Below are 72089 nucleotides of genomic sequence, written 5' to 3'. Positions count from 1 at the left end.
TACAGATGAGGAAACTAAAGCACAGAAATGTAAAATAACTTGTTCATTGTCACACAATTAGTTAGTGAAGGAAACAGATTTCAAATTTAGGCAGTCTGACTTCAGAGACTGAGTTCTCAACTACTGACTCTCAACGTGCCCGGTGCGGACACCAACAAGCCAAGTGCCCCGACTACCTGTGTAAGATTTTCAGTACCGTGCGGTGGTTAAAAGCCCATGCACTGGAGACAGGTAAAGCCACATTTTAATTTCAGGTCCACTAGTACTGACATAGAGAAGTTATTTAAACTTGATTCAGTGAATCCTTTAAACCCTCTGAGCCACCTCTCATCTGCAAAGTATCCATCCTTGTACCTCTTTTGCAGGATTGCTGTGTGGATTAAGTGTAAATTGCTTAATGTAACACCTGGCACAAAGCATATACTCAGTACACACACACACACACACACACACACACTCTAGACAGACACAGTAATGAAAATGGAAGAGGTGAAACGCCATCTAGATTATCTGACTCCTCTCCAATCACATTTTGCTATTAAAGAAAATATGGCTAGAGATATAGTTTGCTGAATCAGACCTAACTAGGGCTGGGTGTAGTGACACGTGCCCATAATCCCTACTCTGGAGGCTGAGGCAGGAGAATTTCTTGAGCCTAGGAGTTTGAGACCAGCCTGGACAACATACTGAAATTCTATCTCATCAAATATTTTTTTGAAAAAGAAAAAGAAAGAAAAAAGCTAACTAGTGATAGAAGAAAGACAGGGAGCAGGAAAAAGTTGGATTCTAGATGAAACTTTGACACAGGGGACTTTCTTATAATACCCTCACGTGGTGCATGAGAATGAGCTGAGCTATAAATTGTGTTTTAAATACAGCCATTGGAATGTGCAGGTCTAATTTTGAAATGACTCAAAATGTTTCATGAAGGAGCCTGAGAGCAGGGGGATGAAAATGACCCACAAAGGTGACTTCCTGCTTCACACAAAGGACAGGAAGAGGGAGAGCTTAAACTATGTAGCCTAACAAACTGGAAAGGAGAGGAGATCTGTCAGCAATAATGACTGTTGTCTAGTTCATTAGGAAGACAAAGCTCAACCCCAGACCAAGAATGTTTAGGAACCGAAAATTAAATAAAGCTTTGCACATTAGATCTCATTAATGACTCTTAAGACAAAGTCAAGAAGACTCAAGCATCACAAATTGCCTAGTAATAAACATATTGATTATCAAATGCATGGTAATTGAAGGAAAAGAAGAGTATCCCTGATAAGACCCTGGGGTTTCAAATACATTTTTGAAAGAAGGTGTTAAAATTTGCAAGAAGTAACAGAGTACAATAAATACAAGATCATTTCAGAGGTCTTTGTTCATCATTTCAGGAAAAGAAAACAAGCCTGGTAGTGGAACATTATGTTGGGTGCTTTTAAATTGCCATTCTCAATCCTTTCTTAGAGCCTAGAAAGGTTCATGCACTCATTCACTAGGTTTGAATTGTTAAAGAATCACTGCAAAACAGTGTGGAGTAATTAACATGGCAGAAACTCATCAAGTTGTCTCCAGAAGGTCAAATGCATGATGCACAGAATACAATTAGGAGGTCAAACTGTCCTGTCAACTTTTCCATCATTAGCTGTTCATAGGGGTCAATACCTTTCAAGGATATGAGCCTAAGAGTAAAATTTCTAAGCAGCTGGCAGAATTGTTGAACCCTTTTGCATTTTCTTTAATCTTCTAAGGCAACCACATTTTAAGAGTCCTTAAAAATATTAAGAATAAATAATAACATGTTTAAACCAATAGTCATGAATAGACTAAGGTTCATTTTTCAGTCAGTAATAAGTAGAACAAACAATATAATAGCTCAATTGAAATCTTTAGTTCCATTCTGGCCAAATTAAAGCACAACAAACAAAATTAAGCACAAATTTCTGACCTCTGTCATCCCAAATCATGTCAGACCTTTGGAAAAAATTGTCCCTTTCACAACAAAGCAATTTGTGAGATGATATGAGAGGATGGAAGAGAAATGAACCATCTGAGACTTTGTTATGATAATCTAAGTTCAGAATATTTTAAAATTAAATTAAGCATATATTAATTGTTCAAGCAGAATTTTTTAAAGTAAAAAAAGACTCTAATTATATGGTCAATTTCTTTAAGAATGTTGAACATTGGCTGCCACTCTCTTCTGGCTTGTACGGTTTCTGCCGAGAGATGTGCTGTTAGTTTGATAGGCTTCCCTTTGTGGGTAACTCAACTTTTCTCTCTGGCTGCCCTTAACATTTTTTCCTGCCTTTCAACTTTGATGAATCTGAATTTGAATGTTGGCCTGTCTTGCTAGGTTGGTGAAGTTCTTCTGGATAATACCCTGAAGAGAGTTTTCCGACTTGGTTCCATTCTTCCCATCACTTTCAGGTACACCAATCAAATGTAAGTTGTCTTTTCACTTAGCCCCATATTTCTTGGAGGCTTTGTTCGTTCTTTTTAGTTGTTTTTCTCTAATCTTGTTTTCATGCCTTATTTTGTTAGGTTGATCTTCAATCTCTGATATCCTTTCTTCCGCCTGATTGATTTGGCTACTGATACTTGTGTATGCTTCACGAAGTTCTCGTGCTGTGTTTTTCAGTTCCTTCAGGTGATTTATGTTTTTCTCTAAACTGGTTATTCTAGTTAGCAATTCCTTTTTTCAAGGTTCTTAGCTTCCTTGCATCGGGTTAGAACACGCTCCTTTAGCTCAGAGGACTTTGTTATTACCCACCTTCTGAAGCCTGCTTCTGTCAATTCATCAAACTCATTCTCTGTCCAGTTTTGTTCCCTTGCTGGCAAGGAGTTGTGTCCCTTTGGAGGAGAAGAGGTGCTTTGGTTTTTGGAATTTTCAGGCTTTTTGTGCTGGTTGTTCCTCATCTTTGTGGATTTATTTACCTTTGGTCTTTGATGTTGGTGACCTTCAAATGGGGTTTTTATGTGGACTTCCTTTTTTGTTGATGTTGATGCTATTCCTTTCTGTTTGTTAGTTTTCCTTCTAACCATCAGGCCCCTCAGCTGCAGGTCTATTGGAGTTTGCTGGAGGTCCACTCCAGATCCTGTTTGCCTGCGTATCACCAGTGGAGGCTGCAGAACTGCAAAGATTGCTGCCTGTTCCTTTCTCTGGAAGCTTCATCCTAGAGGGGCACCTGCCAGATGCCAGTCACAGTTCTACTGTATGAGGTGTCTGTTGACCTCTGCTGGGAGGTGTCTCCCAGTCAGGAGGCATGGGGGTCAAGGACCCACTTGAGGAGGTAGTCTGTTCCTTAGCAGAACTCCACCACTGTGCTGGGTGATCCACTGTTCTCTTCAGATCCATCAGGCAGGGATGTTTAAGTCTGCTGAAGCTGCACCCACAGCTGCCCCTTCCCCCAAGTGCTCTGTCCCAGGGAGATGGGAGTTTTATCTATAAGCCCCTAACTGGGGCTTCTGCCTTCCTTTCAGAGATGCCCTGCCTAAAAAGGAGGAATCTAGAGAAGCAGCCTGGCTACAGAAGCTTTGCTGAGCTGTGGTGGGCTCCACCCAGTTTGAACTTCCTGATGGCTTTGTTTACACTGTGAGGGAAAACCGCCTACTCAAGCCTCACTAATGGTGGACACCCCTCCCCCCCACCAAGCTGGAGCATCCCAGGTCCACTTACGACTGCTATGCTAGCAGCAAGAATTTCAAGCCAGTGGATCTTAGCTTGCTGGACACCATGGGGGTGGGATCTGCTGAGCTAGACCACTTGGTCCCTGGCTTCAGCCTCCTTTCCAGAGGAGTGAATGGCTCTATCTCACTGGTGCTCCTGGTGCCACTGGGGTATGAAAAAAATCTCCTGCAGCTAGTTCAGTGTCTGCCCAAACTGCCACCTAGTCTTGAACTCGAAACCCAGGGCCCTGGTAGTGTAAACACCCTAGGGAATCTTCTGGTCTGCGGGTTGTAAAGACCATGGGAAAAGCATAGTATCTGGGCTGGAATGCACTGTTCCTCAGGGCACAGTCCCTCCTGGCTTTCCTTGGCTAGGGGAGGGAGTTCCCCGACCCCTTGCACTTCCCGGGTGAGGGGATGCCCCACCCTGCTTCAGCTCACCGTCTGTGGGCTGCACCCACTATCTAACCAATCCCAATGAGATGAGCCAGGTACTTCAGCTGGAAATGTAGAAATCACCCACCTTCTGTGCTGATCTCACTGGGCGCTGCAGACCAGAGCTGTTCGTATTCAGCCATCTTGACAGCCACCCCACCATAGTAAGGATTTTAAACACATGATTTTATTTAATTCACAAAACAACCATAGAAGAGGTGGGTATTTTCCCCATTTCATTGAGCAGGAAACTGAGTCTTATAGAGATTATCTAACTTGCTCAAGGTGACCCAGCTAATAGGTAGATATCTGGGACTCCAAATCTTTGCTTCTAACACCACACCATTCTCTTATCCAAGCACCAAATGTCTTTGCTCTTATTACATGGCTGGGAACTGGGTTCACTGTAATCTCTTTATATCCTAGTTTACTTGGGGCATCAATGCCATCTCTAAATTGTCCACAGGACACATCTTCAAATTTCCCCACCTCTCCTTCCTCTGGTTGGCCTTTTGCCTAAACCACTAAAGGAAACTAAACAAAGCCGTGTAGGACAAAACAAAATTAGGTTTCATTTATTCCATTAAAACATGGGCCTTTCAATGGAGTGGGTGCCTCTGTAGATTTTAGGCCAAAAATTGCAAGCCCCTGTGATCCTTTCTTAAATCTATGTTTCTGCTTAATTTTGATTGTGCTCATTGTCTTGGTAGGAACTGATTTCCACTGGCTCTCCTTGCCCTGTTATCAGAGGGCCTATTTTGAGGCCCAGAGTTTTCCTGAGACCCTTTGGGTACATCCAGTTCTGACTCATAAAACACAATGAGGAATTTACAACTCTGATTTCAGCCATAGGCATAGGCATAGGCATAAAATTAGCCACCTAATTCCACATCGTTGTTGTTTTTCCTAATTACTTCTTTATTAAACTACTCATGTCACAGCAGGAGGGGATGTTGAAGTTATTTTACCTCAGACTTTAGTGTGAGAGTGTGTTGGGTGTCTTTCCTCTGCCCCGTCCCCTGCACCGGGCCCTGGGAGATGGTCCCCCTTGGACCACCTCAATAGGTACCGTGTCCTCTGGTTGAATTTGGTCAATGGGGAGGAGGAGGGTTGAGGCTAGAGTATCCATTCCCTTGGCTTCCTCTTTGCTGGGTTACTATGGGTGTCTGTGTCTTTCTGGGAAGCCACGGCTCCTATCATGTGCAGCTCTCTCTCCAATCCCTATAACTTTTCTCTTTAAGTCTACAGGTGATGGCTCCCTGCTCAGGCTAGCCTTGGGGTACTACACTATCTCTTTTGTGTTTTCCTCCACCCTGTTTCCATCTTTGTAAATAGTCCTTTTATTAAATACTCTAAATGTGTTACCTATTTTGCATATACCATCTCCAATCTCGTGCACTCTGACTAATGCAGATGAGATAAGAATTCACATGACTTGAAATTTTCCTTGCAGGCATGGCAGAAGATGATTGCCTGCTTAATCAAGTGACATTGTGAAAGATTAAATCCTACCTGTGCTCTGCATTGCCTGTGGTTTCATCATAACCAGTTTCCTCCTCATTTAGGAAGAAAACACTCAAATAAGCGCATCAGGTGGTTATGCAGAAGAAACGATACCTAACTGGCTTCAGAATGAGGTTAATCTGAAGGTCAGATTGCCCCACAAAAACCACCTGAGCCCACACTTGGTATAACCTGTTAAAAAGCAAAGTGGAACAAACAAAAATGTAACCTTGACACTGAAGAAGAAAATAAATATGATCATTCTGTGAAGTTTCTTGGAGGAAACAAGAACATTTTTCTAGAGATTATCCAGTCTCTGTTTTTTCAAATTGTTCTCTTGATCTCTTGCATAGATACACCCTACAGATGGGGGCACTTCCTAGTACTTATTAATCTGCCCAAGTGTGAGATCAAACTGTTTTAAAACCATAATTTGAGGATAAAGCCAATAAAACTGCTCATTTGCCTTCAAGAAGCAAAGCCAGTGCTGCATTGGGCAGAATCTGGGCCCAGAGTGGGGTTTGCTGTGCTCAGCATACAGGCCAAGCAAACTTCTGCTCTTGCTTGTGACCCATGAGGATGAATCATAGAAAAAAATAAAGCAACAGTTTAGATTTTGTGTTTTTCTTTTTTTTTTTTTTTTACACGGAGAAGGAAAATGAGGAAATGATACAATGCTCTAAAGTAGAAAGCGTTGGCTAAACATCAGGCAATCTGACCTCCCAACCATCTCATTTTTGGTTTTTTGTTTTTTCATCAAGACAAGGTCTCAGTTGCCCAGGCTAGAGTGCAATGTTGTGATCATAGCTCACTGCAGTCTCAAACCTCCTGCTTCACCCTCTCAAGTAGCTGGGACTACTAGCTTGGCTAAGTTTTTTAAAGAATTTTTTGTAGAGATAGGGTTTCACTATGTTGCCCAGGCTGGTCTCAAACTCCTGGGTTCAAGCACTCCTCCTGCATTTGGATCTCAAAGTACTGGGATTACAGGTATGAGTCACCATGCCCAGCCCTGTAACCATCATGTATTTGAGATTTTCAAAGCCACTTAGCATCTTTTTGCCTTTGTTTTCTCTTCTGTAAAATGAGATGACTGAATGACCTGACCATGTGCTAGTGTAAATTAGATTGTGAGAATAGAACACTGAACATTGTATACCATGCTGGGCCACAGAGTACAGCAACTGAGGGGCTGGACTGGGAGGTGAGGCTGCCTGAGTTCTGCTCCTTGCCTCAGCCCTTGAGAAGTCTGCCCTTGGCAAATCCTCCAATTACTTTGTGTATCAGTCTCCTAATCCAAAAATTAGCATAATGCAGCACCTTCCTCAGAAAGTTGTGAGTATTTAAATGAACCAATATGTGTAAAAATGTTTAGAACAATGCCTGATATGTGGAAAGTGCTAAGTAGTAACTAGTATTCCTAATGCCAAGCAGGGAAGGGGTCAGTGGGTGGGAACTCTCCTCCTTACTTCTGCCAAGTGTTATTGTATCCATTTAGGGTATAAGAACTGTGGAAACCCAGCTTTACACTGTAGAGTTACTCTAATTATAGCATATCATGGAGTTCATTGTGGACCCCATTTAACAACAGCTTTGTCACAGGGCAGTTTTGCAAGAGTGAGACTGAACTCTATTGTTTTCATCCTCGTTATCTTAAATGAACAGTTTGCAATATGTGATAATACCACTGGCATCTGTTTCTGAATGTTTCCACTCACAACACCCAAAACACTTCCACAAAGAAAAGACTTCTTTTGGTTGTTCTGGAGTCTTCCTAAAACAGCTTCTACTGGGAGATTAATTATAGAAGCCACATAATTTCCTGAAAATGGTAAAACATTTTAAAGTAATACTAAGACACTACATGATAAATGACTTGACTCTTTATTACCTAACAATCCAAAAGAAAAATGCATGTGTGAAACAGAACAGGATGTAATGGAAATCTAAGTAGATGGACTACAAAATGGATTTTATTAACTATTTACAGTGGCTGTGTAAATTGTTTTTGTCTGTGAGAAAGTTCTGTCACTGTTTCTAGGTCTTTCTTGTTGCTTATCTTTCAGATTTGCAGTGTAAAGGTGAGTGGCTCCAAATGTCAGTGGCTCTCAGCTAGATCTTCAGGTAAGCCTCCCCAGATACTGCCAACCTTGCTACAGCCAGACTGTGGCCTTCAGAGAAAACATCCTCCATTTAAGAAAGGGAGGAACTGAGAAAAGAAAAAAAAAAAAAAAAAAGGTACCTTTGCATCCTGGTGAATGTCTCATGCCACCATCGTTCTCAGCATATTATCTTCATGGTAACAACAGAGCTGGGGTGAGCAGCTGAGCAGTGAGCTAGTCCTTTAAGACATAACATAAAATTGTCTCTACAATATGCTCATCTAAATATGACTTCTCCTATGTCCCATTTGTGCATTTTTAAAAGTCCATTCCAGAGAAAAATATTCCATATATTTGGAAATAATTTCAAATTCTCCATCTTCTCTGGTTATTGCTACAGTTTGATTTATTGTGAAAACTCCAAGATTTCCTGAAAATGGTCTAGAATTGAGCCAGTTCTTTTTTACTTTTCACTTTTTTATAAGGTGATTTGATCTTGCCTCAAAATATTCAATTACTTTTTTATTCTTAGTGGAATTTACCAAATAGTTTATGAATGATCAAGACCTGTGGCTTCTATGCCATTGTTCTAGCTTCTGATCCATTCAGGGAACATGAGGCCAGTCCTTGGGGTAATGTGGGGCCAGGGCTAGATTATCCATAAGTATACTAGTTGCCTACAAAATGAGGATACCTCAAAAAATATCACTTTGAAAAAAATAATTTAAAAATTGATATTTCAAAAGAAGTACTAAGTTTGTTATCACAGTAGGAAAAATACTGGAGCATTGTTCTGCTTCTTTACACTTAATTATGACTTAATACTGCTCTTATTTTTAATTATATATGGAAGCGGCATCACTGTAATTTTTTTAGTGCTTAGGTCCTCTAAAATCTTAAGTCAATCCCGATGTGACTCTTACATGTTCATGAAGTGGCCCATATGTGCCAGATGATTCTACATTCTGAGCTTTATCAGTACAGGAACCCTATGCCCTACTGCCTTTCTAGCTTCAGTACCCAGAACAATATGGGGCACACAGCAAGTACACAATAGAGACTCTTATTAAGTCTCTATAACAGAAAGTCACTCTTTGTTTTATTAACAATTCCAGTGAATGTTGCTATTAAGGCAGCTCAGTTTAACTGATGAAACCACTAAATGCCTAAGGTGCTATAGCTCTTGCCCTTTATCCAGTAGGGGAGAGAAATAAATGTGTTTGAAATCATTAGTGCAGGCCAGGAATGGTATTGGGTGCTTTACATACGTCAATTCTCTCTTTAATCTTCTTATCAAACCCTGAAGTCTGCATCAGCTCCATTTTACATAGAAAGAACCCAAAGCTTAGATAGGTTAAGCAATCTGACAAAAGTCATTCAACAATAAATGAAATAGTGGAGCATTAGACCAAGGTCAGCCTGACCCCTAAACTACTGCTCTTCATTACACATGTTGCCAGACCACTTAAAGTTCAATAGGCTGATCACTCGTGTCCAAAAACGAAGACAGATATGTGTCGAAAATAGCCCAGCAAATTACTATCAAGTCATGCTCAGCATTTAAAAAAAAAAAAAAAAGAAAAGAAAAGAAAAAATTTAAGGAAACTACAGATGGGAGTGAAGTAGGGGGAATTTTCTGACAGTTTTAGGTCACTAGGTAGCAATTCCTGGATCTACAAGTCTTAGAAAACTCCTGGTCCTTAGGACTCTAAGCCCTTAATTAGAGTTTTGAGAAGATCTGGATTTGGGATAGAGCTAAGGGCATAAGCCTAAGGGAAGTTTCGTAGGACTTGGATTTTGCCCCACATTTTCTGAGCTGTGAAGGTGGAGTGGGGTGAGGAAGTAGTGAGAGTCCCTAAGAAATGGTACAACAATGCTGACAAAGGAAAGAGAAAAGGGAGGAAACATTCCTCATTCTCTTTTCTTGTACCTCAAACACTGGCTCAGTTCTAGACCATTTTCAGGAAATCCTGGAGTTCTCACAATAAATCAAACTGTAGCAATACCCAGAGAAGCTGGAGAGCAAAGTCTACGGGTTGTAGGCGAGGAAGGAAGCTGGGAAGTGAAGCAGCCTCTCCTTTCTACTTATTGGACATCTGTATTTCTAGGTGGCATTAAATTAACCAACTCTTCTTCCTAACAACAGAAAGAAAAGAGTTTGAACTAGAAGGGGAGGAGGTATTTGCTGCATACATGAAGAACTGTCTTAAATGGAAGGCAGAGGCATGGATCCCGTGAAGTCTTTTGAAATAGAAGCCATAATTACCCATCCCATCAGCATGAGGTAGAGCTAACGTGCAGGGAGGTGAGCAGAGAGCCTTTCAAAGTTCTTCCAGCCAGAAATTTCTGTAATTGTATGGTTCCTTTGGTGAATTCTCCACTCCATCTTATTCTTTTTCAGTCTACCTTTTCATTGGCTCCATTTGTAATAGAAAAGCAAAAGTTATTCCCCAGTTCTGTAAGGCTGAGTCCAGGTCGTACAGAATAATGAAATGGGAAAGCTTAGAGACCCTAACGTTAGACAATGAAACAAGCAAGTCACAGACCTCTGGACATGCCATGAAATGGGAAAATGCGCATTTTACTTCCTCCACAGCACATGGAATTTTGAAGACCAAGGAGAGACAGGAGAATGGGTCATTGTAGGTAATACTCATTATCTGGTTTACCTGTCTAACTTGCTCTTTGTTTTCTCTGGTATCTGAATACAAACTGAATTACAAAAGAGAACGTCAAAGCTAACAGTATGAATTGAGTGTGAGGTGCAATAAGTCATGACAAGGAGGTGGTTTATGAGTGTGCTGAAAAGAAAGGGGAAAACTCAGGCATAAAGTAATTATGAGTTGTGTCTACTAAGAGACATAGGGAAGAAAGAAGAGTAAGATTTGAAAAGTAGATAGCCTATGTGGCAGAGAGCTAATTATCCTGACATCTAATCTTCCAGGAGGCTAACAGTTAGTTCACCTGCTAAAAGTCATCTAGGAGTGAGGTGCAGAGATATTTTTAAATGTGCCATTTTCATAATCCAGCATGCCTACATCTGATAGTCAAACCCTTAAGGACTAGCTGTTAGAGCAAAATATGAAATACTCTGCTCAGCTCTGTGCTTTAGACACTGGGAGGTTATTAGCAATAATAAGCCTGTTACCACCATTGAAATCAGTTCCTGAAACTTGCTGCTAGACTTGGAAGGCCTGCAGCACCTCTGAGTGAATCATCCAATACTTTATTTTGCATTGCTCTTTTTATCTGATAAGATTTAATGGTTTGGAAAAGTGGTTTGGGCAGAGGGTTTGAAAGATATGGAGGGAAAAAAATAAATAAAGAGCAAGACTTAGGTAGGGTTTTAGTTCCAGAACACTTTCTAATTGGCTTTGCTATCTTGGTCATTTAGGAAAATTTATAGAATTATACCATTCCAGGCACATTACAAGAATTAGCTCATAAAGCTCTGGAACAACCCTGTGAAATAGGTACTGCCATTATTAGTCCTGTTTTATAGGCAAGGAAACTGAGGCTCAGGGAGGCTAAGTAGCTTGCTCAAAGTCACATGGGAAGTAAACCAGAGAGGTCCAATTTGTGTCCAGCCTTTCCTCCCTGAGGAGTCCATGCCCTCATGTACTCCTATATGGCAGTTTTGAGCTTGTCTGCAATTACCATGTGTAGACAAGGTACTAGACACTACTAGACACTGCTGGACACAGGGCTACATCTGAGGATACAGTGCAGCCCAAATAGACATGGCCCCTGACTACATGGGTCTTACAGTCCAAGCAAAAGCAGACATTAAACAAATACTTTAAAATTCTTAAAAGATCTCAAGTATACAAAGAGTTCTGAAGAAGGAAGGGGTGTTAGGTTTTTTTCCTCAGTAAAACAAGAAAACTAAATTAATACAATCTCCCTTCCAACTGTATCATTCTCTTCTTTTCAAAAATTTGCAACCCCAAATACAATGTAAGCCAACAATACAAATTATTAGACCTACAATAATTCTGTTCAGCTCACAGAGCTTGTGCTGACCTATGAAAGCCCCATGTTCTTCCATTTCAAGAGCTCTCTTTTTATTTTTAGGTCTTCTCAGAGGGTCCTACTAGGCTTGTCTAACTCATAACATTGATAGAGTACCTTAGAGTTGACCAACATTTTCCCATGTCTTAGAGTCTTCCCGACCATCTTGTGAGGTGGGCGCTGGTCCCTCCATTTGTGAGTCATAATAGTATTCACTGAGCACTCTGGTATGTGCCAGACCCTGAGCTACACACTTCACATACTTTATCAGTCAATCTTTATAACAATCTTCCTGTATGAAGGAAATAAATATCATGATACATGAAGAAGTCAAGACTTAGAGAAATAATTTGTCTAAAGTCTTACAGCTGAGAGGTGGAGAAATAGGGATTGTCTGCTCCATAGCCTGAACTCATGGCACCTTATTGGGAGATTTGGCTTCCCAAGGTCGTGCAGCCAATGAAGGGCAATGTTAATATCTGAACTTGAATCCTTTATTCTTTCCTCCATAGCTCAGATACCTCTATATACCTATGTCTGCTTTTGTGGTTTGAGCACATAGGCTAGTGGAAATATATTTTGAAATATCTTAAGTGTAGGTAAATTGAGGAATATGTTCTACTTCATTTGGCTATTGTCAAGTTGTTTTTTTTTTTTTTTGTGGGAGCAAAGAAGATTTGCATTTATAAGGCAGAATTATTAGCAAAAGCATTTCTCATGCATGACTGGAGCTGAGCCCTGCTCTTGCCTTATTCGTTTTTGACATGTTTATTAAAAGTCGAGAAATGCAGAAGCATGGAAGGCAGACACACTGCACTTAAACTCTGATGTAGTTGGTTAAAAGAAGCTGACCTCCAAGCCAGTACAATCCTCAAATGTAGAGATTGCCCAAGAAAGTAGACTTCGAAATCTTCAATGTCCTTAGATGTTCCATTGGATTTGTCTGTGACTCGGTCTTGCTCCTCTAAAGCTCATATCAGGAAAGAGCTTTTGGGGTCTTTTGATAAAATAAAATTGATAAGTGAATAATATTATTTACATCAAACATAGTTTAATACATGAGTGCTCTGTAATGCTATTCAAGGAACATGACTTTCCACATTTTAAAATTAATATTTTAAAATAAAATCAATGGGGAAATCTGGCTAATTTTAAGCAATGTTGTATTTTTGTAAGTTATCAAGAAAAAATGTGCTTGGTATAGAAAGTTATTTAGTTTTAGAAATAAAAATACAGGCAAAAAGACCTCAGAAAGAAACAAAAATATAAGGGTTTAGGCACAAATAGAAGAATCTTAAAAATCAGATTAAGGATGAGGAATAAATTAGAGACTAGGTTTTTGACCAGCAATTTACTTCCCTGCCACTAGATGGGGCTCACTAGTTGAGGTTATTTCCTTTCCAGATTTGCATTTTGTGTCAGACAACGTAGAGAATTCAACTGGGATTTGGGTTTAGCATTTTAAAAGATAAGTTATTGGAAGGTATTCAATGGGAATCCTAATAAGATTGACTTTTTTGTTGACCACAATAGTCTTATTGAGCAAAGCTAGCTTTATCCCAATTTAACATGAAATAGGTCACTATTAGAAAAGACAGCTTTATTGTGTTTGTATTTGGGATTAACGGATAAAATAAATAGTTCTTTTCTTCCCACAGGGGTTGATGGGCCAGCTTTATTCTAAATGACTGAAGACTTCTGTTCTTTTCAACAAACACAGTCCTCCAATTAGGAGCTGCAAATAAGATTATATGCCCTGAATAAGTCTGAAAAGGTCCTTTTATAATTAGAAAGTTTGTGTGTGGGAAGTGGAAGCAGCATGAAGTGCTCACTGTGGCTTTATTAAAAGAGTGACATGAAGATTTTCCCAAATCCTCATCTGAGTGCTCGAAAATGATAAAATACAAATTATGAAAAACTGTACGTGTATTCCATTTCTTCTTTTTCTTTCTGAAAGCTTTCACATTTATGCTATAGAAACAAGTCAATGGTTTTTTAAAATTTTATCAGGTATATTCGAAACAGACTGTCATTTGATAATGTACAGATTGTTAAAATACAAGTGAAAATGATTTCAATGAAAGGATGAAGTTTAATAGCTTATTAATACAGTGCATACTTTATATTTTTCTTTTAACACTTTTATGATTGTCACTCCATCACTACAGTGACATAATATTTTGTTAAATATGGTTGGGTTTAACTTATATTAAGCTTCATGGTCTGTGGACACACAGGACTGATTGTGCTCAGCTACTCTTCCAGACCAACCAGACTTTAGTATGTAAATGGACATTTCCTGGATGAACCAATGCCCTCACCCCCTGTCCCCTATCACCCCCCACCTCCACGCCACCCCCACCCCCCGCCCAGCAACACACACACACTGCACTCAGGACCCAGTTGCATACAGTCCTTACAGCTTCACAGAAGGAAGATGCCTGCTGGACACAACTTCCTTTGAGCTAAGACGGGAAGACAAGGCTGGCAGGAAAGAGGAAGCACTGAGAGGCTAGATAATAAGAGGAAAACAACATTTCCAGGCACTGTGGACAGAACCACATCCAATCTCCGGCTCAGCCACTTGCACAAATATATTTTGAGTGCTTACAATGTGCCAGACACTGTCCAGGGGCTGGAGATACAGCAGTGGACAGGGACAGAGATCCCTGTCCTCAGAGAACTGACATTCTAGACTTTCTGAACTGTGTTACTCCAGTGGATTGTTACTTTTTCTAGTTTAAATTATGAAAAAATTATTATTCTGAGATAAAATTATGTAACAATATTGCATATGCTCTTTCCAGCTACATTCTCACTACCTCACTCCTATCCCATCCAGAAATTTAGACACACTCCTCCATGTAGGGATCACCATGCCACATAGACAATAAATATGGTCAGCTGCTGGCCTGTTCTACTGAGAGAACTTTCATGTCTAGATAGAACCATAGGCTTTACATCATAGCAAGGTATAATTTTGACCAATGATTCTAAGTCCTGGTTGCACAATAGAGTCATCTGGGGGAACTTTATAAAAACACCTAATGCCTATGATCCCTTGAATATGACACCAACAGCACAGGAAACAGAAGCAAAAGTAGACAAATGGGGCTGCATTGAACTAAAAAGTTTCTGCACAGCAAAGGAAACAATCAGTAGAGTGAAAAGGCAACCTATGGAATGGGAGTGAATATTTGCAAACCATGTATCTGATAAGGGGTTAGTATGTAAAATATGTAAGAAACTCACACAATTTAATAGCAAAAAATCAATAGCCTAATTTTAAAATGGGCAAATGACTCGAATAGACATTTCTGCAAAGAAAATATACAAATGGTCAACAGGTGTGTGAAAAGATGCTCAACATCAGTAATCATCAAAGAAATGTATATCAAAACCACAATAAAATGCCATCTGACACCAGTGTGGACAGCCATTATTAAAAGAAAAAAAAAAAAGGAAAAGAAGAAACAGAAGGAAAGAAAAGAATAAATGTTGACGAGGAAATGGAGAAACTGGAACCCTTGTACCCTGTTGGTAGGGAAAAAAGATAGAGCAGCTGCTATGAAAACCAGTACGGCGATTCCTCAAAAAATTAAAAATAGAGCTACCATATGATCTAGCATTCCCATGTCTGGGTATTTACACAAAAGAACTGAAATCAGGATCTTGAAGAGATAATCTGTCCTCCACGTTTCTTACAGCACTACTCACAACAGCTAAGAGGTAGAAACAACCTAAAGACCCATCAACTGATGAATGGATAAAGAAAATGTGGTGTGTACATCCAATGGAATATTATTCAGCTTTAAAACAGAAGGAAATCCTGACACATGCTACAACATGGAAGAACTTGAGGACATTATGATATGTGAAATAGGCCAGTCACAGAAAGACAAATACTGTATGATTCCACATATATGAGGTATCTACTAAAGCAGTCAAACTCATAGGAGGAATTTGAATGGTGATACTGAGGGCTAGTGAGGGAGATAAATGGGGAGCTGCTGTTCAATGATTATAGACTTTCAGTCATGCAAGATGAAAAATTTCTAGAGATTTGCACAACAGGTATGTATAACAATGGGCATGTAGTTAACAATACTGTACTGTACACTTAAAAATTTGTTGAGAGGGTGTATTTCATGTACGTTGTTGGTTTTGTTTTGTTTTGTTTTTTTTTACCATAATAAAAACAAAAATGCAAACAAAAAAAACCTAATCCTTGGCTCCGCTCTAACCAATTAAATCAGAATTTCTGGGGGTTGGGTGTTGGGCATCCCTTTGTCGTTTTTGATGATGTTGTTTTTCCTGTTTTAGCTGCGCACATTAGAGAGCTACATGCTAAAAAATCTCCATAAAACATTTTCTTCTTCTTCTTCCTTTTTTTTTTTTTTTTGAGACAGTCTCACTCTGTCACCCAGGCTGGACTGCAGGGACCCATTTCGGCTTACTGCGGCCTCAACCTCCTGGGCTCAAGCAATCCTCCCACCTTAGCCTCCCAAGCAGCTGGGATCACAGGCGTGTGCCACAATACCTGACTAAAATGTTTTGGTTTTTTGTTGGTAGATATGGGATTTCTCCATGTTGCCCAGGCTGGTCTCAAACTCCTGAGCTCAAGCAATCTGCCCACCTCAGCCTCCCAAAGTGCTGGGATTACAGGCATGAACCACTATCTTCTTTTTTAAAATCTCCATCCCTCATCTCATATTTGCTCTCTAACAATAACCGTAATACATAATAATACGTATTTTAATCAATGGCACCATCGTCCTTCAAGTTACCTGCCTGGAAATGTGGATGTCATACTAAATTCACTCTGACTGCCAGTCATCAACAGTGTTAATTCTACATCTTAAAGATCTATCCACTCCCACCACCCCAACCACATCTTTAGGATGGGTTTTTATCACTTCTAAAATTGATATCTAGCTATGTTGCTCCATCTTTGAAAAATTTCACCAAATAGCCTAACTTTCAGAATGAACTTTAAACCAAAGCTAATATGCCTCTTTCGCCTACTCTATCCACTGAAATAGAAGGAAGGATGGTCAACTGAAAAGAGATAAGCTTTACATAGCATATTTTATATCCCCATCATTCACATTTCTTTCTGAGTACTAATAAAATTAGGGTTTGGGTTTTGATTGGACCTTGGTCTTCTAAATGTTGCAATTGATTTCTATATGGCTATGCATGTCCTGCCCAAGTCTACATGATCTTACCCTTGCCGGCTGCCCAGCCTCATCTTCACATGCAAGCAATGCTCCATCATTTCCAATCTCCTCTCAACTCCTCAGAAGAGCCATCTTTCTGCCATTTGAACATTGGCACAGGTTGTTCAAACTCTCTACACCTTCCTTCTTCCTGCCCTTCGCCAGCTCACTAATCCTTCTCAAGGCTTCGAGATCAGCTTATGTATTACATTGACTTAGGGTTGGGAAGAGGGATAGTCACAGCAACAGATGACATAACAAAGATGGCTGGCAGTGTCCAAGGATTTTTGAGCCTATGCACCTTCATTTCCAAAGCTGCCTTCTTGAATATATCCTGGCCAGCTTCATGGAGTTTATAGGACCCACTCATCCCCTTGTCTTTTACAGGTTACCCAAAAAGAGATGCTCTAGAGGAAATGACACAAAGCCATAGAATTTTAATTGTAGTTTGCAATTACAAATGTGAGTAAGCCAAAGTCTGCAAAACTGAGAAATTACTATGAATTTTGCAACAATGACAGGAATGGTTGTGCATAGGTCCACACAAACACACGAGTTATATAAATATAGGAAGCAACTTTTCTCACCCATCCCCAACCACTACAGTCAAAGCCAATATATCCCTGTTGGCTAACACCCACTAAAATAGGAGGGGGAGAGGTCAAATGAGAAGAGGTAAGATTTATGTAGCATATTTTGTATCCCTATAATGAATATTTCTTTCTGAGTACTAATGAAACTGGAGTTTGAGTTTTAAGTGGGCCTTGCTCTTCTAAATGTTGCAATTGATTTGGATATTGCTTTCGATTTGCTTTTTAGGCTATTATCTATCTGACAGCCAGGAAGAGTGATCTTCTTTGGACTGACCTGCCAGATTTGATTCCCAAGGAATGATGAACATCCATTAGAGGGTCCATATATATTAATGAGGAAGAGGGTGTTGAACTGCACACTCTGTAATTATATTCACAATTGCTTCCACATTTAAAACAAGTTTTGATATTATTTGCATGCATCATTGAAAACCAGTTATTTATACATGTTGCAATTTTGACTCATAAAAAATGAACATTTGTTTTATACTTTTTGAGTAGGGAAAAATGCAATGAATAGAATATAATCGGTTCCCTAAAATTATCAGTTACCAAAAATATTCCTTTTTGATCCAAGAAGGTCTGTGAAATATGAATGTTTGCATTATTTAGTTTGTTTACTTGCTTGTAGTTATTCTTGTTAAAATTTACAAGTCCAATTATTTGACTATGACATAGGAATTAGGTCCAAATAATTAGAGAAGCATTTGCCCATTGGTAATTAAAGTTTCTGGGTGAAAGGAATTTAAAAGATTATATAAGAGATAATAAGTAATATTATCTTCTAGTGAGTAACTATTCCCTTAGTTCTTTGGAAAGGGAATATTAACTCTTCCAGTCTGTATTTTTGTTCATTTTATTCAAATGTGACTTGGAAGGAAGGGTTAGTTGTAGTTAATAGATACCAGCTACATGCCAGACACCACCATGAAAACTCGGAACACAAAGACAAATAAGAAAAACTTCCTTCCTGAAGAAACTTACATTTCAGTGGGCTGCAGTGTCTAGAAGTTTAAAATATCACATATAGGTAGTTATCTTCTATCCAATATGCTCTCTACCAACACTGAGGAAAACCAAGCCCTTGCATTAAGTGTAGGAACGATCATGAATATTTCAGGGGTTACAAAAATGTCTGCAGGCTCACAAAATTTTGGAACTTACGGGGAAAAATTAAATTTTCTGATGGGAACACACAGACAAAGCCAAGCTTGCTCATTTCTTCGGCAGCCCCTTCACATATCGGAGACAGGGTAGTAGGGAGGTTTGGAGAAGTTGCGTGCACTAATCCTGCAGTTAGGCTAGAAGGAGTCTTTGCTGTCTTTTAGGTTATAACTCTAAGCAACTTACGTAGCAACCCCTTGCCTCAGTTTATACTGCTGCAAATTGGAAGTAACAATTGTGCTCACCCCATAGGACTGTTATAAAAATTAATTGATAACAGGGTCAAAAGCGGCTTAATCAACACAGGCTACTACTGTAATGATTGCATTCACTTCTCTCTCAACCAAACTTCTTCAATATCATTGGAATTCAGCTCTAAATCCATCTCCATTAGGTCCCTTTAAGATGAACTCGACATTTCTTGAGGCTGGCTTGACAAGGAGAGGGAGTAGGAGATACATTCTTTCTCACTCTCTGCCATCAGATTTGAAACGACTTCATTAGTGGCTCATTTTTTTTTTCATACTGCAAGCTTTAGGGGCTTTAAAGAAATCCACCTAAAATTGCTGATTCCCCTGGGAGCAACCTCTTCCAGTTTTAAGGAGAACAGAGGTGGTAAGTGTAAGGCTCTGTGTTGAGGAGAAGCGAGGGCTTTGCAGCTGTCTTTGTAAACACTGTATTTGGAAGGAAAAAAAAATCCTGGCTCAATGCCACCTTTTCCCCCCATGCCCTGAGAACTGTTGCAGGTCCTTCCCCAAAGCCACATCTGTGAAAGGCAGAACTGGCAGGAACAATCCTCAATGCACAAGTGCCTGGGAAGCCAGGCAGATGACAAGCTCAGGGGAGGTGGGAGAAGAGTGGCCAATCCATCCTTTTATTGGCAGAAACTTCAAGGAAGCAGAGGTTCGTACAGGTCAGAGTATTTTTTCCACTATGTCTTAGATTGGTGAGGTGAGGAGATGCAGCACAGTGAAGCGAACACAGAATCAGGTGGCCCTTCTCTTCCATCACTGATGTTCTGAATCCCATTGCTGTGGTGGGTAATATTGCTATCTGCAGGAGAAGAAATTAAATAGAGAAGGTGATGTTTTGTCTGATTAGACCAGTGCTTCCCAGTAGAAAGAGTGACAGGCACAAACATGAAGGTGTCATTTTAAACTTTCTAGTAACCCATATCTAAAAAGAGGAGAAAGAAAGATAAATTTGTTTAAATAAAGTATTTTATCTAACCCAACATATCCAGGACACCATCATTTCATCAAGTAACCAATTAAAAAATTACTAATAAGAGCTTTTACCTTCCTTTTTCTAAGGCTTCAAAATCTGGTGTGGATTTTATACCTACAGCACATTGCAATTTGGACCAGGCACATTTCAGGGCTCAACAGCTTCATGTTCCTAGTGGGTATCATTGTGGGCAGAAAAGGACTAAACTCTTCTTTAAAAATTAAGAAAAAGCAGAAAATTCCTGCTCATTAGACCAATATAGTGTTCTCCATTTGAGTGCATTAGAACGATCTGAGATTTGTTGTATAAATTATAGGTTTTTCAGCCCCAAGCTATGAACTGTCACTTCCTCTCTCTTCTGCCAGCAGAAGGCAGCGGCCACTCGAATCCCAAACCCCTGGTCCTCAGCCTCACCTAAGAAGTATCTTTTTGGTCAATTTCTTTCCATTTTTTAGAGTTTCCAAGAAGTTCAGCGTTATAGCTTTCTGGGGTATTCACACCTACTTTTAAGAGTTTCCAGGTCTTTCTGACAAAAGGCCATGCAGGTAAGGGTCAAGAGCTGGAGAAGTGGCAGATACACTTTGTAAACAATGCAGCAAATGTAGACTGGGTTGCTTAAGCAAGTCTTTGCCAAGGGATAGGAATGGGCAGATGAAGCCTTCACCTCCTCCCCCGCCCACCCAGGCTTTACTTTCCTTCCCTTCCAAATGATCCCACCTCGTCCTCAGGAATCCGTAATCCATAATGAATACCTTTCTCCTGATCACTCTCTCGGTCTCAGAATGGTCCCTTTGAGGCCATCTGCTCCGGCCTCTGGCTTTCTCTACAACTCACAGAGAGGTTCCTCATTTTCCGGTACCTCCAGAGATTCTGCTGATCTCAGCCCAAGGGTCTCCAGTTTAGGGAAATCTTTTATTGACCCACAACCAGAACAGATGTAAGTGAGATAAGTGTGCATTCTTAGTGCGCAGCGGTTTTCTCTTAATTGTGGCACCTCTCACATTTTATAATTATGGTCAACCTGGGTGATTGTCTAATTGTACAATGATCTATTCCCCCATATGCTTCATGTAAACAGAAAATGGATCTATTTTGCCCATGTTTAATAGAGATAATATGAAATGTTAACCCCTCTTTCCCAACCTATCAAGCCCTATTGTGAGTTTGTTTATTTATTTATTCAAGATAGGGTCTTGCTCTGTCACCCAGGCTAGAGTGCAATGGCACCATCATGGCTCCCTGCAGAATCAACCTCCTTGGCTCAAGCGATTCTCCTGCCTCAACCTCCCAAGTAGCTGAGACTACAGATGTGTGCCACCATGCCTGGTCACTTTTTTTATTTTTTGTAGAGATGGGGCCTTGCCATGTTGCTCACGCTGGTCTCAAATTCCTGGGCTCAAGTGGTCCTGCCACCTCGGCCTCCCAAAGTGCCAGGATTACAGGCATGAGCTACCTGACTGGGCCCTTAATGTGAGTTTAATACTATCCTAAACTCAGAGAAACTCAGTCCTCACTCCCAACTAAATATTCATTCAACTGTTTTTCTTCTCCTTGTTTCATTTTTGTATTTAAACGTACACAGTTCTCCTCTGGTTCCTATTCACAACTCTTCCTGACGGTGCCTCACTGGGTGTGCATAGGCTCCTTTGCACTGTATTCCTTTCCCCTCCTCCAGAACCAAGGTCTTCCCCTCCTCCACCATACCCTGCTGGACATCTGCCTCCCAGCTCCCAGCTCCTCTAATATTTCAGAGAACCCTAGAATTTTTCCTCTGTCCTATGGATAGACCAAGAACTGTCTGTGTTTCCATTGCTATATTCTTGAAGGGAGGAAGATATACCCTGAAATCTCTACCTTTTATTGTGAACAACAGCTGCAAAATCGCATCAAAATGCTTAAGAGAAAATATTGGCAAATTAAAAAGACAGACCAGGAGCAGCTTGATGTCAAGGCAACTACAAGTTCCTGTATTTCATAAGTCAACCTGGGCTTCATTTTTTAATATTTCTGCCTGTAGCTATGACTTGTTTCAAAATCCTGCCAAATACATCAAGAATTTAGAAAGTCTCATGCAGGCTTTCTATTTTCCACAGATGACAGTAAACTAAAAGTCCTCCAGAGACAATTTGGTCATAGAATATAATTGCAAGAGAGTGATTTAGCCTACTGCCAGCAAAGAGCTCTTGTCTGGAAAGAGCTAGTGCCAGAGACAGTGGCTTTGGGTGATGGTCCTTCTGGTTTCAATGAGCATCATGAGTCACTGAAAACAAATGTCTGGGCAGCTTAAGGGGTCTCTGATTGCATGTAGATCCATGCCTGTGAATGGCAGTACTAGAAAGGATGAAATGTGTGTGAGCTACATAACAAAAGGAGGTTGGGCTGGATGACTAGGATGCGCTCTTGGAGAGAAGAGCTGAAGATTTTTCTCTGTGGTTTGCAGATTAAAAAACAACAAAATGAAACTCAGAGTGACCTGCATAGACCTACTGACAACAGCCAGTACCTCACAGAGCATTTTCACATCAATCTTCTGAGACAGACAGGGTAAGAACACTATAGCCATTGCACAGATGGAGAAACTGAGTCTAAAACCTATTGAGGGACTAACAGTAGCAAACAAATATGTATTCAAAACTTGAATACATATTTTCCTACTTCATTCACTACTCAATATTATCTTATCTTTCAGTTTTATTTTTATATTAAAGCCAAAATTTATTAACCTAGAATGACTGTATGTAGAGGACTGCTTACATAAACAAAAGGTGCTGTCTTTTAATTGCATTGTGCAAGTGACTTGAAAATTACCTTAACCTACTAATATGATTTAGAAAGTTTGCTGAAGGGTATGGTAATCATGTGCATTTCTACAGATGATGACACTGTTTTTACATGCGTACAATGACATAGAACAGGAAAACATAATTACTTGTAACCAGATTTAGAAAGGCTTTTTTTTGTTGTCTTGATATTTTTTCAGCAAGTTGTCCTAGAAAGCAGGCAAAAGAGGAGAAAGAGAATGTGTACAAAGAAAATGCCCTTTTTCATGCAAAAAAAAAAAGGGCAGCATTATAAAGAACCATATATACACACACACACACACACAAAAACACACACACATATCTCCATTCTTCTTTTCCTCTAGGTCTTAATAAAAACTCAAAAGCAGCTTCTGCAAACAGTAGACCGTTCCAGGGGGAAAAGCCAGTGCCCAGAGCGCTCCCAACCCAATCAATCAAACCCTAGACCTAGAGTACAATTGAGCCATTTTCTTTTTATTACAATAATTCAAAAATTTGGAAGAGAAAAACCCATCTGTAATCTTACCAGCCCAACATGACTATTTCCAGTTTTGCAAATTTCCTTTTAGTTTTTCTTAATATGTATATTTTTTCTAAAGTCCCTAACATGTAGTCATTTTTTTAATTGCATCAAATACTTAAGAAGAAAAGAAATTTAAATGCCATCACACTCTTGAATTTGTGGTGGCCCTGTTATGTAATTTATTTTGGAAGTTATATATTTACTTTGGAAGTTATTTCAGAACTTTTTTTTTTTTGAGACAGTCTCACTCTGTCGCCCAGGCTGGAGTGCAGTGGCACCATCTTGGCTCACTGCAACCTCCGCCTTCTGGGTTCAGGCTATTCTCGTGCCTTAGCCTCCTGAGTAGCTGGGATTACAGGCATGCACCACCACACCCAGCTAGCTTTTTGTATTTTTAGTACAGACAGGATTTCACCATGTCTGTCAGGCTAGTCTCAAACTCCTGGCCTCAAGTGCCTACCTCTGCCTCCCAAAGTGCTAGGATTACAGATGTGAGCTACCATATCCAGCCTATTTTAGAATTTTATATCTTAGGCAAAAGTTTCTGCTTCACAAGTTGTACTCAAGTTAAAGAGAACCTATTAATATTGTTGTCAGGTCGCACATGGAGCTCAGCATTTGGTCAAAATGCAAATTTATGTGACAACATATATTTCATAATAATTTCCTTCTCTCACTTTTAAATTACTTTAATACATAATGCGCATCATTTGTATTAACAAATTGAAATTTATTATCATTTCTTCAGAGTAAAGTGTCATCCAGGTAACATTAATAGATGCTGTGTGTACATGATTGACAGTTTGTATCATTGCATAATACTGTTTGGTGTTTAAATAATGCCAGGGTTCAAGTGATTAAATTCCACTAAAGACTCGGTCATTTTAAACAAAGTGACTTAATTTACAGCATCTGGTTTGCATAATCATTCAGCCCCTCTCATGTAGCATTCTTGAGAGCAAGATTAGGAGACTAATAATTGCATCCCCAGGTATGACATTTCAGAGTTGGATTTGATACTTTGATCTCACAAGTGGATTCTCAAAAAATATGTCAAGTGTTTTTTGTTTGTTTTTTGTTTTCGTTTTACCATCTCAAAATATTTACATTCTAGTGGAGTTTCCCATCAGAGTAACTGTCATGGACAAGAAGAAAAAAGATATTTGAATTCGTCCTTGAAAAAGGAAGAAAGTATAACAATTCTACTTGAAAAATGCAACCAAAATCCAATTTAGCTCTTGCTGGCAAACTAAATTCTCTGTTATCAATGTGCAGGTCACATCTGGGATTTTCTTGAAAAATCAAGAGAGAATTACTTTTCTAATGACCCTGAGCATAATTCTTCCCAATAAGTAGCAAAAGAAGCAGATGGACAACTTATATATTCTAAACATGTTTGGAAGGTAGACTAATTTTTACAATTGAAAACTTTAAAAAGAAAGAAGCAATAGATGGCTTTAGTCCTCTCACTTAAAAAAGAAAGTACTGGAAAGTTTTAATGAATTGTGATGATCCTTGCTTTTCTAAGAAATCGGCATACATTATCTCTCTGCTGCTGCTTTAATCTTTTATAATTATCTTTGATGCCTGTCATGCCCCTTTGACCTTCCTAAATTTTGAACCTGTTGTTTCGTATGTCAAATTTTAAATTTCCTTTCAGTCACTTATTCAGGCATCATTAATCCACAGCAGTTTAGAAGATACAAATGTGATGTAAAGTAAGACACAGACCTTGGCCTCAAGAAACTTAGAATCAACAATTAAATGAAATGTATATGCCAGGAATGACATATTGCTGAAGAGGCAAATTCTCCCAGGATAAGTTCCTGGCTATGTGTAAATTGAAAGGTACATAATTTAGAAATTATGTACATTTAGAAATAAAATAGGGGAAGAAAAGAGGACTAGGTTATGGAGAGTGGAAAAATGAAAAAAACTACCTGACCTGACAAATACATAGTGTACTATTTATTTATCATTTTGGAAGACTCATTGAAATAGAAATTATGAATTATCTTATTAAAAAATGAATTAATAATGATTAAATCTTGTTTCTGGTTGGCCTGAGATTAAATTCATTAGGTAATTTTTGTTGTTGTTTTCTTGGTTTTTGTTTTTTGAGACAAGGTCTCGCTCTGTCCCTCAGGCTGGAATGCAGTGGTGTGATCCCCACTCGCTGCAGCCTCTACCTCCCAGGCTCAAGTGATTCTCTCGCCTCAGCCTCCTGAGTACCCGGGACTATAAACCTGTGCCGCCAAGCCTGGCTAATTTTTGTACTTTCTATAGAGGCAGGGCTTTGTCATGTTGCCCAAGCTGGTCTCGAACTCCTGAGCTCAAACCATCCGCCTCTCATGGCCTTCCAAAGTGCTGGGATTATACGCATGAGGCACCTCGCCCAGCTTTCATTAGGTTTTGCAGGTTTGTTAGCTCTACTGGGGATTTCCAAAGGCTGGAGAATTTAAGGAAGATGAAGGGAGTGGTGGTAGGTGGGAGTAAAATTTATCATTTATGATCCATGTGTGAAATATTTAAATTTGGAAATGGTATCTTTTACCTTTAGCAAGTGTCTAATTGAACTTCCAGTGACCGTCTCCGTCAAAATACTTTTGTGCAGGTAAATGACAAACAAACAGTTGGTCTGTACTTACCTTGAACCTAATGCAGGAGACCCAAGGAAGTCAGGCTTATAAAGAAATTAAGAGCATCCCGGGGCACAGAAGGACTCTTGAAGCTTTTCTTTGACTTTTGGAATTTTCATCTGTTTGTTTGTTTTAGTTTAGTTTTTTTTTGTTTTTTTTTTTTAATGAAAAGAGGCATTTGGAAGAAAAAACCTATGGATAAGCATTGTAAACAGATTTTTCTATTCTTGGTTTCATGCTGTGAAGTGGTAATATGAGTGTCAGGACAGCCAGGGAAATGTGAGTGGTTCCTTGAAGTTCTGATGACTATGTAGATTTTGTTTTCAAAATAACTTTTGAAATTATTTTGCAAAGCTGGAGCAGAGGACTTTGGTGGTGCTTTCCCTAAAGTTCCATGGGGGTAGAGTCTAACTTCCAAGGTACATTTCACCACAAAGCTCCTTAATCAGTCCTTTCACAAGCTGGTCACATGCCAGCTTAGAAATGGGAAAGTTGCAACCAGGCACAGTGGCTCACGCCTGTAATCCTGGAACTTTGGGAGGCTGAGGCAGGTGGATCACCTGAGGTCAGGAGTTCAAGACCAGCCTGACCAACATGGAGAAACCCCATCTCTACTAAAAATATAAAATTAGCCAGGTATGGTGGCGCATGCCTATAATCTCAGCTAATCGGGAGGCTGAGGCAGGAGAATCTCTTGAACCTGGGCGTTGGAGGTTGCGGTGAGCCGAGATCGTGCCATTGCAATCCAGCCAGGGCAACAAGAGTGAATCTCCATCTCAAAAAAAAAAAAAAAAAAAAAGGAAAGAAATGGAAAAGTTGGTCTTGGGAAGCCTCGTCAAAGGTCTAGGTGTTGTCTTCACCCACCTCTAATGCGCTCTCTTTTCTCTCTCTGTTCTCTTTCCTGTCTGTTGCTGCTGCTGTCATATTTCAGTGCAGGGAGCTCTCCTTGTCATTAAATTCAATATACTCATAGTTGTAAACTGACAGCATTGATAAAGTTGGAAACATTCATTTTCTGTAACACGAAACCTCAAATTTCATCTGTGCTCAGATCGGATTGTATCATGTCACAAACATGCTGTAAAAAAAGTTAGAAGGGAAATTGGGAAAGGAAACTTACTTTTTTCTATTAACCCCGTTTTTCCATTTGAAAACTTTTACTATTAACAAGTATTACCTATTTTTTAAACTCGATATGACAAACAAACAAATAAATAGATGTCACCTGTGAGCTCTTTTTCAGCAGTGTTAGTTGAGATATCTCTATAAAGGGGCTTCTGAGGGCCAGTGTTGTTCTCATGCAGATTGAGAGCAGTTCAGGGGAAAGATAGAAAAGCTGAAAGAATCAAGAGAAGCAAGATTTTGTTTACATAATTTAAATTTATTCTTAACTAACAAAGACCAAAACAAGTACAGTGCTGAGATTTGCTGGAACAATTGCAGAGGCAGAATAGAGCAGCATCTGGATGTCTCTCAGTCCGCTGTCAACAAACTAGACCACAAAGCTAACGACAATTACAGTTAACAGGTGGCAGAGATATAGTTCTCATCAGTTCAGTCTGTTTGTTTAGCATTTAGTGGACTATAACTTTTAAGAGTTTGCCACTCATGAACCCCAAGGCTAAGATTAAAGACAGCTTCAACATATTCAGCCTTTCCTCTGTGGAAGAGAAGCCACCACTGGTGGCTTCAACAGGACCAGTTGAAGAGAAAAATGGAGCTGAGTCTGTCCCAGAAACATAAATGGAGCTACCCAAGGACCAGGGAGAGGAGGCTTGGAAATCAGTTTTAACACAGCCCCAGGGTGAAAGTAGTAAGAAAGTATGCTGTGAGACAGTGTCTAATGCATTGTATGCGCAGGAATGAGTGCGTGAATTTCTTTTTTATGTTGTTGTTGTTTTTATTTTTTGAGACAAAGTCTCGCTGTGTTGCCCAAGCTAAATGCAGTGGCATGATCACAGCTCGCTGCAGCCTCAAGCACCCGGGCTCAAGTGATCCTCCCACCTTAACCTCCAAGTAACTGGAACCACAGACGTGCACCACCATGTCTGGCTAATTTTTATATTTTTTGTAGAGGCAGAATTTTGCCATTTTGCCCAGGCTTATCTCGAACTCCTAGGCCCAAGCAATTCTCCCACCTCAGCCTCCCAAAGTGCTGAGATTACAGGCATGAGCCACCACCCCCAGCCAAGGTGTATGAATATTCAGTGAGTTAGTTCTTCATGCCCAGCCTCATGACTTCCCTGAGTTCCTTTTCCAAAAACTCTGAGCTAAGAAAGCAATATTTGAGTCCTATTTTCTTAAGTCTTATTTTCTTTAACTTTTGGCTCCTGTCTGACACTTGTCACTGTTGATCGTATTTTTAAAACTCTCCTCCCATCACTGAGACTGCTTAGAGGACAAGACTATGTCCAATAATAGTAATAATGTTAATAATTACTACTAATTATGAAGCATCTTCCATGCACCTGGCACATTACATCGACCTCTTCCTTGATCCTTACAACTACCCTTTAATTATCTCATAGGTACCATCATCCCCAGGAAAATACAGTTTCGAGACATGAGGGATGTAGTTTACGTTTCTGGCATCACATTTGTATTATGCACATTACTTCCTAACAACGTGACATTGCAGTAAGTGACCCAAGAGTTAGTACCATGTGGGAGATGGTGCACCAGTTATAAGGAAGTAAGTCGTGTTAGAAAGAGCCTGAGTTTCAGAAACAGGCAGATCACTAATGCTGAGACCTGAAAGATGCTGAGTAATGGGCAGTTACTACCCCCACCAGCATGCTCTACAGCAGCACCACTGTTTCATCATCATCAGACTCAAACTTTCTTCTCCAGGAACTCTTTGCTCATTCCAGTATGCTACACTTCCTTGTAACTGACACAGTGTCAATAGCCTGCTAGATACCCTTTAAAATGTTCCTAAAATACTTGTTGGTGGATTAACTGGTTGTAATTTGTCTTTCCAAATATAGTAACACTGAGAGAAGGACAGATCAGTAAGGTAACAAACTGATATTCAATTGTATTAATTAAGTTGTAAGCAGTTTTGCTATAGGCTGTTTTCCCAAAGTTTTTACGCCCTAGGACCTGCAGGGACATGGGAGAAGGAGAGAACCCCCTGCCACGTCCCTGCAGGTCCTGGAGTGTAAAAACAACCAACCACCATCTCCAGCTACAAATTCAGGTAACAAGGTGTCACTAGACAGCTTAACCCAAAGAAATCAGAACAATCTTTTAGAAGCAAGAAAACCTCAAGGCAATAAATACAATCCCAGCTAAATGCTTTGTCAGACTGAAAGGAACATGACCTTGTGTGTTTTAATCTTTTGACTTGACTTTGTTAACGGAAGGCATGAAATAAAATTGTGTTTACCTGAATTTTACTACAGCAGAGTTAATGGAAATCAGCTAAAATCGGAAGTTAGGATAAATGTCTTAAAAACTTTATCTTCTAAAGCCAATTGTAACATCATAAGTCAAACGGAAATGAAAAAAATAAATGTTTCCAAACACTAAAAGAGATTTCTATCTTCTCATCATTTTAAGAGCAACCACTATAAAATATGTTCTAAAACAAACACAGAGCACTAAAAATTTCACTGTTTAAGCTAAAAGTCAAACATCTGTCTCACTGTCTTCTAGTTTCACCTTGGTTTCTGAGGGTCTCAACTAAAAACTGCAGAAATTTGGACTTTCCCCTCTCACATTCATTTTAAAGAGTTAGTTCTGAGATTTTAAAGCCATTTTTATTAGTTAGTCATGCATGTCTTTCTTTTCAGCCTAAACAGACATGGAAAGAAGGACCATCTATGGAGCGGAATCAGTCTCCTGACTCCAAAGGATATGAGAGAGAGTGTGGAATGGTAGGGAAAGGCTGGATAGACCCGGGTTGGAACCCTGCCTCTGTATCTTACTTTCCAAGTGTCCTTGACCTTGGTATGTTACATAAATTTAGCAAGTCCAAGTTTCCTGTTTATGAAAAATTATGCCAATAATATTTAGTCCATAGGGTTGTTGTGAAGACTCAAAAAGATTGCTTATTAAGTTCTTGCCTGACATCTAATACAGGTTCAGGGCCTGGTACAGTGTATGTTTGGCAGGTTGAGGCAGGAGGATCCCTTGAGGCCAGGAGTTCAAGACCAGCCTGGGCAATATAGTGATACCCTGTCGCTACAAAAAATTAAAAGATTAGCTGACCATGGTGGTGTGTGCCTATAGTCCTAACTACTCGAGAGGCTGAGGTAGGAGGATCATTCGAGCCCAGGAGTTCAAGGTTGCAGCAAGCTATGATTATATCACTGCACTCCAGCCTGAGCAACACAGCAAGACCCTGTCTCCTAAATGATAATAATAATAATGGCTTAATAATGGAAGCCAAGGTACTGTTATTGCCCTACTTCAAATGGATGGAGAAAATTAATGAAGACTACCACTTACTGAGCATCGACTATATGCCTTGTATATACCTGCATCTAATTCTTAAAATCATGCTGACAGAACAGTATCATTACTCCCATTCTACAGACAAGCCACACAATCACCATGCAGTGGAGTTTAGGTTCAATTCAAGTTTGTTTCCCTTGAAAGCCTAGGTCCTTCCTACTATCCTACACTGCCTCCTCACCCAAAAACCCGATTCAGCTAGTCATATGAATGCTGGCAATTTTCAATATGGAATTTCTCTTGAAGAAGCTTGTTCTGACTGCCAGCCTCCCAAAAGACAATTTTTGCAATGTTACCATAATTGATCGTGAACTGGGTACACTATCTCAGCATCTCACTAATGACATTCATAAACTTTAGTCTTGTCTGGGTTATTCCACACACCTGGTTTTGAGTGGCACACAGGTGTGAAACCCTCTCTGATTCAGAAACTAATATCACCTAATGGTTCTAGCAAAAAGTTTGATCTCTACGTCAGTATTTGCCAGTGTAGAACCAGCACGCTACCTCCAGTGGAGTTGTTTGCTATTCCTTTCTGGTGCTCTCCTTTCTCTTAGTTTAGTTTCTGGTGTGAGCTCTTGGCAGCATGAGTATTACATGAGTAATGAAGAACACATCATAGTTACACATCAGCCAAACTACCCAGTCCTAGCTCCCATATGTAGCCTGACATTTTGCCCTTGTACTGTACTCTGGAAAATTCAAAAGTGGTTGGTAAAAGACTCAGCAGAATGTAACAAACCTGCACGTTGTGCACATGTACCTAGAACTTAAAGTATAATAAAATAAAAAATAAAAAAGACTCAGCAGAGGCAATTATGTGTAAGTTAGTCCAACTGCCATCTCCAGGATGAATATTTCTGAAATTGTCTTGGTATATGAGGTTAGAATGGTCAACAAATCACTTAACCTTTATGAGTCAAGTCGTCTCCTGTGTTAAATGAAGGACTTGGATTATGTTGGGTTCTTTCCAGCTCTACTATATTTTAGTTACATTTTTCTACATGATCACACAACCCTCTGGTCTCCTCAAAAGTATAAGATAATATTTAAATACATGATAATAAATTATACCTATTATATTAGTCAGGGTTCTCTAGAGGGACAGAACTAACAGGAGATACATATATGTGTGCATATGTGTATATATATGTATATATAAATACATATAAAGGGGAGTTTATTAAGTGTTAACTCACATGATCACAAGGTCCCACAATAGGCCAGCTGCAAGCTGAGGAGCAAGGAGAACCAGTCTGAGTCCCAAAATTGAAGAACCTGGAGTCCGATATTTGAGGATAGGAAGCATCCAGCATGGGAGAAAGATGTAGGCTGGTAGGCTAGCCCATGAAAAGACTAGCCGTCTAGTCTTTTCATGTTTTTCTGCTTGCTTTATATTCTGGCTATGCTGACAGCTGGTTAGAAGGAGCTCACTCAGATTAAGGGTGGGTCTGCCTTTCCTAGCCCACTGACTCAAATGTAAACAACCTCACAGACACACCCAGGATCAATACTTTGCATCCTTCAATCAATTGACACATAGTATTAACCATCACACTTATATTCAGGAAATATTTATATTGATTATTTTTAAATCCTGTATGAATTTTATGAGGTTGAATAGATTACAGGCACTTAGAGTAAAAATAATCTAACCCTAAACAAACACGTGTACGATGCATGTGTGTACCACTCAGTGATTATAAATATTGGTGATAATGGATCACTAAATAGTGACCTCTCATCATGAGTGCCACTTTATTTCATAAAATAATAAATGCATAACAACACAAAAAGATATGACAACTAACATATTTTAAAAATACTTAAGTGTACCATGAGGGAAAAAATGTTTTTTAAAATTTCATTTTCCTATAACTTACATGATTTCACGGTTGATTTAAAAAACACCCTTAATAAAACAAATCTTATTTTAAATTCATTCAGAAATGTTTGGCTTTCCTAACTAAAATTGATTGTCTTAAACTTTCCTACTAATCATTTCTCAAGAAAAGACTTATGTGAAACATTCATTAAAATAGATTTGCAGTCGCATTTTGTGAGGCAGGGGATTGAAGTAAGCATACTTAATCTACTATTTTGATGGAATCCAAAGGATTTTGTTAACAGCTGAAGTACTTTGAACCCAAGTATTTAAGCTTTGAATCAAGCTTTAAGCACTAGGGGAAATGTAAGTCAAATTTTGATTCAAGTCAACCTTAGATCTTTAGCTGAAAAAGTACTTATATTCTTAAATATATATATCAGATCTGATTCTTGAACGTATTTTTGTGTGCACACAAACACATGTACTGTCTTCTGAGAATTCTGTCAAACCAACTGATCACTCATTTTGATACATTAAAAAAAAACATTGTTTCTCTCTTTATTTAATGAATACTTTTTATTCAATATTTACTTGTGCCAAATGCAAACCCCAGAACAGCTCAAAGTAAAAGCACCAGAAGACATAAACAACAACCAAGCTATCAAGGAATCAGAGAAATTTTAAGGGAGAAAGAAGCCCCATTGGGCTATTGAAATGAAGTAATCACAGAGCCAAAACACTGACCCTGGTGTCACAGAGAAAACACATTAACCAATTGCAGACTAGGTCCTCCTAGTTTAGGATTGAGTCTCATTTGTTTGTATCTCTCCAGCACCCAAAATACTGACCAGTACATAGCAGGTGCCCCCCAAAATGTCCCTTCTTTGGGGAACATAAAGGTGACATTGAAATATACCTGAGACATATGTGAAGTTATTGCTTACTAGCCCCATTATCAACAGGACTCAGGGTATTTGGGACTATTTCTGATTCACAAATTATCAGGTCTGTCTGATGGAGATTGCTGGCACCAAGGGGGGCTTATCAAGGATTTTGCATTTCTCCTCTATCAACATACACAAATACACACACACACACACACACACACACTTCTTTAATATGGACAATGGATGTTTTCTTAACCTACTGATATGGATTCCATAAAAGCAACCTCAAAGCTCCCCACTCCCACTTCCACTACCACTTTGCCATTCTCCATGCCTTCATCATTCTTAAGGGCAGGCTTTTATTAAATAACTGGTAGTGCCTGAAAACTGAATGTCCAGTGAGCAAATGGCACCAGGATCTTGCTGTGATAACCAACAGGTCAAAATCGACTAGTCAAGAGAATCACAGGTTTCCTATTACAAAGAATGACTCATTTTTAATGATCAAATGAAAATGCAAATTTAGGGAAAACAAATCAGGTTATTTGGAGGACAGAATGCTCTCGGAGGATGTTAATGTCATTGTGGTTTCCTGAGGAAAGAGCCTCTATTTTGCTTGCAAGCAAAATGTCAATTCTAATTATTCAAACTGACATCCCACAGGAACTTTTATGAAAATTTAGGTAGATCCGGAAGAATGGGTAGGAATCAGGCTTTTCATTTCGGGATATGGGAGAGGTCAGCAACTTGCAGACTGTTCTGATAAAGAGAATTCTTGGGAGACTGAATCCAGGTCTCCTGATAACAGAACCTTGTTGAGTAACCTTGAGCAAATCTACTTCCTCTGCCACCTTGTCTTCTATTAAATTAACTAAATAAACTGTTTCCTTAGTAAAGGCCTTATATGCAGCAACCAGTAAAATGTGAAACATAAAGATGAAAAGTTATTTTCAAGATTACCAAGTGAGATGGTCTTTGGAAAACTGATACATCTTTTATTACAATGATTATTATTAGTATGAATTTTATTAATGGCTAAATCTCCTATTTCATATATAAATTATCTATTGCCACAATAATGCTCCATAACAAACAACTACAAAACTCCCATTGCATGTAAAAAGAAGATGTATTTAATTCATGATTAGCAGGTTGGGCAATTTGGACTGGGCTCAGCTGAGTGATTCTTCTGATCTTTTCTAGGGTGGCTGACTATCTTCACCAGGTTTGGATAATCTTGGCTATGAGATGAGGGCCATTTCTCTCTGCACCATGTGATTCTTATCCTCCAACAGCTAGCCTGGGCATGTTTTCACAGTGATGGCAAAAGACTAGAGTAAGAGCAAGCCTAATTTCACAAGTGCTTTTCAAGCCTCTAGTCACATCTCATTTGCTAATCTCTCATTGGCCAAATCAAGTCACAAAACTGAGTGCAGGGTCAGAGTGGGAATGTACTACAAGTTTTGTGGCATAGGATGTACATACAGAGTAGTAAATAATTAGGGCCAATAGAGCAATCAATCTACCACATGGGGCATGCTATTTTTGTTTATCTGAGAATATTCATTTATGTTATTTTATTTTTATATAAAGACAATTTTTAGTCATCAGAACTCTTTTTAATCTTTTCTTTGTATTATTATTATTATTATTATTATTATTTTAAAGACTTGCTCTGTCACCCAGACTGGAGTGCAGTAGAGAGATCATAGCTCCTCCTGAGTAGCTAGGACTACAAACACATGCCACCATACGTGGCTGTTTTTGTTTCGGTAGAGATGGGGTCTTGCTATGTTGCCCAGGCTGGTCTTGAACTCTTGGCCTCAAGGGATCCTCCCACCTTGGCCTCCCAAAACACTGGGAATACAAGTGTGAGCCACAACACCTGACCTATCAGAACTCTTGAAAGTAGTGTCTCTCAGATTTTTTTTTATGGCAATCCACACTAAATGTCAACCTAAATAATAAAGAGGGGCTCTCTAAAAGAAAGCAATGTTTCTTTGTGAATAGAGTATTATAATGCGACTATGTGAACCAAAGCGTATTCAGGGAGGTAAAGGAAGACAAAGATTATTAAAGGAAAAAATTAGGAGAATTATCACATAATTGTTTTGAAGTGATTATCCTTGGCTCCAAAGGTCAACAACAAGAGTGGTGCCAGTCCAAGGCTGGACAGGCAGCTGATGAGTAGATAACCTTGCAGAAGTGTTTTTTGTGTAAGGTTGCAATGACCTTTTCGCAAGGTTGTAGTTTTTGCAGTCTTTTGTGACAGTTTTTGTTACTAGTCACGAGAACCCTCTCTTGATTGCCTTCCCTGGCTCTATTTGTTAGGGCTGTTTTGCTTTGTTTTAACATTAGCAACTCTGTTTTGATTCTAATAACTTTCACATAAGAAATACATTGTACACCCAATGTGACTCATTTCATTCAAAAGTTTCACAAAACATTATTTCCGCTATGAATATTTCTTTTTATTATACTTTTATTTATTACATAATTTTTCAAAGTGTTGGTTATTCACTAAATTAATTTCGAGATTCATTGAGTCAAAACTAACAGTTTGAAAACTACTAATTAATAGTGTCAGAGGTTTGTGAACCAGATCAACTCCATCTTGAATAAGAGCTGGGTAAAATGAGGCTGAGATCTACTGGGCTGCATTCCCAGATGGTTAAGGTGTCTAAGTCACAGGATGAGATAGGAGGTCAGCCACAAGATACAGGTCATAAAGACCTTATTGCCAAAACAGTTTGCAGTAAAGAAGCCAGCTAAAACCCACCAAAACCAAGATGGCAACAAGAGTGACCTCTGGTCGTCTTCACCGCTACACACCCACCAGTGCCATGACAGCTTACAAAGGCCATGGCAATGTCAGGAAGACACCCTATATGGTCTAAAAAAGGGGGGCATAAATATTCCACCCTTGGTTAGCATATCATCAAGAAGTAACCATAAAAATGGGCAACCAGCAGCCCTTGGGGCGGATCTGTCTATGGAATAGCCACTCTTTTATTCCTTTACTTTCTTAATAAACTTGCTTTCACTTTACGAACTCACCCTGAATTCTTTCTTGTGTGAGATTCAAGGGGGTCTCTCTTGGGGTCAGGATCAGAACCCCTTTCCTGTAACAATAGGGCTTGAACCTTCCTTGATTCCTTTCTAGCTTTAGGGAATAGCCTACCAACGCTTGAAGGAGACAAAGAAATCAAGTAGCACATCTGAACTGGGGATGTCCCAGTACAACTACAAATAATCTCTAGAACTCAGAAACATGGGCAGAAATGGTCTGGGCTGCATCTTCTTCTGGTCATCCCTGGAGCCAGGGTGGCCTCCGGTATGTTGAGGCTGAGAGATGGTAGAAGCAAAAACAGCAGAGTGTTAATATTCATTGAGACACTTTGCTGAATTCTTTAATATATTAACATTTTTACAAGGAAACTGAAGCTTAGAAAAAATAAGTTACCCAAGGTCACACAATATTTGGCAGAGCAGGGATTTAAAGATCTCAAGTGCCACATATTGCAGTGAAACCTCAACCCCACCCTGCATCAAAGCCCTCATTTCCATAGCACAGTAGGAAGAGGGAGGAATCATGCTAAGAATCATTCACACTAATGTGTGACATCAACCTACATTTAACAAGTATCCACTAAGAGTAAGACACTGTGCTTTATGATAGCTTAAGAAAGATATGTAAGGGGTGTAGTAGATGAACATTCTTATTAGAAAATATATGAATGTAGCAGCTGGAAAAATTGCCATTTAAAGAGTTGCACCTTTTGGTTTGTAAGTGTGTGTCTGAGAGATGGAGGTCCCAGGTGGAGATTTGAGTTCACTTTTGAGACTTATTGTTGTTTCCATTTGTTTTTCTGGAACACCTACCACTCTGGAGAACCTTAGTTATGCAAATCTAAGGCATATTACCACCCATTGTTTGTGGAAAAAACCTAAATGCAGTGAAGTAACCTGAATATTTACTGTTCTGTGTAGTCAGGTAAATTGGGTAGATGTTTTAAAGACAGCTGCATCGCTGAGGATTATTTGTTCCTTAGAGAGTAGTTATTCTTCTAAACACAGCTTTAGACTGCTTTGTGCCTCTTCAGTGTTACGTGTTTCTTGGGCAGGTTCGTGTATGTTTATTATCTAAGTTGTTATCTATAGCATGTCAGAAAAAGAAATGGACTAGGCTCAGTGCAGTCTAAACTGAGATGAATTGGTAAAGTCTTACACACGACATTCAAAGATATAGACCTTGAAAAAATGCACTAGCGTCAGACTAGTTTGAAGTCTTAGATAGGGGTGCATAGGTTACAGCCATATCTCTCTGGGCTTTTCTGGGAAAACACACACACACACACACACACACACACACACACACACAACATCCTCCTGCAATGACTGTGAGTAGCAGTCATTCCTGGCAGAGAATAGGGACTGGGAAGGTGGGGATTGGCCTGGGCAAAGGAGCATGAAAATTACCCTCTTTAGGACTTTGAATTTTAGCCTAGACTTCAAAGCCCATCAGTGAGTAGAGGAACTTCGGTGTTGAAAAGTAAACTAGCCATTGGCCCATGGAAATAAGGTAGGAGAGATGCAGAGAGGCAGGTCAACCAGAAGTCCTGAGTTCAGGTCTAGCCTTGGGAAGTATTTGTAAGCTCATTTCTGTGTTATAATGCTCTCTCTCATACCTTCTGTTCTTTAGAAAATAGAGGACAAGGGCCTATCCGATATTTGGCCTGAAGTAAAAGAAAAGAACAACGTCTCTTGCCAAAAATAGTAATGGCAGTGGCGGTCACCAACAAAGGACAGCTTTTTCAAGCAGAATGATAAACAAATGAGAGTTATCAGCAACAGAGGCATGAGGGTCAGATGATACAGACAGAACAGAGAGGGGATCTGAACCAAAGAGCCAATCTGCTATGGTCTGGATGCCTGTGTCCTCTGGAAAGTTCATATGTTGAAACTAATGACCAATGTGATGGTGAGAGGTGACAATGTGCCAGCAGTCCTCGCTCGCTCTTGGCACCTCCTCAGCCTTGGCATCCTCTCTGGTCACTCTTGAGGAGTCCTTCAGCCCACTGCTGCACTGTGGGAGCCCCTCTCTGGGCTGGCTGAGGCCAGAGCCTGCTCCCTCTGCTTGCAGGGAGGTGTGGAGGGAGAGGCGCGGGCGGGAACCGGGGTTGCATGCAGGCTTGCAGGCCAGCGTGAGTTACGGGTGGGTGCAGGCTCAGAGGTCCCCGCACTGGGAGCTGCTGGCTTGGCACTGCCGGCCAGGCAGAGAGGGGCTTAGCATCTGGGCCAGCAGCTGCAGAGGATGCGTGGGGTCCCCCAGCACTGCCGGCCTGCCAGCTGGTGCCACACTCGAATTCTCCACAGGCCTCAGCTGCCTCCCTGTGGGGCAGGGCTTGGAACCTGCAGCCTGCCAGCTCCCCTGAGGTCTGAGCCTCCCCGATGGGCGCCACGTCCCATCTACCCCCAACCCCCAACTGCTGAGGAGTGCCTGCAGTGGCACGGGACTGGCCTGCCCCAGCCTGTGTGGGATCCACTAGGGGAAGCCAGCTGGGCTCCGGAGTCAGGTGGGGACTTGGAGAACTTTTACGTTTAGCTAGAGGATTGTAAATGCACCAATCAGCACTCTGTGTCTAGCTAAAGGATTGTAAAAGCACCAATCAGCACTCTGTGTCTAGCTAAAGGTTTGTAAACACACCAATCAATGCTCTTTGTCTAGCTAAAGGTTTGTAAATGCACCCTCAGTGCTCTGTGTCTAGCTAATCTAGCAGGGACTTGGAGAACTTTTGTGTCTAGCTAACGGATTGTAAATGCACCAATTAGCACTCTGTGTTTAGCTCAAGGTTTGTAAACACACCAATCAGCACCCTGTCAAAATGGACCAATCAGCTCTCTGTAAAAGGGACCAATCTGCTCTCCATAAAATGGACCAATCAGCAGAATGTGGGTGGGGTCAGATAAGGGACTAAAAGCAGGCTGCCGGAGCCGCAATGGTAACGTGTTGAGGTCTTCTTCTGGAGAGTGGAAGGTTAGTACTTTCGCTTTTTGCAACAAATCGCTGTATTGGTCACTCTTTGGGTCCAGGTCGCATGTATGAGCTGTATGAGCTGTGACACTCACCACGAAGGTCTACAGCTTCACTCTTAAAGCCATTAAGACTACGAACCCATGGGAAAGAATAACCAACTCCAGAAGCGCCGCCTTTAAGAGCTATAACACTGGGAAGGTCTGCGCTTCACTCCTGAAGTCAGCGAGACCAGGAACCCACCAGAAGGAAGAAAGGGCGGACACGTCTGAAGGGACAAACTCCAGACACACCGTTTTTAAGAACTGTGACACTCACGGTGATGGTCCGCAGCTTCATCCTTGAAGTCAGCGAGACCAAGAACCCACCAATTCCGAACACAGTGGTATTAGGAGTGCAGTTTCTGGGAAGTGGCTAGACCCCTCATGAAGGAGATTAGTGCTTTTACAAAAGAGATCTTCAGTGTCTGCCTTCCCTCTTCCACGATGTGAGGAAATAGCCAGAAGGCACCCTCCATGAACAAGAGAGCAAACCCTCACTGAGGCAGGAAAATAGGGTCTGGAGGCCGGCATCATAAGGCGAACTCACACTTCAACTGTAACAGGAAATATCCTCTCCATAGGGTGAATGTCATAGATGACTTTGTAACTTTGTTACATCCTCTTCACTTACATACGGCATACCCCAAGTAGAGGATAAACTCACAGAAGCTCTGTAACAGGGCCCTTGAGCCCCTATGCTCAGACCCGCTCCCACAGTGTGGAGTGTACTTTCATTTTCAACAATACCCTTCCTTCCTTCCTTGTTTTGTTTGTGCGTTTTGTCTAATTCTTTGTTCAAGATGCCAAGAACCTGTATACCCTTCACCGTTAACACCCCCCAGACAGTAAATCTGCTGTCATCTTGATCTTAAACTTCCTAGCCTTCAGAACTATGATAAATAGATTTTTGTTTATAAGCTACCTAGTTTATGGCAGTTTGATAGAACACCCAAATAAACTAAGACAACATCAGCTAGCCCCCTAAATGAGAAGCTCTTAGGAACAGCTGAGAGACACTGTGATGAAGGTTAATTTCTGGCAGTAAATCAGGTGGGACTTAAGGCATAATAATTTGGATTCCTCCACCTTTGTAGGAATGTGGCAGCACAGCAGATATTCTGAGGGATCCTACTACAAAACATCTTAAAACGTTGAATGAAATATTATACCATTTTAAATCTTTAGCTGAGTAGAACACGGTGAAAGAAACCCTTATAGGATAAAGGCAGTAAAATGGCATGAATCCAAGCAATAACTGAGCACTGGAAGTAACTCTTGTCTTCAGGAAATCTGACAATACGTGATCATTAAGAGTTTTTAAACAGAGTTTAGGCTTGTGCAGAGGGACAAGACACAACGTCTGGGGTTTATGCAAATTGAGACCCTTGCATGGAGCCAGTTCTACAAAAAGGAACAACCTTAATGAACGCAAAAGCCAGTTCTACAAAAGGCAACAGCCTTAGTGAAGGTAAGTTGAAAAAATAATATCATTCCAATAGACCATAAAAAGTCTTTACTCTTTCAGCTTTGACTGTGGGCAAGGAATGAAAATAAAGGCTCTTCTGAGAATTACCAATCACAAGATGACAGTCACATCAGTTGGTATGAAATTTACACTATAGCCTGGAAAACCCAACCTGAAAATTGAATTCTCAGGATTACAGGTTAGTGTGCGCACAAGGTGCCTAGTGCCTGGAAGAAGCAATCACAAATTTCTGGGGAAATGAACATTAACCAGACTCTCAAAGAATTCCTACAGAGTTCCAATGACCACAAGCTCCCCCCAACCCCCTCAAGAAAAAAATCACAAACACATGAGGGAACAAACTACTATGAGCAAGAGCCAGCAGAAAAAAACAAATAACAACACCAGGCCCACAAGGACTAACTATATTATTAATAAAATAAAATAAAATGTAAATTTAGTATGTTTAATGTGTTTGAAGAAATAAAGGTGGATATTAAAACTACGATTGACAAACCATAAAAGATTTTTAAAGACTATTTGATGTTAATTACGAATAGTATTACCGTGGACTTTTAGGGGGAATGAAAATGGTAGTATTGTTTATTTAAAGGGGAATCCTTATCTACTAGACATACATATTGGACTATTACAGATAAGATAATATGATATCTGGGATTGCTTCAGAATTATCCAGAGTGGGAAAGAAAGTAGAGGAAACAAGATTAGCTATGAATTGTTCATAGTTGAGCTGGATAACGGGTACATAGAGCTTTAGTACACTATTCTTTTTACTTTGGTATGCTTGAAGTTTTTTTTTTTTTTTATCTTAAATAGATATCTTTTTAATGTGCAGGGAGGTTTGAAGAAAAGTGAAGTTGAAAAATAAAAAGAAGTGCACTAAATAAAATTAGAGATTAGTGGACATATTATACATCATATCAGATACAGTTAACAACAGAATTAGTGAACTGGAAGATAGATCTGAAGTAATCACCAAGAAAGCAGCACAGAGATACAAAGAATGAACTATATCAGAGTTTGAGATACCTGGAAGGTAGACTCAGAAGGCTAAAATGCATCTAATAGGAGGACCATTGATGTTATTGTGTCATTTATTGTGCCTTTATAAAGGTGGCGTCCAACAGCTGCCTTCTCTCTTCCACCATGTGAAGAAATTGCCACAAGGCACCACCTATGAACAAGAGAGTGGACCCTTACCAGACACTGAATCTGGTGAAATGACCTTTTTAAAAAGTACCAGAAGGAAATAATAGAGAAAATGGACAGGATATAATACTGAAGACATATTGGCCAAGAATTCTCCAGAATTGATGAAAGACAACAATCTGAGTTAATGACTCAGATTCAGGAAGTTGAACAAGCTATCAGCAGAGAAATCTAAACGTGGATACATCATGGGAAAACTACAGATCAACAATAACAAAGAAAGGATCCTTTGAGAGAAAGGATGTATGACATGAAAAGTAATGTTGCAATTGACTAATCAATAGAAGCATTGAAAGCCAGAGAATAGCAGAGAAATATTTTCAAATTGCTGAGAAAAATAACTGTCAATATATAAGGATGCACTAAATAAAACGATTTTTTCCAAAAGTAGAGTAAGGGAAATCATTTCATACAATCAAAATGAGAAAGTTCTCTACCAACAGTTAATTGAAGGAATTTTTGAAGGGTATACTTCAGCTAATGATACTAGAAATATGGTTCGACATGCAAGAACGGTGAGCAAAGACACCATGTGGGTAAATATATAGAGACATTAACTATATAAAATAATAATGTTGAAGATGGAGTGAATGGGCTTTTCCCTGTTCCTCCTGCTGAGTACAGTTAAAAACCCTCGATATTATATAGAAAATAAACCTAAGAAGACTCTGAATGGTGGAGAGAAGAACGGAGATCAGCCAGTGACCTCAGGACCTGAGGGACTGCACAGTGGTGAGAGCCCTAGGTTTTCTTCTTGCCTCATGTATCCCAAACTGGATGGTGGAAAAACTGGGAATCTGAAATTGTCAAATATGTAGATTAACAAAAAAGCAAACTTGAATATACAAAAGTAGTAGTTGCTTAATCTAAACAACAAAGAGAAAATAGACTGAAATAATACAAAAGAAACAAAGCCCCAGGACATGTGGGATTATAGCAAAAGATCTAGGGTTTGTGTCATAGAAATCCCAGGAGAGGAGAAAGAGAGTGGGGCTGAAAAGTATTCAAATAAATAATGGCTAAAAATTTCCCAAATATGGCAAAAAGCACAAACCTACGTATTTAATATCCAAAAAGGATAAACTCAAAGAAATCACAAGACACATCATAGTCGAACTTCTGAAAACTAAAGACAATGAAAAAAATCATAAAGCAGCAAGAGATAAATGACACCTTACTATAAGGGAAAAATACTAAATTACAGCAAATTCCTAATCTAAACTGTGGCAACCAAATGGAACTGGCACATTTGTCAAGGCCTGAAAGAAAAGAATGCTCAACCTGTGAAAATATGAAGGTGAAATCAAGATATTCTCAAATGAAGTGAAACAAAAAGATAGTGTCACCATGTCACCAGCAGACCTACTATAAAATAATGGTTTAAAGGAAGTCCTCTAAATAGAAAGAAAATAATAATAAAAGAAAATCTTGGAACATTAGGAAAGGAAAAAAGAGCAGAATAAAAATGTATAAAAAGATATATTCACCTGCCTAAGAAGTCTCAGTAATGATACATGAGAAACTAACATTAGTGGCCTCCAAGTAAGAAAATTGGGTAGCTGGAATGGGGAGACTGTTCACAGTATCTTTCAATAGTTTGAAAATTTTGAATCATCTCATTGTATTCCTAAATTAAAAGTAAAAATGTAAGTTTGATTAATTCTATAGAAAAAAGTGGAATTAAAATACTGATCACGAATACCATTTGGGATTGCTAGTTTTAATTGTCAATTTGACTGAATTAAGGGATGCCCAGATAGCTGGTAAAGCATTATTTCTGGGGTGTGTCTGTGAGGATGTTTCTGGAAGAGATTGGCATTTGAATCAGTGGATGGAATGAGGAAGATCTGCCCTCACCCACTGTGGGGAGGCACCATCCAATGGATTGAGGATAAAAGTGCAGAGGAAAGGTGAATTTGCTGTCTCTCCTGAAGCTGGGATAACCATCTTCTCTTGCCCTTGGACATCAGGATTCCATGACCTCTGGCCTTCAGACTCCAGGACTTGTGCCGGCAGGTGCCCAGTTTCTCAGACTTTCAGCTTTGGACTGAGAATGGCACACTGGCTCATCTGTTTCTCAAGCCTTCGGGCTTAGACTGAGCCACACTATCAGCATTCTTGATTCTCCAGTTTGCAGACGGCATATTATAGTACTTCTCAACCTCAAAAATCACCACAGTCAGTTCCTATAATAAATCCTGTCTCATCTATTTATCTATAAATCTAGATCTAAATCGAGATCTAAATAGTCTACTAGCTCTGCTTCTCTGGAGAACCCTGGCTAATACCACCATTTATGTCAGAAGGGCAAATGGGCTTAAAGCATTCTAAGGTCTTTTCTTTTTTTGGAGGAGATAAAGATATTAAGTTAGTTTCAATATTGTTAAGTTGACAACAACAAACTTTGGAATAATCCTAAAATAAAACATATATTTCCAACTAGAATAGAGGAAAATTGAAAAAAAAAAGGCAACTCAATTAATTCAAAAGAGGGCAAGAGGGAAGAAAAAAAAAAGAAAAAGAAAAAGCAGAACCTACAGAAAGCACACAATATAGTGGTAGTAATACATTTCAAAATAAAAGTAATTATATTAAATATTAATAAATTATACATTCTAGTTAAAAGGCAAAGATGATCCGATTAACTTTAAAAATAAGATGTATCTTAGGGTGTTCACAGAGACATATCTAGAACATAACAAAAGAGAAGTGCTAAAGGTAAAAAGATAAAAAAAAATAGTCTAGTTAAATATTAACTTTTAAAAATCTGGTTTAGGCCAAGCGCTGTGGTTCACGCCTGTAATCCCAGCCCTCTGGGAGGCTGAGGTGGGCAGATCACGAGGTCAGGAGATCGAGATCATCCTGGCTAACATGGTGAACCTCTGTCTCTATTTAAAAAAAATACAAAAAATTAGCCAGGGGTGGCGGTGGGTGCCTGTAGTCTAGCTACTTGGGAAGCTGAGGCAGGAAAATGGCATGAACCCGGGAGGCAGAGCTTGCAGTGAGCCGAGATGGTGCTACTGCACTCCAGCCTGGGCAACAGAGCAAGACTCTGTCTCAAAAAAAAAGAAAATCTGGTTTAGTGGCCGTGCACAATGGCTCACACCTGTAATCCCAGCACTTTGGGTGGCCAAGACAGGTGGATCATGAGGTCAGGAGTTAGAGACCAGCCTGACCAACACAGTGAAACGCCATCTCTACTAAAAATACAAAAACTAGCCAGGCATGGTAGCTTGTGCCTGAAATCCCAGCTACTCAGGAGGCTGAGACAGGAGAATTGCTTGAACCTGGGAGGCAGAGGTTGCAGTGAGCTGAGATCATGCCACTGCACTCCAGCCTGGGGCGACAGAGCAAGACTCTGTCTCAAATAAATAAATAAATCTAGTTTAGTTTCATTAATGTCCATAAAGTAGCCTTTAAAGCAAAATTTATTACTGGCGGAAAAAAAATGATCCATTACATGATAATAAAGTATAATTTAATTAAGAAAAGACAATGCTTCTAAACTTATATGCACCTAATAATACAGCTTTAAAATGTGAAAAACAGAAATTGATAGAACTACAAGAAGAAAATGATAAAACAACCGTATCGGAAAAGTTTTACATACCTATTTCAATGGTTGATAGATCAGGCAGACCGGAAAGTTTAGAAAGTCTATATAGCATTTTAGTAACATAATCAACAAGCATGATCTAATGGACCTATATACAGCACTGCATTCAATATTTCAAGAATTCAAATTCTTTTCAATCTCTCAGAGAACGTATATGAATATTAGCTCCGTAAAAGACCATTAAGAACATATCAACAGTTTCAAAAAATGAGTATTATATAGGCCATCTTTTCTAATTACTAAGTAACTAAATGTGGAACTGTTAATAAGATCATTTTTAAAAGCCATAAACGTGAACATTTTAAAGCATCTTATCATAATATAACATGTAAAATAAATGCTTATACCCTTGAGTTTCAAAAAGTCACAGAAATAGTTATTCAGTCTAATTCCATTTATATAAATTCAAAAACAAACAAAACTGAAAATATATTGTTCAGAGATATATTTTTGTGTGGTAATAGCTGTAAAGAAAACAGGAACAAATAACTATAAAATTTAGAATAATGATTACCACCGGTGAAAGGATGAGGGATGTGATTAAGGAGGAATACACAGGATTCAAATATATTGAAATATTCTCTCACTTAAATTGTGTGATGAGTGCAGAGGTGTTTCATTTATAACATTTGTTTTATGCTTTCATGAGAAAGAGATCTAGCACCCAATATGATCTAACATGCAATGTGTATGTAGAATATATATGTGTTTATAGAGAACATATACTTAGAGAATATATACACACACCTTATTTACTATATCTCGTGGTAGACTTATTACAAAATAGACTTAATTTTTGCAATTCCTGTATATTTTCCTCTTGCAATGTAAATCTGCAACTCCTCCCAATAAGTCAATTTTCTCACTTCTTGAAATTCTTACTCTCAAGCAATACATCTTCCCATGTTTTTCATAATAAGCAGCCATTTTCCATTAGCCTTAATTCACGCTCCCTTTTCTTGAATTTATGCAATTTTCCCTGTACCCTCATGACCTCCTTAAAAATTAGGCATCCTGACTTCCATTTTTTCACATGTAAATTGTCTGGCTTATTTTAATTATTATTTTATTAATAATTCTTGAAGCTACCTAAAGGTACCTGCGTTCTTAAATAGAGAATACTTGAAAAGCCGAATAGACTTTACCCACCTAGGGGGGGAAAAAAAAAAAAGCATGTGGGCTGGAGAAGAATTTGGGGAAGGCAGAACTCAGAGTTGAAACCCAAAAGCAATTCATTTCTATCAGTGGCCCCTTAAAAATAGACCTGACCCAGTGTTCAAGTATATTATTTTTTAGAGGAAGAAATGAGAGGGAAACTATCCTTCTTTAAATAGGCTATGTAAAAAGATTTTCTTAAAATAAGGAAATGCCACGCAGACATGTCTCTGCACAGGACTGCTGACTTCCAAGACTTGTCCCTTGGCTCGTGTTCATGTAAATTATTTTTGTTAAGACACGTACTGTTATAAAAACAGAGGTGTTTTTCGTGCTTCCCCCCTGCAGTTAATGGCCAAAAATCTTAAAATAACAGGATTGAGTTCCAAGCTGAAACCTAAACATGGCAAAACATGTAAATCCTCAGGCTATATCTGATACAGAGCTAATTAAACAACTCAGGGATTTCCTTCATGAGAAACGACAAGCTTTATCTACCTGCCTTACTCATCAGTAACAGGAAAGGAAAGGCGGGTACTGAATTGTGATGAAATGTTCTACTAAACCCGACATACCTCCAGAAGCAATCCTTCCCCCAACCCCCTGTGTATGGCACTAATAAATTTGAGGACTATCATTTCAAAAACAACTCTTTAAAATAACCTTTTTATTTTAGAACATCATTAGATGTACAGTAATATTGTGAAGATGTTGTAGAGAGAGTTCCCATATACTGCCCCCCACCCTACAGTTTCCCTATTATTAGCACTGTATGTTAGTGTGGTACATTTCTTATGATTGGTGAACCAAAATCGATATGTCATTAACTAAAGTCCTCACTTTTTCAAATGTTCTCATTCTTCCATTAATATCCTTTTTCTGTTCAAGGATCCCATCCAGCATCTCGTGTTACATTTAAAGCGCATGTCTCTTTAGGCTGCTCTAGATTGTGACGTTTCTTAGACTTTCCCTGTTTCTCATGACCTCGATAGTTTTAAAGACTACTGGTATTTTGTAGAGCATCCCTCAGTTGGAATTTGTCTAATATTTTTTCTCACAATTACACTCAAGTTATGTGTTTGGGGGAAGAATATCACAGAGGAAAATGCCAATCTAATAAAGTATCATTTTTTAATCCCATTTTTCTTTTTTCTAAGGTAGATATGAGCATGTAAGAGTGAACATGTACAGAAAAAAATGACTTACAGAGGAATAAATCAAAATGTCACCCATATCACAGGGAGGTGGCCCTCTCTGAGCAGAGTCAGACTATGCCTCCATCCCATATTACAGCTGCTACTTGGTCAATCATCAAACCTGAAAGAAAGCCAGGGAGGAAGTCTGCAAGGGAAGAAGGATGAAAGATTTGTCACAAGAATCATTTCTACTTCAAAGAAAAACCTTCGAGCATAGTGGGTCCACCAGAGTGTTCCTCTCTTCTTTCTCTGTCTGCCTGTCTTATGTCTCTTTCCCCTTGTTTAATTAATTAATTAATTCATTGTTTTATCCTCTCAACTACTATTATTGAGTGCACTGAAAAACTGAATAGACACCAAAACATCATCCCTATCCTGAAGGTACTTACTTTCTAATGGGATAGAGGTAACTGGCAACAAATAAATGTCGTGAAGAAAAATAAAATAGGATAAAGAGGAATAGATCTGGGTGGAGAAAAGGGGATTTTCTGTCTTAAGGGAGAGAAAACTTTCCCTCTACACTTTAAGAGTTTGGTAATTGAGTCTGAAATAAATTGACAGTAGGCAGATTAGCAGGAAAAAGGAATAAAGATGTATCATATGCATGGGGACATCACAGGGGGAAAAAATGAATATCCGTCAACCCACTAAGATGTAGATGCTTACATACCCTCTTCACAGGGGAGAGAGGTTGGGGATGTAGGCAACTTAGGGGAGAGGAAATAATTTCTGAAAAAGATGAATAGGCCTTCTGAAGAACAGGTGGTATCTTGTGATGAAGTCTGTCTGGGTGAAGTCTGTCTGGATGAAGTCTCCTGGGAGGCAAGTTGAATCTTCCCTGGTTGATGAGATTCCCGGGGAGGGGACTCATGACAATTGAGATCTTTTTGAAGGATCTGTCTTTAGATGGATAAAATTCAGAGAAAAGCCCCTCAGGGCATTTGCTGTTCCCCAAGCACCTTGAGTTTGAAGTCCAAAGCGGAATATTTGGGGGTGGCATTTCCTGAACACCTTCACTGTTTTAGAGAGTGTTCGGGGAAGTCTTCTCTGATGAGAAGACACCTAAGAAGGGATTAAGGTTCCAGACAGAAGAAATGGCAAGGGCAAAGGCCCTGAGGTGGGATTTGAGGTCTTAAGAGGTGTGCTGGAGAGATGGGGCAGTGACAGATCATGTAGCATCTTGGAGACATACGTCTTCGAGAGTTTTATTCTGTTAGATGGAAAACCACTGGTGGCTTTTTAGATGAGACAATGATATAATCCAAACTAGATCTTTAAAAGATTACTTTGGCGTCGGTTTGGCGATTTGTTTAGGAATGGGAGAGATGGTGGTGCATCTTGGTAAGAAAACTTCTTAGGAGATAATTACCTTAGACAAAGCAACAGAAGACCACCAATTGAACCAAGGTGGTAGCAATGGAGGTGGAAAGGCATAGGTAGATTTTGTATATAATTTGAAGGAAGAAAAAAGGGATGTGCTAAGTAATTGCATACAAAATGTGAAAGAGTTTCCAGGTTTCACACATATTCACTACTAAAAAAACCAAAAACATTACTTCACCCAAATTTTCAGCCTTTAGATATATCTAGATCTGACAAATCCTCACATGTACACTCTCTGAGGAGATAATGGAAAGGAAGACTTTTTCCATTTATTCCTCTTTTCAGTTCTCTCCTTTCTTCCCCAAAAGTCATCTACTCTAATATACTTATATTTTTAAACATGCTTGTATCCCTGTTAAATCCACTGTGTTATTTTATGTATATTGTATTTCTAATTTACCAAGACATTGACTTCAAGATCTTTTTTTTTTAAACCTAACACCGTGGTTTTAGGATTCGTTCATGTTGCTATTTGTACATCTAGTTCAAAGATTTTCCTCACTGTGCAGTATTTTACAGTATCTATAACCTTACTGATGAATATCTAGGTTGTGCACAAATTTGTGCTATTACATCGCTTTTAGAAATATCCATGCAAAGATTGCATTATGGGCCTCTTTGTGGGTATCTCTGTGATAAGGGATCGATAATTCTGTATTCCTATTCACATCCTTTACTTTTTTTATTTTTGGAGTTCCTCACATTCTAGATACTAATCCCAATCAATTAATCACGTATTACATTTATTTCCAGTCTGTCACCCATCTGTTAACTTTATTATAGTTTGTTCTATTTGAACTGAAATATTTAATTTCAATGTGGTCAAATAATCTGTTTGTTTTTTTTTTTTAATCCTTAAAGTTTATAGAGTTCAGAAGAATCTCAAGAAAGGATTTAGACTCATGGTGAGAATGTGACACAGTAAAAAGAGCATGTTTAAAACTGGCAAGTTGAATTTCCATTGAATGGGGTATGATGTGAAAAACATCAGTATTGTAAATTTCATCTACTTATGGAGTTAGTTATGTTCCACCCTATTCATCTTCTTCCATCTTCACACTTTCTCCCTTGAGAGGTCATATACTTTACTCTCTTATTCATTCCACAGACTCTAGCCAAAACCTCTTTTAAAATTCCAGACTCACATTTTCAACTGCTTGATCTAGGGTGAAGTAAAAATGTGTTTCCCTTGCCTGTCATTTCTTCTCCTTTCTTCTGACTAACAGAATATAATTATAGTAGTAAACACTTATATACCACTAATTACATGACAGATTTTTTTTCTGTGCTTTACAAATATAAATTCTTACATTAACCTTGTTTTAACAACCCTGTGAAGCCACACCCTTATTATTCCCATTTTATTGATGAGAAAACTGAGGCTGAGAAATTGTGACCTGTCCAAGATGATACAATTAGTATGTGATGGAGCCAGGATATGTCTTTTTTTTTTTGCTGTGGGGAACCAATTCCATATTTCAGAAGTGGAGTTGACACCATCACACCCCAGGAATGTGACCCAGGTCCCCCAGTACATGATTGGTTCAAGGATAGTCACGTGACCACACTGAACCAATCAAAGCCCCTTTATGGATGCTTTCTTTGTCTGAGCCCTGGGGAAATTCTCTGTTTCTGCTAAAGAAATTGTATTGGTGTGTGAGGCTGCCAAGGGGCCATTATGCTATCCACATAAAATAACCTGAAGACGGAAAGAGATTGATACCTGATGACATCATTTGAGTCCCTGGATCCAGTTATGGCAGGAGCCAGTGTGAACCTGGACATTTTGGTTTTGTGAGCCCATTAATTCCCTCTTTTCCTTAACCTACTTTGTATTGGGTTTCCTTTACATGTATTCAAAACAAGTTCTCACTACTATCAATAACCTACAAGCACTTTTGTCAGGTCCTTGTTATCACTTATCCTTTTTTTTTTTTTTTTTGAGAGACGGTCTCTCTCTGTCGCCCAGGCTGGAGTGCAGTGGCTCGATCTCAGCTCACTGCAATCTCTGCCTCCTGGATTCAAGCAATTATCGTGCCTCAGCCTCCTGAGTAGCTGGAATTACAGGCGCCTGCCACCACGCCCAGCTTTTTTTTTTTTTTTTTTTTTTTTAGTAGAGACGGACTTTCACCATTTTCGTCAGGCTGGTCTGGAACTCCTGACCTCGTGATCCACCCGCCTCGGCCTCCCAAAGTGCTGGGATTCCAGGCGTGAGCCACCGCGCCTGGCCACTTACCATTTAAATAGGCTTCTCTGATGAGGGAAATTCCCACATTATGAATTCAGCCTCATCAGTGCAGAATTCAGAGCCCAAATTCCCAGCCGCTTCGGCAGCTAGGAGGCAGGCATGTGACCCAGGTTCTGGCAACCATTTGACTGTCTGCACACAGGGTCCCACATGTGCATGCAGCCTCTATCTTTGCGAATGCAGGTAGCAGCCGATGAGCTCAGCTTTCAGGAGCGGCGGGGGCTGCAAATACAAGTCCTTGGCTCAGAAGTAGCACTGGTGCTGGAGCAGTAGGAGCTACACTAGTCAATTCCTTTCATTTCCTGCTTGGCAGCGGCAGTAGCAATGAAGGTGGCTGCCTCATCAGGTCAGTTCTGCTAGGTGATTTGGGGCGTTGCTCTGGAAAGTTTAGCCTTGAATCTATTTCTCCAACTCTCCCAACAATTCTGGGGAACAATTCCGGAGAGAACCATACTTTAATAAATCACATTCTAGTTAAATTAGGCAGCATGGTTTCTGTTGTTTGCAACCAAGAATGCCGGCTGATATATCCAGTCATAAAACACAAGCTCTAGGAGAACAGAACATAATAAAGTGTTTGACACATAATAGATGATTAATAAATTATAGATAGAATACAACTATGATCATATAACTATTCTGCTCATAGTCTATGAAGGCAGAAAAACGGAAAAATTACTCACCATCCCATCACCAGAGATGATTATTAACCCTTTGGTGACTCTACTTCCAGGTTTTCTTTCTTTGTAAGTACAAACATAGATAGACATATAGATATATATAAAGAAATGGAATATTTTAAAGCAAAATGTGATTATAAGATACATATTCTTTATAATCTGCTCTTTTCCCCCCTCGTTTCTTACTTTTTAAAACCTCAGTACGTCATAGGCATTATTTCATGCAAACAAAAATTTTTTCTTTTTGAGACAAGGTCTCACTTTGTCGCCCAGTGGCTTAATCACAGCTCACTGCAGGCTCAGGTGATCCTTCCACCTCAGCCTCCCAAGTAACTGGGACTACAGGCACATGCTACCACATCTGTCTAATTTTTTGTAGAGACAGAGTTTTGCCCTGTTACCCAGGCCAGTCTTGAATTCCTGGGCTCAAGTGGTTCTCTGCCTCAGTCTCCCAAAGTACTGGGATTACAAATGTGAATCACTGCACCCCCACTTCATGTAGACAAATTTTACCTCCATCATCATTCTTACCAGCTATAGCTTCAGGTATTCCATTGCTTGTATAAACCATATCTTGCATTTTGAAATGTTTAAATTAGTCCCAGTACCTATGTATTATATATGCAATACCTTTTACATATGTGTTAAATTATTACATTATGCAGTTATGCATATTGATTATATATAATTATGTAATAATCAATTCTCTTAGAAAACTATTCTTGACAATATATCTCTGCTCACTTGATTGGAAACTTCTCTCACTTTCTATTTCTCCCTAGGAATTTCCCCCATTCCTATACCTTTTACTCTAAATCCTTACAATCAAGGCAACAAAAATGTGGAGTATATCAAAATATCTACACTAAGTATTAAATATTTGGGAAGATTATTTTTTTATTTCCCTGCTTATGCGCCCTCCTTATCCATCCCATCTCATCCCTAAGGCTTTTGTTTGATTGCTTGTTTGTTTGTGAGACAGGGTCTCACTCTGTAGCCCAGGCTAGTGTGCAGTGGTGCAATCATTGCTCAATGCAAGATCAAATTCCTCGGCTCAACTGATCCTGCCTCCTCAACCTCCCTAGTAAATGGGACTACAGGTATGTACCACCACGTTCATTTATTCATTTATTTTGCTAGATTTGTAAAAACCAAAATTGATTACATTTTAAGCCTCACTTTTCCATTATGTCTTCAGGGTCAAACAAGACGTTTTCTCAGGTGAGTTTTTTAAAAGCCATCTTACTTTTGCATGTAGTGGCATATTTTAGGTGTTTAAGTATAATAAACCATGCACTATGAGAAAACCCTGAATCAAAAAGAAAAAGATCTGGTAACGAAGAAGAAATGTCATTCTACTCCTGAGAACTGAGTTTGATAAGTGAGACTTGCCCATTTCCCTATTCTGTGGCTAGCAGGACATCTTCTTGGATCTTGAAGATTTCCCTCAGGGCCAGGTGGAAAGAGACTGTGCCCCTGGTGATTAGCTAACATGTATTTCCAATTAGGGGCATCTTGTGGTTAATTGTCTCTTTTGTCCAAGGGGTAGCTTTCCTGACTCCTCCCCAGATATATATCATCCTCTCAAAGACGCCTCAGTATAAATAATAGAATAATTATAAAAATGAACAAATGCACTCCTCTGCATTCAAGTGGTTACCATGGCAATGAGTGAATCACCAGTGTAAATTTCCTCTGAGCCAGCCATTCTCTGAAGGACCCAGTGCCGCCTCTCTTAACCAGAGGCTGCCTCTGCAGCTGAGCTTCTCAGGCCCTCTCTTCATGGAGCTAGAGGACACTCAAACCTATCAGAGAAGAGCTGCCCACCTTCTAAATCACAGATCTCTCAACATCTTTCTCTGTAATCCCACTCAAATTGCACACCCAATAGGTTTCCTAATGGAGTCAGCAGAGAAGTGATTCATATCAGCCCTAAGTATTCATTAAAAATATTGGTACTAAATGAACTAAGATAATTTATCTGAAACATGCACTTAAAATTACTCTTTCTTTTCTATTTCCAGTTTAGTGAACAATTTTCCCTTTATGAAACCTTAGGAGCCTTTCCATTCAATTGCCATAATCCTTTGTATTAATATACTTCAGAGCCAGTTTCATTTTCTACTGTCTTTATTCTCTTAAATCTTTCTCTTTCTTCTCCTCTGCTTCCAGCTCCTCTTCTTCTTACTCTATAATGTTGATTACTAAGTGTTTGCCTCCCTGTCGGCCATTAATGGCCAGAATATATTAAAGAAATCATTGTTGTCAGGACTCAGAACTGAAATAGCCGTTAGAGGCAAAGTCCTGGAGGAAGACCAATGCCGAACACACTGCAGGCTTGTGTTGTATTTGATAACAACAGAGGTTCTCTGTGTGTAACTAGGCCCCAGAGTCTTCAAGTGAAATTGGACTTTGATCTTTGGCCAACTCAGAGTCCTCCTTATCCCATCCCATCTCATCCCTAAGGCTTTTGTTCATTTGCTTGTTTGTTTGTGAGACATGGTCTCACTTTGTAGCCCAGGCTGTAGTGAAGTGGTGCAATCATTGCTCACTGAAAGGTCAAATTCCTGGGCTCAAATGATCCTCCCTCCTCAGCCTCCCTAGTAATTGGGACTACAGGTGTGCACCACAACACCTAGCTAATTTTTTTTTTATTTTTTGTAGAGACCAGGTCTGGCTATGTTGCCCAAGATGGTCTCAAACTCCTGGCCTGAAGCAATCCTCCCAACTCAGCCTCCCAAAGTGCTTGGATTACAGGTGTGAGCCACCACACCTGGCCTCTAAAACTTCTAATATACATTTCCTCATGTCTGCAAGACCTTGACTGGTTCGAAAAAAGTGCTGAGTCCTTGTACTTTTCATCTGCCAGCACCAAGGGGAAGGAAAGATCTCCTTCCCCGAGCTCTTGAGGATTGAATCCCTTTGAATCTGATGCAGGCTGCAGACTGGGCACATGCACACACCATACACCCACACATATTTTCTCACACACACAAACATACACTAAATTTTTGGTGAGTTCATGGATCGCCAGTGAAAGTTGGGGTGATAATTGCAGAGCAAAATGCATTATTCAGGATGAAAGGGTACAACAGCAGATCCTAACATCTAGTTTTTTGTCCTCACATAATTCATCCATGAGTGCTGATTAAACACTTCTTTCATGCCTAGATACTCTATCCCTGGCTAGGTACTTTGAAATGAAAAACAAAAGAAAAAAATATAATCCTTGTTCTGTAGTATTCTATAAGTTAGCAAGAGAAATCAGGGGAGACAAAACATGAACGAGCAAATAGAAAACATAGGAGGATAAAGGAAAAAGATAAATCTTTCTCTCTTTTTCTCTGGCGCTCTGTCTCTCTCTCTCACACACACACACACTGCAGAAAGGAAGACAAGGAAGGAAGAGAAGAGAACTTGTGGCTGGAATTAGTCACAGACACCTTCATAGAAGTAATTCTTGGATGAAAATCCAGATTACAGGTCACACTCCAACCACAAATGGAAAGGAAATTGGAAACTTCCAAAGTAGGCCCTCTGAGGTTAATAGTGTGATCATATACCTTCTTCCTTATTAACTCCAGTGTTAATTTTTCCCACATCCACAACTGGGAAGGAGAAAGGATGTAGAGTTTAAAGAAAATAAGGAACTCTCTAGTCACCTAAAAGTGGTGTGGTTCTGCATATTCTCTCAATGTTTTAGTTGTGGAAAATCAGCAGTGCCAAGAGGCTATTTCCTTGTCTCTCTGCAGGGTTACTGAAGTCAGCGAACTGCTCTGTTATGGGAAGAGTTCATGAAAGTATTTCTTAGGCAGAGAGAAAAATAACAAAAGGGGTTTTTTCAACCTAAAATATTTATATGAACAGGAATACTGTGCTGTATCACTCAAATGTTATGCTAAACTGAGAATCCGAGCAACCTTCCTCAGGACTGTGCCTCGGCAAAGCAGCTGAGCTATGGAAGATCGAGTTTATATAAAAATGCATAACCAGCACTTGACGATCCATATGTAATGGTCCCAAGAATGAGGGTCTTGCCTATGAAGTATGTGCCACTGGCTTTCCAAAACAACAGGAGAGGATGTATACTTTAGATAGCATGTTCTGGTTTCTATCATTTTTTTTTTTTTTAAGATTTTAATACAACTGTCAGAGCTGACCAATAATTTAAACAAATCTATCATGGCTGTAAAAAGAAATCATTGTGTTTTGGAGCCTCACATTAAGTTCGCATATCTAAAGTTCAAAAAATGACATTTAAGAAACGTGAAATTTTCATAGAAATAGAGGCAAGTGCACACCCAATCTAAAGTCCTCTGAGGCGACATTCTGCTCCCAAATTGTGTGGATCGGAGCACTATTAATAGCTACAAGAATAACCTAAAATATCACATGGAAGCAAAGCGGGAAAGGGAATGGTATCATTAGAACCTGAACATTTCTGTTTTTTAACCTGATGTTTAAATTGGTGACACTATTGTAAGCATGAAAAATTGAGGAAGAAGTCACTGCTCAGTATTGCATAAATGTGCCTATTTGAGTTTGCATTTAATTAGAATTATTTGTGATTATTTGCTAATTATTTGGATAAGAAAGTGAAAAATAGTGAGAAAGCCATTCTGATGGAAGGGGATGGGGGTTGCAAGAAAGTTTTCATCCCTACTGTTCTCCAGGCTCTCTCATGATGCTCGCTGCCACGTTAAGTAGGCCTTTGTGATGCTCTGTCTACTTAAGTCCTCTGCAGCAGCTGGTCATGTTACTGCTTTTTTGAAGTTACCTTGCAGAGCTTGTCTGCAACTGTCTTTTTTTCTTTTCTTTTTTTTTTTGAGACAGTCTCACTCTGTTACCCAGGCTGGAGTGCAGTGGTGTGATCCTGGCTCACTGCAACCTCCTTCTCCCAGGTTCAAGTGATTCTTCTGCCTCAGCCTCCCGAGTAGCTTGGATTACAGGCGCCCACCACCACACCTGCCTAAATTTTGTACTTTTAGTAGAGACGGGGTTTCTCCATGTTGGCCAGGCTGGTCTCAAACTCCTGACCTCAGGTGATCACCTGCCTCGGCCTCCCAAAGTGCTGGGATTACAGGCATGAGCCACTGCACCCGGCCGTGCTACTGTCTTAACTGCTCTTTATCTTCTCTCCATCTCTTGGCTCATCTTCTTAAATCTGTGCCTCCCACCACAAATGTGGATTTTCACCTGTCTCTATTTTCGACCTTTTCCTCTCTTGTTCCACAATTTCACAGGTTGATCTGAACCATCTCATGATTTCAGCCATCTTATAAACCAACATGGTCAAAATTCTACTCCAGCCCAAAGTTCTGTCCTGAGTATCAGGCCCAAATTTCCATGTTCCACATGAGACATTTTCACTTGAATATCCCCTAGGCTGCTTACATTCAGCATATCTAGAATAAAAGTATTATCTTCATTCCCAGATTTGCTGTTCTGTATTATTTCCTTCCTAGTGTCGGTTCACCACCATCCATTTGTTCAACAAATATTTATGGGGCTCTTACTATGTGCCAGGCACTGTTCTAGGTGCTGGAGCTGCATCAACATACAAAACAAGTCCCCTGCCCTGATGGAGCTGGCATTCTAGTGGAACCACCCAAGTAACACAAGCCAGAGGCCTTGGAATCTGCCCCGCTCTCCCTCTCCACTCCAAGGCCCCAGTGAAGGTTATTTCTCTCTCTCTACCTCACGTCTTTCAATAGGCCCATGACTGTTTCCTGGCTCCCATCTCTTCCTACTTCGATCCATCCTCCACCAGAGTGGTCTTTTTCGATTGCCAAGTGGCTTCTCATTGCCCATAGGATAAATTCGTAGTTAAGGCTTCTGCAGCCTGGCTTCCTTTTTCCCCTTGTGTACACACTAGTCACTTAGCAACCTGTGTACTCGTCCCCAAACACATCAAGTCCTTCCCTACCTCTGTCTCCTTCAAACAGGGACAATGTCCCCACCATCATTTTCTTTCTTAGCACAGAAATGAATAATCACAGCAATAGTTACTGTGTATTAAGTGCTCACTGAATCATCAGAGACTGTTAAGCCCCTTCAACATATATTATTTAAACCCATAACACAAGTCTGCGAGGTATGTTCTACAATTATTAACTCCGTTTTACAGAAGAGGAATTGAAGCTCAAAGATTAACTGTCTCAAGTTACGCAGCTAAAAGGTATTCCAAAGCTCCTGCTCTCTGCACAAAGCTGAACTCCATGCAACCCAGTACTTTGTACATATTAGATTCACACTTAATTCTTATTAAATTATTTAATTTTCTTATATCTGCATCTTTTGTTGGAAGCTGATAATTAACATCGTAAGAAGTGGATACATAAATAAATAAATTCCAGTCAAAATAAGTTTAATTACTAGGGATGTCTTAACACTCTCTCTTCAGATCCCAGAATGACAGTTCTTTTATGGATGTAGTTTTTTCTTTACTTATCTCCTTCCCTTGTTTCCCTTGTTTTCTTAACTTTAGAGCATGCTTGTGTAGGTTGTAAAGGTCAGAAGCCAGAGAGAATGCAGATAGAGATGCAGAGGGCATCCCAGAGACAGGAGACGAAGAAGGCCCCATCCTATGCCCCAGGAATGATAAACTTCTGCCTCATGGCCCACACTAATTTTCTCTCTTTGTCTTGCCTTCTCTCCTCATTCTAGTCTGTCTGGGTGACAATAACTCTGGGGAAAAATGACAAGGACAAAATATGAGTTTCTCCCCACCCATTTTCGGAAGCCCAGGTCCCACTGATGACACCCAGAAAGACCCTCTGGGAAAGTAGTCAGACAAGATACATCAGCTCCAGGACGTAGATTTTCTTCAGTAACACCAAACCCCAATATTTTGTTCTGTTTCCACACAGCCTAACCCAAGCATGATGGAGTTGCTTATGGCCCTTTAGGCAAGTCACAAGGCAGAAACTTACTGTTTGTCATTTCCCCAACAGAGGCTGGGTGGCAGGACTTGACAGACATACTTGGAGGATAAAGACCATTTGGGGGATTCAAAACTAATAAAATTAAAAACTAAAAAAAAGACATACTTGGAGGGGAGGGTCTGCCAGTGCATGATCAAGAGGATATGGCCTGAGACAGCTGGGACAGGGGTGAGGCATGCCCAGGCCAATGTTGGACACTGTGAGTAGTGGTTTCCCATGCCAAGGTAAGGATAAGGATGAAGTGACCAATCTGTTTCTCCCCCTGGATCTGAGTTATCGTCACAAACTAAGATAGACCTCAAGAGAGGGGTCTCCCACCTTGTCCCCTGGGACTTAGGGTATGTGAACGTTTCTCATTACTGAAAAACCTCCCTGCTCCTGCAGGTTGGAGATGAGGCTGTCACCAGTGTGGAGGCACCAGCCCTCAGGGAGTGTCCCTGCTGCTGGTCAGGAAGGAGCAGGAGGCTGTCCTGGCCTTGCAAACCAGAGGTCAAGGGTCAGTCAGGAGGTGGTGGCAATTGTGTGAGCTTTGATCTGTGGCACACATGAGCCACTCCAGAAACCCCACCTCATTTATAGAAACCAAAGTTTCTATAAATCACCTTACCCGTGGCTCTGAGGCACAGGCCTCCTCTTCATAGAGTCAGCCCCCAACATTGATGGAATAAACCTGTCATCCTCCCTCCACTGCTCTCAGTCTCCCCTGACTCAGAACCTCATTCTTATCCTTGCCAGGCTACTTCCCCTGCTTGAGGAAGAAAGATGGAGGGCTTCTGGTTTTAAGGGAGAGTGTAAAACAAAGAAGGGTGGTGGGGAGGGGAACGCTGAGGAGGCCTTCTCCTCCAGGTGAGCCCTGAGAGGGTGTCCAGGCACGGCCATGCCTCCTTCCTCCCCTGCATGCCATCCTCTTTGAGCAGGTAGCTCAGCGCTCCCATGATAATAGAGAGGCCCTGGCAGGGGCCAGAGGGTTCAGTCTAGTCTCATTGGCCACCAGAACAGTGAGTCTCCACCCAAACTCTGCCACATGGACATCTTCCTCATTGCAGCTTCTTGGAGGAGAAGTGAGAGGAGGTGCAGGAGAGGTGGTGAGCAGCACTGAAAGACTCAGGAGAGGAGAGGATGGGACTGGGATAGAAATGTGTCTTCACCACTGCTCAGAGAGGCAGGCAGGGCTAGGCAACAATTGAACGTGGAAAGAAGTCCATAGCTTTCCAGGTTATCTCATTTCATCCTTATTTTGCTGCCCCCCTTTTATAGATTACAGAATGAAGCCTTTAAGAAGTTGAGCTTTGATATTTGACAGATCATTGTAAGTCTTTAGGCCCCAATGTCTTCACCTGCCATGAAATATCACGTTCTGGCTCATGTGCCACAAGGAATATTGCATAAGGCTGAGGCTTTTGCTCAGGCCCCATGGTGTCATCATTTCTACCATGCTTGTTTGCATTAGCCTGGAAACCATATCCCATGAGGCCACTCCTGCCAGTGACAGACAGGGTGCGCCACAGCTTTCCCAGCAGCTCTTCTTAAGGTCGGCATGTTGAGGCCATTAAGGTAGCTTTCATGTCTTTCATGTTCAGTGTCAATTTACCAGTGTACAAGACCTCTCCCAGGTCTGGGGAAGGAAATTCAAACTCTTTGGCTTTAAGGAAGGGAACAAACAGAGAAAGCAAGAGGGAAAACCAGCTGATTGTGGCAATAAGAAATGTCCAAGACAGCTAATGTCTTATTTTGAAAAAATAACTCAAGCCTGTGTGGATAAAATAAATATTTAGGCTAGTAAGACTTTAATCCTGTAAGACCTGTTTGGGGTTGGGGTGGACCAAAATTAAGACAGTATTAACAGAATAGTAAAACTATCACCTATGTTTTCTGATCATTCTTCAGCTTCCAAAGAGTTAAACATATATACAAGTATATGGTTTCAGCTACTCCTCAGTTTTATTAAATAACTAATTGATGGAGACCCTTACTTATGCTGACATTCATGGAAACTCTGCCTTGAAGACAGGGTTGCCTTAGGCCCTGGGAGAATCAATATTGCATTTTTTTTTCTTCAATCTTTTATGGACATCATCATGTGATTTTTAATATAGATCTTTTTATGATGAATTTGAGGATAGCAGAATGACTTTTATGAGGACAAACCTGGTTACTCTGTATGTAATTCATTGGGGCTTTTAAGATGTAGAACTTTGATTGCCTGCCTAGTGTGGGGGCTTCTTTTTATTGCCCATTCAAGTTTGTTTATGAAATTCTCTGGCATCAGATAATATTGCTGTATGATAAGAACAGGGAGTGTTTTTGTGACCTTGTGGTGATGATGGTGGTTGTGGTTTGAGGGTCTCCTCTCTCAAATTCTCACTTTGCATAGAACATTCAGTCACTCCCCGTGAAGACAGTGTAATTTGATAATACACAGAAGAAGTTTTAACAGCTCTGTAATCACAGTGGACTGAAATGAAGGGTGCTGGTGCCTTCCTCTTTCTGGAAGCCCAAAAATCCCATGCCCATTGCACCATGAGGCAGACCAGACTCCTCCCCTGACTGTGGAGGTGAAGGTGCCAAAAGTCAAGTGCACTGTTCAAATGGGCAAGCCCAAGATCCATCGGATAATTGTATGATGGAAGTTGTAGGCAGCATTTCCAGGGATCACCAGGCAACACCTGCTGAGCCAAGGAAGATAACCATGGAAAAGGCACATTCCTGGGCTCTGCCCTCTCTCTCCAATAAAATGTATAGTCCCACTAATCTAGCACTCTTCCTGTTTCTCAAACTCTATGTTCAATACTGTGCATGCATTACCTCAAGTAATCCTTACACAGATCCCTATGGAAGGGGAAATTGAGGTTTGTGGCAGTTAGGTAGCTTGCCTAAGCACAGTGCCTGTGCTTCTAACTATTAACATTTCACTAATCTGCTTTCCTACTGCCAAATAACAACCTGGCTATCTGTCTTCTTCAAACTAACTGTGTCTACAATCAAAGGCACCATCTTTCCTCCCAATTTGGCAATTTCTTGTTACTTCCCTATTGTTCATGGTCATACTCATTTCCTGCATCATCATCTCAATTCAAGTCCTTATGTGACTTTGCTTTTCATTTTCCTTCTGCCATGATTGTGAGGCTTCTCTAGCCATGTGGAAACTGTGAGTCAGTTAAACCTCTTTCCTTTATAAATTACCCAGTCTCAATAAGCAAAAAGAACAAATCTGGAGGCATCACACTACCTGATTTCAAACTGTACTATAAAACCATAATCACCAAAACAGCATGGTACTGGTACAAAAATAGGCATATAGAACAATGGAACAGAATAGAAAACCTAGAAATAAATCCAATTACTTACAGCCAACCGATCTTTGACAAAGTAAACAAAAAACAAAGATAAATAGCTGGGACTTAATTAAACTAAAGAGCTTTTGCACAGCAAAAGGAACAGTCAGCAGAGTAAACAGACAACCCTCAGACTGGGAGAAAATCTTCACAATCTATACATCTGACAAAGGACTAATATCCAGAATCTACGAGGAACTCAAATAAATCAGCAAGAAAAAAACAAATAATCCCATCAAAAAGTGGGCTAAGAACATGAATAGAGAATTCTCAAAAGAAGATATGCAAACGGCCAATAAACATGAAAAAATGCTCAACATCACTAATGACAAGGGAAATGCAAATCAAAACCACAATTCAATCCCACCTTACTCCTGCAAGAATGGCTGTAATCAAAAAATGAAAAAATAGTAGATGCTGGCACTGATGTGGTGAACAGGAAACACTTCTACACTGCTGGTGGGAATGTAAACTAGTACAATCACTATGGAAAACAGTGTGGAGATGCCTTAAAGAACTAAAAGTAGAACTGCCATTTGATCCAGCAATCCCACTACTAGGTATCTACCTGGAAGAAAAGAAGTCATTATACAAAAAAGGTACTTGCACACACATGTTTATAGCAGCACAACTTGCAACTGCAAGAACGTGGAGCCAAACCAAATGCCCATCAGTCAACAAGTGGATAAAGAAACTGTGAGAGAGATATATATGTGTGTGTGTGTGTGTGTATGCACATATATATACCATCATATATATTCTGTCACATATATATTTCACCATATATATATGTATATATATGATGGAATATCACTCAACCATAAAAAGAAATGAATGAATGGCATTCACAGTGACCTGGATGAGATTGGAGACTACTATTCTAAGTGAAGTAACTCAGGAATGGAAAACCAAACATCATATGTTCTCACTTGTAAGTGGGAGCTAAGCTATGAGGATCCAAAGACATAAGAATAACACAATGGACTTTGGGGATTTGGGGAAAGGGTAGGAAGGGGGTGAGGGATAAAACAGTATAAATAGGGTGCAATGCATTCTGCTTGGGTGATGGGTGCACCAAAATCTCACAAATCACCACTAACTTTTTCATGTAATCAAACGCCACCTGTTCCCCAATAACCTATGGAAATAAAATAAAATAAATAAATAAATAAATAACCCAGTCTCAGGTATGTCTTTATTAGCAATGTGAAAACAGACTAATACACTTTATAAGCCTATTCTAAATCTTGTCAGAACATACTCTTGGGTCTTATCAATCACTTATGGATTTGATATTACATCTCTTCTTTAACATTACATTCCATTCAGCCCAGCAAATGCTCATTCAGCCTCTACTACGTGCCAGGACTTCGATGAATATGGTCAGATATCAAGACTGGAACTGAGAAGGGTGGGCAAATAGTAACAATACTGTCTAATGGTGTTATAATAGAGGAATTAATAAAGACTTTTGTAACATGCATAGGCAACCATGAGTTCTCCTTCAGTGGTTTCTCCTAGAGGGGGCTGGATGTGAAGAATGGGTCAGAGGAGGCCAGGCACAGAATGCATGGAACAGCATTCCAACAGAGGAACAGCATAAGTGAAGACGTGGTATTACAATACATGAGAGTCCCAAGTGGTCAAATATAATTCACACACAAGTGAGCAGCTGATAAGAAGCCCAGGAAAGTATGATGAGATGTTAGGTAAAGGATTTGCATGCTAAAAAATTTGTGCTTTTCTTTCTGTGAACACTGAGAACCATCAGAGGTTTTTAAGGAATGAGGTGGCAGAATGAGATCTGACATGTTCAGAGGAGATATACTTGGAAATAAAGATATTTGCAATGACTATTTCTATTCAGCTTCTTTTCAAAAAATCTCCTTGGGAGACCAGAAGGCACTGATAAGCACTGTCAGCAGGTCTGCATGGGATAGGCCCAGGCAGATTACAGGACTTCTGATCATTTCTGATAGTTTCTTAATCTTACAGAAAATCACAACAGCCTTTGTCTTTGTCATTCACCACACTTTCTATTCCCTGCTTTGGTGCCTGATTCTGTGCCTCCCTTTAATCTTTTGAAAGATTTATGGTAACAGCACTTTTGCATGTGATGTGCTCATCTGATGTCAGTTACCGTAGACGGAGTCTGGCAGAGAGATAGTCGGTTACAGTTGAGGACGTGTGACACTATGTGAGGGAAACATTTCTCTGGGGAAATAACTTGGCATTTCAGCTTCATACGAGGGCCCATTGGGGAGAAGAGAGGATGAGATGCCAATTTGCTAATGGGAATCTACAACCTTGAGCCCCCCTCTCCACAGAGAACTCAAACACTCATTGGCAGGGATCGTTTGCATTTACTTACATCTCAGAGGCTCTGGTGGAAATACAATCTGTAAATATTGAAGACAGAGCTGGAGACACAAAAATCGCTTTGCTTTTATTTGCCCCAAACCACATACACTCAAACAGATGAAATATGTATGAAGTGAGAACCATCTGTGGCACGTACAGAGTGTGTCCCATGGACGCATCCAGGGCCTCATTCTGAGGCTCGGATACCTGTCTGACAGAGACAGAGAGCCAGTGGCACCTGCATCTTTGATTTGGGCTTTTATTGTCTTTCATGCAATTTCTCCCCATGCAGTCTTGACAATGCCCTTTAAAAAATGTGTTTTAATCTTGGATCTCTCTGTCCACAGGATGCTCCTCTGAGAGGGTCTCTTTTGGACAGAGGACTTGCAAAGTAAGGCTAACACAGTTGGGGAGCATTGGGGATAGGCAAATGTGGTGATGCAGGTTGTTTGCAGCAGTTGGCTACAAAGTGGCTCAAGGCAGGCGTGTCTATCTGGTTTGCACAGGCACCCAATAGCCTAGCAGTGGGGCTGGAGTTTTTCACACCACATGGATTCCTTATGGTGGGCAGCCTCCTATTACTGCTTCTGCCAGTCTGGCATCAGAAGGTGAAGCGGGGAGCTGGTTATAGGATCATGCCTGGTGTATTGGAGGGTTGGGGGGGTGTCTATGGCACAGAGACATGGAGGTAAGATTACACATCCAATGTATGTGATGAGTCTTTGGGGTACTGCTGTCCTTCAGAACAGCCTCCTGGCCTCCCACCATCCTCGTTGTCCATCACACAAAAGCCCATCTTCTGTGTTGCTCTTTACTGGAGGTGTGTGGAGCTCATAAACCTCTCATGATCCCCAAACATTCTCAGGGCAGCTTCAGATGCCATTCTTCAGCATCCTCCACCGGCTCCAGGGAGACAGGCATCCCAGCTCCTCCTCCAGGCTGTGCACTACACAACCTCCCTTCACCTTGCCTCAGGCCCACCTCAGAGTTTGTACAGTTTCCTACCCAGCAAACCCCAAATTGGTGCATGCCACTCAGAGAGGAGCTGCATGGTTTCAGGAAAGTGAGCAGCAGGGATTCTGGGTGTGTGGGAGAATGACAGAATTAAAAAGGAAAGAGAAGATGGCCTGTCCCTCTATGGCTCTGCCTGAGGACAAGGTAGTGGGGAGGGTTAGAAAACTCACCCAGGTGTATCCCCATGTCTGGCAGTCACCCCAGGCTTCTGAGGCCAGACACCTCCCTGCGAAGTTACATAATAGATAAAGAGAACTATGTTAGATGGAAATGGAGGAATCACGGCTAAGATCTGAAGACCTGTTTACCGCTCTGATTCTGCTACCTGCCAGCAAACCTGCGATGCCATTGCCCACGCAGCAGAGTCTGGACTTCCAAGCGCAGTATACAGGCCCTGCATGGTCCCACCCCTGTTTATCTCTCCAACCTCACCTCCTTTGTGCTCCACGTCCCTCTACTCCGGCCATCCTCTCGCCCCTCCTCACTACCCCACCCCGCTCCCATGCCCCACAAATACACCAACAATATCAGACAATTTAGAATCTTTCAAATATCTCGCACTGCTTCTGGCCCCAGGATGTTTGTATATACTATTTCCTCTGACCTCTATGCTCCTCTATCCATACACTCCACAAAGCACCACGGGGAAGTTTCTGCCTCGGGAAGAGCCTCTTGCCATCTCTGAAGCCCCTGTAATGTTGCCCTTCTCATAGAACAAAGAAGTTCTCTGACTCTCAGAAGCCTGTAGACCCTTCAGCACACAGCACAGTGCAAAAATCCTCTTTCGGTCTCTGTGCATAAAACTTGGCTCAAATTTTATTTGGGGCCAGTATTTATGCCTCTCCAAGCATTACATGCACATAAATGTACATTTGGACATGCTCCCATACTTCAAATGCTTCTTATGAGGATCTGTTGATTTTTTGGTAGGCGTTAGATGGTAGCATGTTTTTGTTTTTTAATCACAAAAGGAACATGAAATGTAATAAAATTGAACAACGTGCAGCATACATTTCTCTTCTCTGTGGCGTCTTTTCAGAAAAAACTGTGGCCATGGAATTTAACCATCTCTCTTGGTCTGTTGGGCTGCTTTTTAAAAAGGCCTTAGACTCTGCAGCTTAAAAATCAGACATTTATTTCTCACAGTTCTAGAGGCTGGGAAGTTCAAGATCAGGGTGCTGACTAATTGGGTTTCTACCGAGGGCCTGCTTTCAGGTTCATGGATGGTGCCTCCTCATGCATCCTCACATGGTGGGGAGAAAGAGAAAGAGCTCTCTGGTGTATCTTATAAAGACACTAACCCTATCACATCACAGCTCCACCTTTATGACGTTATTTATTTGTAATTACTTCCTTACTCCAAATATAGCCACATTGGGGGTTAGGGCATCAACACATGAATTTGGGGAAGACATAATTTGGTCTATAGCACACCTGTGTTTTTTATTATTTTGAAGCCCCTGCCTTACAGTAACCTGATCCCATACTATTCAATTCCCAAATAAAAAGGGCATGCATGCCTGGTGCCTTGAAGGTGATTCTGACACTCAGTTATATTTTTAGGGAGTTCTTAAAAAAATTACTTCCAGAAAACTTGAAAAATATAAAATATACCAAAACAGAAAATCAAAAGTCACCAACAAATCCCTTAACCAGGAGACAACATTTTGATATGCATCCTTCCAGCTAATGTACATAACTATCTAGTTGTCTATCCATATTTTTAATAAATATTGTATCATCCTTTACAATGTGTGGCTAGAGATGGCCTATATACTAATTACAATTCAGCTCTGGTTCTCTGTGGATGGATTGTGAACCAAATAACATACCCAAGGATCTGATAAACCAAAACTGTCTTTAACATTAGACTCTCAAAGAACTATACAGATTCACTTTTTTCTTTCTTCTTCTTTTTTTTTTGAGACGGGTCTCACTCTGTTGCCCAAGCTGGAGTGCGGTGGTATGATCTCTGCTCACTGCAGCCTTGACATTCTGGGCTCAAGAAATCCTCCCACCTCAGCCTCCTGAGTACCTAGAACAACAGACGCATGCCACCACTCCCAGCTAATTGTTGTATTATTTGCAGAGGCAGGGTTTCATCATGTTGCCAGGCTGGTCTGAAACTCCTGGGCTCAAGAGATTCTCTTGCCTCAGCTTCCCAACATGTTGGGATTAGAGGCATGAGCCACAGTGCCTGGCCGAGACTCACTTTTTATGATGACATATGTCACCAGGGACTCTATGTGGATAAACAATCATACCCCTGCCCTCCCACACACACGCTTAAAACATGCTCCCCAGTTACTGCTTTGGAATAAAGACCAAACATTTACCATGGTCTGGAAGGCTCTGAGTGGGCACATGCTGGCCCTGTCTACCTTACAGCCCATCACACGCCACTCTGCACCCCATCTTTCAGTCTTTAAGACGACAGCATGAAGGGTCCTTCCTTAGAGAAGTCTTCCCTGAATACCTAACTAGCTCAAATTCCCATTGTATGCACTCCTAACCTCCCTTTCTTAGCATTTATCTAGGTTGTGATTTCACATTTTTGCTTGTCTTCCCAGCTGAGCTATAAACTCAAATATAGTAGGCACTCAATATTTGATAAAGGAACAACTGAAGAAAACAATGCATACTTGATTTTTTACCTTAGTGTTTTCTGATGAGGTAAAGCAAAACTGAAGCCCTTCGTTTATTTCCTCTCTGAGGTCACACAGCCAATTAGACATGTAAGGGGTTTGAGATCAGGACCTCAGGCACCTCCAGCTGTTTATTTGTTGCAGAATGAAGCTTCCTCCCATAAACCAATGACTGGGGATGAACACAGGAGCTGGTTTCCCAAACTGAACTTCTTAAGCAAGGTCAGGAAATTGGGGGTTATTTTCCCAGGGAAATGTGGAAACTGCAAAATTATTGTGAACAGGGTAAAAAGTTATGGCTTATGTTTGAAGGAAATTGCTTTTCACTATAGAAAATTACTGCATGTTCTCTATCTCTGAACACAATTCCTTCTATGATTATGAAATCATATTCTTTTCTATGTATTTTTTCCCTTTGCTTCTGTCTGCAGTATACATCAAATAAAAGACTTTAAAAAAAAGGGGGGGGGAAAGAAGGAGAGAAATAAAAAGAAGATACAATGACCAGGCAAGTAATTTATGAGAGTTACCCATCTGTTTCTTTCACAAATGCAATAGGCTTCTTTAATATAACATTTATTAATATCTATACTGGTCATATTGAACAAAAAGAACTTTAGAGGGGAGAAAAATCAAGCAGCCAGTGATAAACATGTGCTAGGAAGCAACTGCTGGCATGATCAGTATTTGGCTTGTTGAGAGTGGGAGCGAAAAAAGAGGTACAGACACTAATGACAGGCGTAGTGGGGGGGGCACTGGTCAGAGGTGCTGTTGCAGAAATCTGGCTGCACATGCTTGAGTATACAAGAAACATACCTTTTTAATTATCTCTCAGAACTTTCAACAGTAAACCTCACTTCTTTGTGAGGTAAGCACCTCCTATGTGCCATGTTTGTGCCACTGTCCTAAATCTCCAGGGTGTCAGGACATCTAGGGGTTGGGGTTGTGGTGCACAGAAAAAGCATCACAGGTTGGCCCTCAGTGATCTGTTGATATGGCTGCTCAGATCCTGCACAGCCTGTGGTCTTTCAAACTGGGTGCCACATCATCGAGGCCTTTCTTTCTTGGGTCTCACTGCCATCTTTCCAAAATACCAGGAAGCCAGTCAGTCGAGGAAGGAGGAGTCCCCTGCTATGAGTTGAATTGTGACCTCCAAAAAAGATACGTGGAAGTCCTAACCCCCAGTATCACAGATGCAGTGGCTCACACCTGTGATCCCAGCACTTCGGGAGAGGTGGAAAGATAGCTTGAAGCCAAGAGTTCAAGATCAACCTGGTCAACAGAACCAGATCCCATCTCTACCAAAAAAAAACAAAAAAAAAACCAGCCAGGTGCAGTAGTGTGTGCCTGTAGTCCCAGCTACCCAAGAGGCTAAGGCAGAAGGATCACTTGAGTCCAAGAGTTTGTGACCAGCCTGGGCAACATGAGATCCTATCGTGCGCGCACACATGCACACATGGGTGTGAGAGAGACAGCAAGAGAGAAAAAGAGAATGGAAAGAGGGAGGGAGGGAAGGAGAGAAGGGAGGGAAGGAGAGAGGGAAGGGAAGGAAGGAAGGAAGAAAGGAGGAGCTAGGGCCTGCCACAGTGACTCATGCCTGTAATCCCAGCACTTTGGGAGGTCGAGGCAGGTAGATTGCCTGAGCTCAGGAGTTCGAGACCACCCTGGGCAACATGGTGAAACCCCATCTCTATTAAAATACAAAAGCTTAGCTGGGTGTGGTGGTGCACACCTGTAGTCCCAGCTACTCGGGAGGCTGAGGCATGAAAAATCACTTGAGCCCCAGTGGTGGAGGTTGCAGTGAGCTGAGATCACACCACTGCACTCCAGCTTGGGCTACAGAGTGAGACCCTGTCTCAAAAAAAAAAAAAAAAAAGAAAAAAGAAAAAAGAAAGAAAAAAAAGAAAAGAAGGAAGAGCCAGGAAGCCTTTACAGAGGTAATCAAGCCAAAATTAAGTCATTAGGGTGGGTCCTTATGCAATATGATGGGTGTCCTTATATAAATAGGAAACTGGACACAGAGACACACATGTAAAAGGGAATATGATATGAAGATACACTGGAAGAAGACAGCCATGTAATTGAAGTGATGCATCATCAAATCGCTTGGAGGAAACAGGAATTTATCATGGGGATAGTGAGCTGTCTCATGGACTCCAAGAACAGGAATGTGCTTAGGCTTCAGAAGTTCTTAGATCAAGGATCATACTAGTTTGCTAGGGCTGCCATCGCAAAATACCACAGACCAGTAAATAACACAAACTTATTTTCTCACAGTTCCGGAGGCAAGGCTCAAAGTCCAAGATAAAGGTGTTGGCAGCACTGGTTTCTCCTGAGGCCTCTCTCCTTCGTTTGTAAGTGGCCATCTTCTCTATGTCTTCATATGGTCTCTGTGTGTGTGTCCCAATCTCCTCTTCTTATATGACACCAGTCAGTTGCATGAGGGTCCACCCTGATGACCTCGTTTAACTTCGATTAACACTTTGGAGACCCTATCTCCTAATATAGTCACATTCTGAAGTCCTGGGCATTAGGACTTAAACATATAACTTTTATAGGTGTGGTGGGAGGCAGGGGTAAGGCATAATTCAGACCGTTCTGAACCTCCATCTCTAACCCCTTCTTCTCCATTCAATCCATCTATCTGAAGTCTTGCAGACATGGCAGCCAACAGCCCAAACTTTTTCATCTTATGGCTTCAGCCACTAGAAACACTCTCCCAGCTTTCTCATCCCAAGCCCAGAAATTCCTGGGGAAGACACCCACTGGCCCAGGTGAGATCACAGCTGTAGAGCACTATTTCCAAACTCTGAGTTTCTAGGGAAACATGATGGAAGGGATCCCCTGCCCACCCCCAATTTTGTGCAAATTACATGTAGGCAAACTCCAATTCCTCATTTTCTAATTGTCTCACCAAATCCAGCTTTTTATGCCAATCTCAATTCTTCCTTTTAGCAAAATTGATTAAGAAAACATTCATTTCTTGTGTAGGCTGTCTTGCAGAATGCTTGTTCCCTCAGGCTAGGTTATTTTAATTTTGACTAAGCTGAGAAGATGGAATCTGGGAGGGAGGAAGATATGCCTCCAGGTGCCCACTCCAAATAATTGTTCTCCACTTGTAAAACTAGTAGAAAGTATATTCTCTTCCCTACCACAGATACATGCTGCCCAGCCAACTCCCAACTCACATCTTAGAGTCCATGGGACTTTCCAGTTAGGTTCTGTGAGGTGTCCCTTGTCACACGTGCCAGTCCGCACACTGTTTCTGTTCTGCTCTGAGACAGAGTGACTGCTCTGAAGAAGACAAGCTTTTCTGGACCCAGAGCATACAGAGGACTGACCGTCCCTGGGTTGTTACTACAGACTGAATTTTGTCTCTCTAAAATTGAAACCCCAACCCCCAAGGCAATGGTATTTGGAAATGAGGCCTTTGGAGATGACTAGGTTTAAATAAGTAATGAGGGTGGGGTCCTCATGATGGGATTAGTGCCCTTAGGAGGAGAGATACCAGAGCTTTCTCTCTCTCTTGCTCTCTTTCTCTCTCTGCCATGTGAGGACACAGAAGGCGGTCATCTATACGCCAGAAAGTGAGCCCTCTTCAGAAACCAGCCATGCCAGCACCCTGATCTCAGATTTCAGCCTCCAGAACAGTGAGAAAATACATTTCTATTGTTTGAGCCATTCAGTCTGTGGTGTTT

This window comes from Papio anubis, chromosome 3 (genome assembly GCF_008728515.1).
Source record: "Papio anubis isolate 15944 chromosome 3, Panubis1.0, whole genome shotgun sequence".
Classification (NCBI taxonomy): domain Eukaryota; kingdom Metazoa; phylum Chordata; class Mammalia; order Primates; family Cercopithecidae; genus Papio; species Papio anubis.
The sequence above is the reverse complement of the archived record's forward strand: the minus strand, read 5'-3'. Positions refer to the sequence as shown.